At 37.6% G+C, this 72,089-nt stretch overlaps 1 protein-coding gene across 1 annotated transcript; it reads right to left on the reverse strand.

The window, feature by feature from the left end:
* Positions 1–3,063: 3,063 nt before the first annotated feature.
* PTAR1 (protein prenyltransferase alpha subunit repeat containing 1) lies at positions 3,064–44,543 on the reverse strand. The gene is made up of 8 exons (XM_068974516.1): positions 44,458–44,543; positions 36,664–36,833; positions 24,959–25,025; positions 16,845–16,949; positions 14,499–14,712; positions 5,770–6,074; positions 3,372–3,406; positions 3,064–3,287 (listed from the first exon to the last, which is right to left on the reverse strand). The coding sequence occupies exons 1-8, from the start codon at positions 44,541–44,543 to the stop codon at positions 3,064–3,066; spliced, it is 1,206 nt and encodes a 401-aa protein (XP_068830617.1).
* Between the last annotated feature and the right edge of the window lie 27,546 nt (positions 44,544–72,089).

Below are 72,089 nucleotides of genomic sequence, written 5' to 3' on the forward strand. Positions count from 1 at the left end.
AGTGGCTCTGGTTCTATGGGCAAGATCTGTCCTCCAACATCATAAATGAATAGAAAGTAGTGTTCTTAATGAAAATGGTCTTCATTCTTCTACGAATTTTTAATATATATTAAAGTACAGTTAATTGATATTATACGGCTGCATTTCTTGGCTGGGATTTAACAAGCATAAACAAAATAGTTTAATGAAGAAAAAAATCTAAATTAACTTATTCTATATGCAATAGCTGCTCCTAAGTATCATGAAGGCAGAATACATCATTCACTGACAATTCAGTGCTCTACTCCATCAATTCCTCAATCATAACTCACTCTACGCATCCTTCATGATTAATTTTCCCATCTTCAGTTAATCATTCATAAATTTAATAAATATTTAATAAGTCCTTACAATATGCAAGGCAGACAGAATCTGGGAACACATTACCAAAATAGGTACACTTAAAAAAGTAAAAGATTGGGGAGGAGTGATTGTACAGATATTGTATCTGTACGATATTTACAGATCTTATTGCTTTTTTTTAACTTGTCAGTAGTATTCTTGACCCAGGATGGTCTACAATTCTTCCAGTGAAAGTTGGATGAAATGTGTAGTAATCTAAATCATCTTTTAACAGTGACATATTTATCGAAAAGTAAGTGAAGACTAATGAGTCTCTAAAAATAGACACATCCTTTCCACAGCATGAGCTCATTCAGTCCAAGAGATATTATCATACTACAGCTAGTGAGTTGGATGTCAACCACTCAGAGTAAAGCACACAACTATACAGGGCAATATTATGTTTTTCTGTGAATGAACACTTGAAAACTACAAATTTTAGAAATAAAGTAGCACACAAGAGTCAGATACAAACTGTATCCTTTGGATATTTGTATTTTTACTTGGTACTTAAAATTCCTTCTATTAGGAAGATAGGAGACCAAGGTATATTAAAGGACTGCATGGCTTTGTGCAGGGGTGAGTTAAAGAGACTTAAAACACAAGAAGACAGTTAACATCAAAGAAGGGCAAGAAACTGTGAAAGATATAAAAAAGTGTGGAATATTATAAAATTTAGCTGATGTTTCACAGGAGATTGTCTAAACTCATGTCTTGACACTCTCACACTCACACATCAAAGCATAAGAAGCCCTATTAGTCAGGATACTTAAAATGATCCTTGGAAGAAAAGTAACAGTGAGGCCAAAATCTGGCAACATACATTAGTGAAACTGACTGGATCGCCATGTCATCTGTGTGTGTAGTTTACCCCTCAAGCCCTGCAGCTGCTAAAAATCATAAAGTAATAGTTTCATCCAGAGGTCTAGGTAGACCTTGAGGTATTTGATTCAAAATATGCTTTGTACATAAAAGGTTATAAAATTATGCTCATAATGCCAATCATTTTCTCACCTAAATATTACAAAAAGTTATAAAAGGGTAATTTTTGCCCTAGGAGAGAAGAGCAGCTTCTGTCTACAAGTACCAGCCTAGACAAGCTTTTTGGTATTCTTAAGTCTCACTTGATAGTTTGCCACTCAACAAAATCATGACACACAGGTAAAGGACCTATTCTTTTCCCTTAAGGCAATGTTTCTCACTCAAGTCTGGAGTCTCCGTAACAGTGAGATAGGAGAGGTCTGCTTTTCCCTACATGTCTTCTTACCCTACAGGTAGCCTAGCACAAAAAGAGGAAAACAGGCAAAGCATAGTGGTCACACTGTTTCAGCCACTACTACATTTTATACACACAGGATAACAGCATCATTAGGGTAACTTTTAGGGGGGCAATTTATATTCATATTTTGTGTGTGTTTAATGGGGTATGCAATTAACTGGAAACAGATAGGAGAATGTCTTCAGTTTACATCCATGAAATATAATAGACAAGGAAAAATAAACGAAAATGAAGATGACCAAAAAAAAACCATGGATGGGGAAAATAAAGAGAAAGGTGTGTGGAAAGAAGAAATGCAAAGCACTGCTTCATATCAAGAAATCAGATAAAACCTGGTGCTTTCACCGCATCTGTCTCACCTATCTGAAAAATGCAGCCCTTATTATTGAAAAGGTAAGATGGATACTTTGGTACCTCATCCCTGATAAATTCAGTATCAAAGTTTCTAAATTGTTTTATGTTTTAAAATAAAGACTGAAGAACTAACCTTCAAAACTATTCTTTACCCCTGGCTTTTGCCAGTAAACTTAATAATCCCTTCATAAAAATTTTGTAGTTTATCCAGTGTATCCTTAGTAACTTAAAAACTTTACAAAGTAAGGTTTTTAATGGATACATTTCTATGCATAAGCCTGCCATATTGCATGGTGAATTTGGAAGAAAATTAGTAATAACTAAAAATGGCATTCTAGGGTTTTTAAAACTGATTTTAATTGATTGAGGTAAAAAAACTTATCAAAGCTAGTAGTAAAAATAAGTTTCTACTACAATTGCATAAACTCATAAAATTAGTTTTTTTTAAATAATTAGTTTAAAAATGGATTATATTAGAACTACGTTGTTCATATAAATTCCAATACTTCTGACTTTGGTTACGTTGGCCTATGACTTGAGTATAACATGCAAGTGAAAGAGAAATGGTGTGTATTTTAACAAATTCATCCATCTGACCATCCTGATTCTCAAAACTGCAATTAGATCGAGTAATTCTGAATTTGTATTGTTCTTAAGCTAAATTACAGCATAACTTTTTGATTACCAAAAAAAAAAAAAAAAAACCTATACAGCAACTGCACTGAGGTGGGCTGAGGTGTGTGTGAACCAATCTGGAGAATCAAATGAGCAAAGTCTCAAAGATAGGAACACACAGGATGAGAAGGTAAAAAGAAAAAAGTTAAGACTCACTGTTTAGCAAGAAGAAACTACACAACTATTTTATCGCCAAAGGAATGCCAGTTCTTAACAAAATAAATAAGATGAAAGATTTACTAGGGACTTTTAGCCTAAAGATGAAGAACACACAGTTAGTCAATAGTAGCAAACAGTTCATGCAACTATGTAAATAAGAAAGAAAAGCGATATTGCACTAAAGAGGGGAAATTTGCAGGACTAATTCACCTCTTTCATTGACTCAATGTAACCAGCCATTTTCTGTATGCATTGGCAAACCTGGCCTGCTCCACGTTCCGACAGGTGGACAGTACTTGATCGATGAACCTGTGCTCCATTTCCAGGCCCAGGGAGTCTGGAGCTGGGGTCCGCTTCAGGCGTTTGATTTCCTGGGAATAGCCTTGCTTGCTAAAGTCACTGAGTCCATCCACCTCCATCGCCTGAGATGTGTGGGGGCCTGCTGGGATACCGTGCAAGTCATTCAAAGCTCCCCCAGGACTGTCGGCAGGTGACAACTGGATCACGCTGTGAGGAAACCTACCATTTAAGTGATGCTGAAGGTAGAAAACATGCCGCCTGTGAAAGAGGAGGAGGAGGAACAGAACAGAAAAAGAAAAACCACATCACAAAGTCAAGCTTTTCAGAAAAAAACAGAAAAGTAAGTTGACAATTTCAAAACACACAGTATTCAGTCTCACTGCCTTCGGTAACCCAGAGCTATCAGGGGGAAGGAGAATAGTTAAGATGTAGTCTCTGGTATTTGGACAGAGCTTCACAAGTCCAGACTATTGGTTTGTTGAAATACTACCCCAAAGATTTTTACAAAAACATTGACTGAGATGATGACAATCACTTGGTGCTGTTACTCTCTGTAACTATAATATGAAACCAGAAATGGGTTTTGCCCAATCTCTGCTATAAATTAAATATAAAACAAAACCAAAAATTAACCTCATTGACAGCCTAAAAGACAAGTGACTTTCAGCAACAAGAGGATTAAATAGCTCCTCTAGAGGATTAGTCTATGGCCTCTACCCAATACTTTAATAAGAACAGAACTGCTGCAACTGGACTTACTATCTTAGAAACCCTCTGAATTTCCCCCTAATCCAGCATTATAGTCTCACTAAATATCCACATGTGCTAGAATGTGCTGGGCTCTGTGAAAAGTATGTTAAAACACACAGTTCCTGTTCTTCCTCTAAGGAGAGTTTTCCTGCTTTTAGAATCATCTGTAGTTATTTGTTAAAAACAAAGATCCATATGCCTAATTTCCAAGAAGTGACAAAATGGGGTCCACATCTTTGTACAAAATAAGGTAAACTACATAGATTTTAGGTTGTTATATCTCATCATTTATATTAACAATTCTAAGCCTTTAAAAGAGAATTCTATTCATTTTCCTAGCTTATTCTGGAACAGACAAAAGAGCATACAAAAGAGCATATAACATACTCATTTTATAGATAAATCTTAAAGGACAGAGAAGCAGCTTAAGGGCACTGAATCAGTAGAAAACTGGTCTGTATGATATATAGGTCTTCCCAACTGTCTCTTCTCCCCATTCCAAACTCCCATTAATCTTATGAACAAAGAAAGTTTCTGCTCTAACAACCTAGCTATCTTCCAAAAACAAATATAATTTTTAATATTCTCTGAGCCTAGCTAGTAATGTGTCTAAATATGAAACAGCAACAAAAAGTTAACACCAAAACATGCAAGTCAAGATCTATCCCCTCTTCTAAAAATGTGGAATAGGACTGTCTTGTTTTGAAGAGAAGAAGACAATTTTGTTATTTATGAAGGTGCCAAAGAGGGGAGATTGTCTTTCATCTTCTAATATATCTTCCAAATATATTTAGTCTGGAAAAAGGGAACAAATTTCAATTAACTTAAAAAAAATACACAATTATTTAAAATGCCTACCTCTTGCCTAACACAGGCAAGTCATTTGTCTATAAGCATAATCTTGTAACTTGAAGTAAAATCTGTATATTTAATGCCAGAGATGCCGCCAACTAAATGATAATCCAAAATAAACCAATCAGGGGATTTCCATACTTGGATTTCATTTCAACATGAGAAGTACTGTCAAAGGTACTTAAAACTCAAGTTATGAGGTTGCTAACCCTCATTCACACCTTCATAATAATCCTGAATAGTAAAATTAAACAAATATTAATAAAATATATTTTATTTTACCTTAAAAAATAAAAAAATGTCAAGAGATTATACTCAAAGTAAATTAATCTGCAGGCCATCATGGTTGGGAAGAACAGTAAAGCTTAACTATCTGTGTGTGCTCAGACGTGTATGACTCTCTGTGACCCCATGGTCTGTAGCCCGCCAGACTCTTCTGTTATGGAATTTTCCAGGCAAGAATACTGGAGTGGGTTTGCCATTTCCTTCTCCAGGGGGATCTTCCAGACCCAGAGATCAAACCCACGTCTCCTGCAGTGGCAGGCAGATTCATTAGCACTGAGCCATTTGGGAAGCCAAAGCTTAACTATTCGTAGGGTCTAATCATTGGTTTCAACAATGACTATACATCAAATTTACCTGTTAGGGTTTTTTCTTTACTTTTTTAAAAGACAGATGGCAGCACTCTATCGCAGAAATGTTAAGTATTAGGATCTCCAAAGAGGGAGTCCAGAAACGTTTTTTAGTTTGGAAGTAACACATGTTATTCTGTTGCACAATCAAGGATGAACACCACCATCTTGAGACATTGGCAAAGATCTGTGTGAAGAACTTCATGCTCGTGAAGACTGTGAGGAGGAGGCTATGGTAACACAAACTCCTCTGAATCACTCAGGCAAAGTTCCACAGTCAAATTACCATTATTTACCCAAGGAGGCTCAAGTCAGATGTAAGACCTTCTGTAGCTCTCATAAGGACACACAGAGTTTCATGCAGGAAATACATCTTCCTTCTCTTACCTATGACACCAAAGGGTTTCATGTCCTGGGTAGGCATCAATAAGATCAGTGCTGAATTCAACTTCTTCTTCTAGAAGATGGGGAAGATTTATCCTTGATTCCTCTGCTGAAGCCACTGCTTCTTCATCTTTCGGGAGAACTACAGTTGATTCACTTCTCAAAGGACTTTGCTCCAATACAGAACCGTCAGTCACAGTTTGGCTAATCAAAGACTTTAATAAAAATTGGCGGTAGTGAAATCCACTGTGGTCTGAAACATGCATGGATGCCCAGTGTTTAGTAGAAGACAGTTCATCAAGAAGAATCTTGTAGAAAGGAAAAAGGGAAGTGAAATGAGGAATTGCTAAAGGTTTTCCTTTCTCTGTTAATGCTTTGAATTTCTTTCATTCATTCCTTGTTTTGATAATGCCATTCCTACCAATATTTTGTACATAACATCCAACACAGTGTTGTTGCTTAATAAATACTCATGTTCCATGTCTTTAAGAAAATAATAATTTATTTAATACTACAGAATTTAAGGAACTTTCTAATTGGCATACACATAGAACAGCCAGATTCTAAAATAAGGAAAGACACTGGGTATTCACTTTTAATTTATTGCTTATACTGAAGGGAAAATATATATTCAGAGGTCACTTTGATGGAAACTTTTTCTTGCATTTAATGAATCTGTACTGTATCTAACTATTTGTTCAACAATAGACTCAGTGTATTTATTTCTTTGGCACTATTAAGTGTCATCAGGGCAGAAACCATGTCTATTTCGTTCACTACTTAATTCTAAGGGTTTAGTACAAAAACATGATGCATGAATAAGGGGAATTTTCAAGTGCTCATGACTTTCACTATTTGTCTCAAACTTATCACCAATGATAAGTGACTTTTTTAAATAGGTAAGATAAAATTCAGCAGTGAATTGTTTAAATCTGCACACTAAAGAATTTCAAATGGAGATAAAAAGAAAAGCATTCATGAAAAAATAAATTATTTGGCAGTGTCTCAGACAGGTTAGCAAACAAATGAGTTTTGATCAGAAAAAGGTGTATTGAGGGCCTACTACATCTGTCAGAGAGAGGATTTTCAGACCAGCTAAGGAAAAATGACATGTACTTATCAATAGTGAACCATATAGACCACACAATGCCAAAAAAGCTCTTCTGCCTGCTCTTCAGGGAGCTCAGGCAAATGCTTTCTCCTTAAGCAAGATCCCTCTCTACTTTTCATAGAGAAAACTAGAAGTCTTCCCTCTTCTCAGCCTCCATAGTTCTTGTGTGTTCCATCATAATATTATAGAAATTCCTGTATACCTTTTCATCCCCACTAAATTATACAAGTTTTTTAAGATACTTATTCATTTCTAATTAATGTTCCCATCACCCTATACCCTATATATAAATGTTTAATGAATGAATGAACAATTTAATAAACAAAGTGACTGGTAAAGAGGGATATGATTACTCCCAGCTAGGATGGTCAAGTTTTATCTTTAAATTATAATGAGTTAATTCACAGCCACATAAATTTATTTCAGAGGCCACTGCTAGTGAGTCTCTGAGAAATGGAAAACAAGATTATTTGATTTAAAAGGTGGGCAAAATAAACCCACCAGATAAACTTCTACCTGCAAAACAAAAACTAATCTTAAGTTTTTTTTTTTAAGAATTATATTTTTGAAGAATTAACCTGCAGGAAATTCAGGCTATAATACAGCAGCTTTTAATTATGGTACAGCTTCTTACTATGCATTGAAAAGAACAGAAAACTTGTTTAAAATGAATTTATATAATGTAAAAAACATTTAGATTATTTCTACTATATATTTTCTACATGTAAAAATTAAAAATTCATTGTAATTTTGAGGGAAAAATAGCATATATTTAAAAGGTTTTCAACAAAACTAATTCAGTTCCTAAAAACTCTTTTCTGAGACTATTTAAGAGAAAAATGCACTATATTCTTTTCCCTAAGATATAAAATGCCTACTAACTAAAGAAGAAATCGTTATAACAGGAATTTCATGGTGTTTTCTTAGTAGAATAAAAGGCAGTGATTTTAAAAAAAAAAAAAGCAATTATTTTTAAGTGATCTTAAAGATACTGCACAAAGATATGGCTTAACTGGAAAGCACTGACAGAACAAATGATCTTTGTATAATTATTCTTTTCCAACATTCCACATAAAAATGAGTAAGTGAATAAATAAATTATAAGAAAACTATGGAAGAGGGCTATGAAACAGAAGGTAACAGGTTTAAAATGAAAGACTACTAGAAATGCTAGTTCTTATACACACATACACCATGAGTTCATATATTTTTAAAAAAACATTTGGTTTTTCTTCTGATTATACAAGATGATCATTACAGAAAAATGTAAACATACAGAATATAAAGAAGCAAAAAAATCCCTACATCATTCATTATCCTACTGACCAACAATGACTACTTTTAATATTCTACCATACAACCAATCTCTCAGCTTTTTGCAATAATGCAACTGTAAAATTTACTTAACACAAATTTCAGATATCTTTTATATCAAAATTTTATTTCACTTAAATTATAAATTTATTCCAATTTCATTAAGTATTATTCTACAACATAATTTTAAACTTTTGCATAATACTTCATCCTAAAGATTATCACAATTTAAACCATTCCCTCATTTTGTTTCCACTTTGCGTAAGTAACACGCCTATGTATACACACATATAAATCTATGTACATGTCTTATTTTTATTTAGAAGAAATTTCTAGAAGTACACTAATTGGAACAGTGAGAAAAACTCTGTAAAGTTCTTGCTGTGTATTTCAAACTGCCCTCCTGGAAGGCTGTATAATTTATGCCCCTATTGGAAGAAGATTTTAATGTTTGTTTCCTAAATTCCTCACCAGTACTTTAGTTTTAGTTAATTTAGTAAGTGGAAGTCAAAGTTAAAGTCGCTCAGTCATGTCCGACTCTTTGTGACCCCATGGACTATACAGTCCATGGAATTCTCCAGGCCAGAATACTGGAGTGGGTAGCCATTCCCTTCTCCAGGGGATCTTCTCAACCCAGGGATTGAACTCATGTCTCCTGCACTGCAGGCGGATTCTTTACCGGCTGAGCCAACCAGGGAAACCCAGTAAGTGGAAAATCATGTTTAATTTACATTTCCTTAATTATGATTAAAGCTAAATATTTTTCCTATTCACTTATCTTTGTTTCTTTTACAAACTGCCTGTTTGTCTAATTCTCTTTTATAATTTGCTCAACTTATTCTTTGTGAAAGTCATTACTGTTCTTATGGGTTTGTAAGATATCCTTATATATTAAAGGTATTAAGTCTCTGTGTTGTAAAAATATTTTTCTTAATATATTACTACAATTGATTTTTTAAATTCCTTTTTTCTTCATGTTTTTATTTCACTTAAGAGTTCAGGTTGGTATGTGAGATTAAAATCTAACCATTATTTTCTAAAAACTCAATTTATTAGCATCACAAATTGAACAAAGAATCCCTTCTCCAATCGTGAAATGCCATATTTATCATCAATGAAATTTGTACATACTGTGTACTGAAATTAGTTTTTAGGCTTTTATACTCTCTTTACTGTGTCTATTTTTTGAGCCATACAGCAATATGCTTATATATTTAAATGTTTATAGAAATAGACATTAAAACTGTAGTACTGGCTCAAAATATAGAAACATATAGCAATATCATTCTAGTACTCTTGCCTGGAAAATTCCATGGATGGAGGAGCCTGGTGGGCTGCAGTCCATGGGGTTGCTACGAGTCAGGCAGGACTGAGCGACTTTTCACTTTTCACTTTCCTGCATTGGAGAAGGAAATGGCAATCCACTCCAGTGTTCTTGCCTGGAGAATCCCAGGGACGGGGGAGCCTGGTGGGCTGCCGTCTATGGGGTCGCACAGAGTCAGACACGACCGAAGCAACTTAGCAGCAGCAGCAGCATAGCAATATACAGAGTTCCTTATTTTTCCAACAATTTCCTAACTATTCTTGAAGCTTTATTTATTAGAATTAATTTTTGAAGTTGAAAAAATATTCTGATTTTTAGTATAGTCACAGAGTTGTATAGCCACTGCTGCCGCTAAGTCACTTCAGTTGTGTCCGACTGTGCGACCCCATAGATGGCAGCCAACCAGACTCCTCCATCCCACTGCTGTCATCTAATTCTGATAGTTTCTTTTTTCTTTTATTGACGTATAATTGATTTACAATATTATATTAGTTTCAGGGGTACAAGATAGTGATTCAATATTTTTATAGACTATATTCCATTTAAAGTTACTATAAAATGGCTATATTTCCCTGTGCCACACAATCTATCCTTGCAGCTTATTCATTTTACACATAGTAACTTTTACTGCCTAAATCTCCTACTCCTGTCTTGCTCCTCATCCCTTCCCTTCCCTACTGGCAACCACTAGTTTGTTCTCTGTATCTGTGAATGTTTCTGTTAAATTCATTTGTTTACTTTATAGAGTCCACATATAAGTGATAACATACAGTATTTCTTTTTCTCTGTCTGGCTTATTTCACTACGCATAATACCCTCTAAGACCATCCATGTTGCTGCAAATGCCAGAATTTCATTCTTTTTTATCACTGAGTAATATTTCATTATATATATTTATATACACATATATATCAATCACATTTTATCCATTCACCTGTTGATGGAGACTTAGGAAGGTTTTGTAGCTTGGCTTCTGTAAATAATGCTGCTATGAACACTGGAGTGCATGAATCTTTTCAAGTTAGTATTTTTGTTTTCTTCATATACATAACCAAGGGTGGAATTGCTAGATCATATGGTAGTTCTAGTTTTAATTTTCTGAGGAAATCTCATACTGTTTTCATTACTGTCTGTACCAATTTATATCCTTATCAACAGGGTACAAGGGTTTCCCTTTTCACTACATCTCTGTCAACACTTATTATTTTTGATGATAAATATTTTGATGACAGCCATTCTGAAAGGAGTGAGGTGATATCTCATTGTAGTTTTGATTTGCCTATGTCATTATTATAATTTCAAAACATTTTCATCACCTTCAAAGCAACCCCTATTCCTATTAGGAGTCCTCTAATTCCCCCCAGTCTCTGGCACCTACTAATCTGCTTTGCTTGTTCTGAATATGTCTCATAAACGGAATACTACTTCTAACAGTGTTGACTGTTTCCCTCCACCCCACCCTGAAAAAATAGATTATTTTAAAATTTATTTCAATATATGTCCACTGAAAAACACAAACATCATAGGGAACACAAAAGAGAAAATTAAAACCTCTCATAATTCTATCCCATAGCACTAGTAAGTATTCTTTATTCTGTAATCTATTTTTTTCCTGACTAGAAAACACATGCTTATAGAAAATATAACAAAATATATCCATAATGGCACTGTGTTGGTGTGTATAAATATCTGTTGCACACTTATAATATGCCAGGTACTATTCAAAATAGATTAAATATTATTCAATGCTAGTAAAAAATTATTAGGCCCATCTCATATTTAGTTTTATATCCTTAACTTATAATTAATATTTTTATTTAAATAATCTTAAAAATATAATTTCTAGTAGCAACAAAATATTCTACTTTGCAATGAACTGCAGTGAAATGCATTCCTTGTTATTAGACTGGTCCCAGTTTTTCACTATTATATACAGTATTTTTATATATCAAACTTCAATATTTAATATAATATCCAGTGTTTACTGATCGCTTAGTATGAGCACTAGGGACAGCCACTTTATGTGGATTCTCCCACTTAATTTACATCACTCGAGGAGGGAGAATTGTCATCATCTCCAATTTACGGATGAGGAAACTGAGGTCAGAGACGCTAAGACCCTTTTTAAGGCCATATAGCAAATTGCTAGTAGAGTTAGCATTCATACCATGCTTATATGACCGGAGCCTTTAATCACTATATCATACTGCATCTCCCATTTTTTCTTTAGGATGAATGCCTAGAAGCAGAATTGCTACATTAGAGATAACACACATTTTAAAGTCTGGTAAATGATGCCATGTTGCCCTTTGGTAAGATTTTTATCAATTTCTATAATGCTTGTCTTTATACCCTTCCTTTGTGGTTCACCTGGTAAAGAATCTGCCTGCAATGTAGGAGATCTGGGTTCAATCCCTGGGTTGGGAAGATCCACTGGAGAAGGAAAAGGCTACCCACTCCAGTATTCTGGCCTAGAGAATTCCATGGACTGTAGAGTCCATGGGGTTGCAAAGAGTCAGATACAACTGAGTGACTTTCACTTTCACGTTATACCCTTACCAAGCTAAATATGAGCACTTTAAAAAATCATTTTCAATTTTCTAAGTGAAAAAATGCTACTCATTTTATATGTATTTTTAAGCTGCTTCAGACTACTAACACTTTTGTGCTTACTTCCTCTAATAGACAAAGCACGGTAGGACACGATCTCCCTGTTGTTCAGTTGCTCAGTCATGTCCGACTCTCTGTGACCCCATGGACTGCAGCACACCAGGCTTCCTTGTCCTTCACCATCTCCCGGAGCTTACTCAAACTCATGTTCATTGAGACAGTGATGCCATCCAACCATCTCATCCTCTGTTGTCCCCTTCTCCTCCTGCCTTCAATCTTTCCCAGCATCAGGGTCTTTTCCCATCATCATGATCTCCTAGCTGGGCCCAATAGCTTATAAGAACAGAAAGTGGATTTTGTAAATTCAGCACCCTTCACTGAGAGTGAGAGACAGTGGCAGTGGTGATAGGAAAAGTGCTAAGACCCCCAAGGGCAGAAGAGGGCAGGCTGACAACATGTAAGCCTAGCAGCAGACCAGGGCAGATGAGTTCATACATGACTTATGAGCTATCATCTTTAACAACAGATGGTCTCAAGGAACCAAGAATTTCACCTTGGCCAGTGTTTCTGATTTATGGACTGCTACTTTAAAAGGTCCACATCAAGGCAAGGAAGTTTCCAAAGAGCTCTCAGCTCATCTGGACTCTGCCTTCCTTTATCCACAACCTTCCCCTTCCCTCTCCCTACCTCCCACAGGACACCAAGTTGTGTAGCTGAGATGACTGACTTTAAAGCACTCCACATCCCCTATACCCACCAGATAACTTGTATTCACTGCTCCAGGCCCCTGAGAATATAGCATCACTCCCTCTGGCAGCTGTTGTCAATGAGCCCAGTCAGAGGCTCATTTCTGTGCTCCCGCTGTGCCTGGAAAATTCCCTCAGTTTCTGCAAGTGTTACCCTGCTTTGTAACTGTCAGTATCTGTTTCAACTAGATTTTTCAATTTGTTGATAGTAAGCTTTTTGTCTTTATGCCATATCCAATGTATAGGACAGTGTCTGGTAACGATAAAGTTTCACTACTTTTTTCATGAACGAATTGCACTGAGTTGACCTAGCTGGCAGTCAAGTTTCACCTAAGCTTTCTATCTATGTGGAGCAGAGAAAGGAACTAAAATTCTGTGAGCCTCTACTAGGTGCCCAGTACTTTATACACATTAATACAAGTAATTTTCACAATAATCCACTGAGGCAGGCAGCAGAGCCCTTATCTTATAGATGGAAACATTAAAGCCTTACTTTACACAAAGAGCTAACAGGGCCAGAATCTAAACCTGGGGTTAATGTGATTCTGTTGTTTCTCTTTCCATTCCATTAGGTGGCCATCCCTCCTGAAATACAAAGCCATGTACGCTGCAAAGAATGCCTTCTCTTTCAGAATTGTTGGCTTAAAATCCCTCAGAAGTGAAAGCTCTCCTATTTATTCTGGAGGAGTCTCTGGCTAGCACACAGAGAGAGGAGAGGGGACCTGAAAGGAGATACAGGAAGGGGTGGTAAGCAAAAATGGAGATTGCGTCCCCATTAATCTGAAAGCACCATGTGAGACATTCTGACCCCTTTAAATTGTCTTAAGCCTGGGAAGCTTTTGGAACAGTACTCTAGATTCTAAAGCACTGATACCATAAGAAGTGAAGAAAAAATAGAGAAGCTGTAGTATGTAAGAAGGAGTACAGGGATACCTGGCTCTCATTCTGATGAATAATAAATGATACAACTGTGGCTGAGTCCAAGCCATTAAAATTCTCTGGAAACTTTCATCTCCTCATTTCTGAACTAAAAGGATCAGGCAGTGACAGTTCCCAACCTGGTTCTGCATCCAAACAACCAACCCCCTGAGCCTGTGAAAAATGCTGATCTTTAAATCCTACCCTCATTTCGATTCAGTAGATGTGGGGTAGGATGTAAGAATCGTCAGGTAATTTACAGACTCAGCCAAGTGTGAGAACACCTGGGTGAGATCTCCCTCTCCAGGAGAAGAGACTGTGAAAAGGTAGCCAGCTGATCTAGCACATTAAGTCACATAACAAAAGGCTACTAAGAAAGAACAATTTCAATTGTATCAAGTTTAATAATCTCTTCCTGTTTCAGGGCAAAACAGTTATACTCAGTCTTCCTTACTGCTTAAACCTTCTTTGTTCTACCAGTACACTAGCCTTAAAGAGTGCCAAAGCTGTGTGAGTGAGGAATGCAAACTTTTTTTAAATTGCCAGTTTCCCTCGAGGTATCAGTTGTTGCAATCCTCTCTGGGCTACTGGGCCATTAGTTTCTCTACTTCTCTCTTTAAAAGCTCCTCAGAGAAGGAACTACTGCATACTACCAGATGATTTACATGGCAGACAGAAGTGTGCCTAGGGACACAAATTAACACCCTACCTTGGTGTCTAGCTTAGCCAGGTGCTGTAAAACCCAGATGCGATGAGACCAGGCATTATAGTTGCTTGGGTATCTCCCTGCTGCTTCACCACAGACCTCCATCTCTTCTCGTATTAGTTGCTGTGTCCTTTCTGCAGGAATTATTCCCAAGTTTCCTTTGGTCATAAAGGAAGGCAAGGAGGTTTCCTGAATTAGCTGTTGTAGCACCCATCGCCTGTTAAGGTAACATGTGGGCAAGAAATGAGTAAAGAAAATAAACCAGAGAGGAAAACAACCAGAGTTCTCTTTGTTCTCAATTTAATTTCTATTCATAGACAATGCAAAGTAATGGCCAGTATTCAAGGGTTTTTTTTTTGTGTGGGGGAGAGTTGTTTTTGTTTTTAATGATAATAATTTTAGCACCATGGATGTAGGCGGGGTGGGGGGGTGTGGCGGGGGTGAGGATAAAGGACAAAGATTATAGAAAAAGCATTCTAAAATGTTAACATCTGTCAAAAAGAAAATGTCATCAATTTGGAAATGACAACTCCAAAACTTCATTTGGCCAGGAAATGTAAAGGCAACAGGAATGTTCGTGTGTGTGTGTGTATGTGTCTGATTGGTGGTACTGTGTGTATGGGAAGGGGTGATATTAATTAATGGCTGGTAAATACTCAAAAGAAGCACAGTTCACTTTTAATTACATGTGCATGCCTCACCCTTTGTGTGTTTGCAAAGAAGCAGCTGCATTAAGTTTTTATAAAGCAAAATTTCTATATTATAGCATAGAATCTTGAAGGAAAAAAATCAATATAATTAGTGAAACCATCAGGGAGGTTTTAAAATGTCTTCATCTATAATTTTCCCCTTATCTACTTAAGATTTTTATTGGCACACATTTAAATGAAAAGAACTCAAAAGTGCCTCTAGCCACTTACTGTCTTTAGTTTTTACAAATATTTTCTCATAAGAAAGCATTCTTTATAGATTAAAAATTTTCAAGCCAGAATATAGGAAATTGAGTAACAAAATTCATTTTTGTCATTTTCAAATAATGTTATTTTTAACAACCAAAACTTGCTTTATAAAATATCAGACAAGTCAATAAATCGATGGATGCATCTATGTTAATAATAACTCCCTTCCTCTATCATCACCCCTTTCCTAGTCTCCATACACATAATCATACACCTCTCTGTAGTCTGCTATCCCAATTTCTAATAGGCAGAAAGTACAACCAATGGTATCATTTGGAAGCAGCTGCTCTGCAATGCTCGGAGAAGGCAATGGCACCCCACTCTGGTACTCTTGCCTGGAAAATCCATGGACGGAGGAGCCTGGTGGGCTGCAGTCCATGGGGTCGCTAAGAGTAGGACACGACTGAGAGACTTCACTTTCACTTTTTACTTTCATGCATTGGAGAAGGATATGGCAACCCACTCCAGTGTTCTTGCCTAGAGAATTCTAGGGATGGGGAAGCCTGGTGGGCTGCCGTCTATGGGGTCACACAGAGTAGGACACGACTGAAGTGACTTAGCAGCAGCAGCTCTGCAATGCTAGCCAAAGGCAAGGTTATAGTTAAGATACCTTAAACTGACTTTAAGATCCTACAAATGCTCAGGATTTAAGAAAAGTTAAAAGTGGCTTAATAAACCAAGAACAGATTTATTCAGAGAATCTCCCCATTGACCCCAACCAGTAAGCCCAGACCATCTCATTTTAGTCAAAGATGTTATATGGGATCCAAGAGTAAAATGCTTCCAGATAGCCAGGATTTTGAAAAGAGTTCTTACATGCACTTTGATTATCTGCCTCAGCTGTTAACCTAAAAATATTCTTTGCATTTATGGTCTTAGCAACTTTAATTCAGTCTACACCCCATTCACCTCAGTTGCCTTTATTTGGTTAATGTTAATAACCATAACAACCACCACCACCATTTTTACCAGGAACACACCTGACTGAATTAAATCCAAGTTTAATTAAAACTCAAGTTGCTCATTATAGTTGACTATCTAAGGCAATTTCCATAACTGCTTCAGATAGTTAGTAATAACATAAAATTTACTAAGTATTTAACATATGCCGAGCACTGTGCTTGTGTTTACATGCATTACCTCAAGTAAAACTCAACCACTTAACTCTGAGATAGATGTGAATTATTATTCTCATTTTACAAATGATAAAACCAAAGCTTGAAGAGATTAACTAATCTCTAGGTATCACCTAAGTAGAAAGTAGGCTTGAATGTAGATATAATTTGACTTCATAATTCAGTAATCAGTATGTGACCTGCTTCATATTCTGTGTTTTTTTTCCTCCAGCCATTGTAAGCCCTAAGAATTCTGTGGTGTAAATTAACCACACCTGTGAATCCATGTTTCTGGACTCTTCGGAAACTTAGTTAAGGCCAGTTTTCCCAGATGTAAGTCCTTAATTGGATTTAAAGTACCTGAGAGGATCAGCTCTTTTCTGTAAAAGAAAAATAAAAAGAACTATTATTTTATCTTTTTATACAAACAAACTGCATGACTATTAATGTAACTTCATTGTAAAGCAAATTTCCAAGAATTAAAAAAATAAAACTCTCTTAAATGTTACACACAGTAATCAAGAATGTATTCCCATAATCTTGAAATAAATTAAAAAACAGAAATGGAAGCTCCTAAATCAGCAGTGGAACTTTAGTTGTCTATTTGGTACAGGGCAAAGGAGTTTTCTGGCTTGTATCATTTACAAAACTTATAAGGCCTGCAATCAGTATATGTAGGGTAGATCCAATACTAATCAAGAATTATTCTAGCTGCCTAAGTAGGACTCGATATGGTCTTGTTCATTACCAAAAACCACACATACAACAACAAACACATTGGATTGAGATGTAAGGAAAAAAAAATCATTCATTCAATAGTCATCCTAACAAACTGTGTTTATTTTTGAATTTTTCCCTTCTACCTTTCCTCATATGCATCTATATTTTAACATGTGATTTTATATTCTGCTCTTATATCTTGAGAATTATTTCCACAGTTCTTTACAATCTTTAAACATTTTAGATGGTCACATAGTTTTTGTTCAGTAGCTATCCGATAATTTAACAACCCTTCCCCCTATAATTAGACATTTCAGGTTGCTTTCCAGTTTTTGCTATTCTAAAGGCATTCTGAAACAAAAACCTCTGTGCTTATAACTTCATTTGTACTACTACTTAGGATAAGTTTCCAAAAGACATTACCAGGAGAAATACTTGAATGGCTCCTGATACACTAGACCATTTCTTTTTGAAATATAAACAAAAGTAAAAGGAATATGAACTTTTTGTTATTTTAAAACTGTTCAAAGCTTCAGTGCAATTATAAAGTATGTCATGAAAGAGAGCTTCACCTATTTCTCACGTTAATATAATTTAAGTTTAGATTGAATTTCTCAGGTTTAAGTTTTTGATAATAAGCTCTGATATTACTGATTACACTCCGATTTTTCAATTTACCTATTGTTTTATAATAAAATTAGGTCATTTGCTAGTTTTTATTAATCTTACAATGTCTTTCCTGTGGTAGGGGCTCATAATTTATTTTAGAGATGTTAATCTCAACAAAACCAGAGCCCAGACCATATATCTCACCTACTTAATGGGCTTAGTTCCTAAATATCACAATACATTTCCTTCCCAACAGATTCTTATTTGATAAGGAAAAGAACTTCCTTTTAAATGAAAATACTAAATAATGATAATAAATACCTGCATTTTACACTCAATTTTATTTCAGGTCAGTAACTTAACTCTGTAAAATAGTTTGAAGTGATACCAAGGTTTATGGCTACTTTAAAAAATGATTTATGATTCATTGACTATTTTTCTTTCAAGGTACAGGAAATCTATGTCATCAAAGGAATATTTATTGCAACAGCCAGTTACTTTTATAGTTCTAGATCCTTTTTCTTTTGAAATATGTAATGTTTTATTCAAAGGCAAAATACTACTCTATGTAAGTAAAATTGTTTAATATTTTGTAGGTGCACTGTTTCTGAAAATAGTGTCCCTAACTGCAATATCATCATCATTTGGAACTTAAGCCTCACCCCAGGCACACTGAATCAAAAAGTCCAGTGGGGCAAAGCAATGTGTTTTAACCAGTCCTCCAGGGCACACCTGAGTTTAAAAAGCACTGCTGCTGTAGCTGCTAAGTTGCTTCTGTAGACAATTTACTATATTAAGCCAAATTTTCATTTACTAAATTTAAACCTCTCCTTACTTATAACTGCCTACCTATATTCCCATACATGTCTATGTGTGTTTGTGTTAGTCACTCAATCATGTCCGACTCTGTGACACCATGGAATTCCCCAGGCAAGAATACTGGAGTGGGTAGCCATTCCCTTCTCTAGGGGATCTTCCCAACCAAGGGATTGAACCTGGGCAGGCAGATTCTTTACCATCTGAGCTACCAGGGAAGCCCATATATATTTATACATAAGAGGAAATAAAATTTTCTTCAGAAAAGAGGAAATTACCCTACAACTGAATCTTTATAAAGTTTCTTAAATAAGGGCCATCTCTTAATCTCTTTATTTTGAACAACAGAATTATACTTGTAAAGATATCTTAGTCTGAAACAACCTCAATCAATGGTATAGATAGATGCTTAAAAAGACTGCCTGGTAGAATCGTTAAAAAAGGAAGGAAATTTTTACCATCAATTTAAGAAACATTCCTAGGAGAAGGAATGAACATTGTAGGTGCTGGATGGTTATAAACAAGTTTTTTAAAAGACCACATTAAAAAGAAATAATGTAATTGGTTTAAGTTATAGCTATCAGCAATCACATAACCTAGAGATCCAACAAAAAACACCTACTTTAATGTATTCAAGTAGGAATATAGCTTGAGATAAAATTTCCAGTCACATGTGAATTTGGAAAGTATTGCATCTGGAACAACTTAAATGTAAGTAAACACAATATGCTCTGGAAAATTGTGCTGTGTTGTGCTTAGTTGCTCAGTCGTGTCCAACTCTTTGCGACCCCATGGACTGCAGCCCCCCAGGCTCTTCTGTCTGTGGGGATTCACCAGGCAATAATACTGGAGTGGGTTGCCATGCCCTCCTCCAGGGGATCTTCCCAACCCAGGGATCAAACCCAGGTCTCCTGCACTGCAAGTGGATTCTTTACCATCTGAGCCACCAGGGAAGCCCAGAAAACTGTGCTAGATAACTCAAAAAAATAGTTCTCATGATGACAAAGTTGCTCATGTTAATAAGCCATGTGAAAAGATTGAATTAAACTTTCTAATGAGATATGTAAATAGGAAAATGAAGAATTTACAAATTAAAATATTTCATGTTAACATGATAAAGGTGTGTAATTAAATTGAAAAATTAAATATCCTAAGAAGTTAGTTATTTAAGTTTACCTTAAAGTTTACAAATTGTTATTAGCATATTTCTTCTAAGTTTATCTTATTTTATAAAGTTTTAATATTTTCTCTCCCTTCTCAAACTATTAGGGGTTCTCTCTGCTGTCACTCTAATCAAAATTTGTAGGAAACCAGGGGCCATGTGTATTATGTCCATGGCTAAATCTCCACTGGTTAGCCCAGTACTTGGTATACAGTAAATACTGACTAAACATATGCCACCTTTTTTTCACTCTTTAATCTTAAGTTATTGTGTGAAATAATAATGATGATAATAATAAAAGTCATCCTCATAAAAACTACCACTTATTGAACACTTCTCCTGAATCAGGCACAGTGTTAAGTGATTTACATATATTTTCTACTTTAATTCTCACAAAAATCCCATATTATATTGAATAATATGAAATTGCCAGCTTCAGTTTTTCTAAAAAATAAACTTTTTATTTAGAATTGCTTTAAATATATAGAGAAGTTTTTAAGAATGATAAAGAGAATTTCTGTATGTCCTGTACCCAGTTTCTATTATTAACATTTTATATTATTATGATACAACTGTCACAACTGATGAACCATTACTTATAAATTAGTATTGGAAGTCCATACTTTAATTAGAATTGCTTCATTTTTGCCAAATGTCCTTTTTTTAAATTCCAGGGTCCCATTAGGATATCACATTATATTTGGTTGTTATATCTCTGCAGGCTCCTCTTGGTCCCTGAGCTCCATCTTGTTTTTGATGGCCTTGACAATTTTGAAGAATACTGATCAGGTATTTTATATATTTTTTTCAGGGTTAGATTATGGTTGTGGGTTTTGAGGGGACCACAGAGGTAAAGTGCTATCTTCATTATTTTTTATCAGGGGTATGTAATATCAGCATGACTTGTCATTGTTGATGTTGACCCTGAATATCTGGCTTAGGTAGCATATGATAGATTTTTCCACTCTACTTTTTGGGAAAAGGTTATACTTTAAGGAGTAGGGAGATATGCTCCATTTCCTTGAGGGAAGTTATCTAGATAAATTATTTGGAATCCTTCAGTACTGAAGAGTTGTCTATTATCTGTTTATTGAAGCATTTATTTATATCAGCATGGATTTATGAATATTGATTTTATACTTTGTAATAATCCATTATCACATTATTTTATTGCTCAAATTGTTTCAGCTTTGGCCAGCAAAAGCACTGCCTTACCTTCTGGCTCTCTTAAGATGTTCCAGCCTCATCTGGTACATTTCCTGACCTGGTCCTAGAATTAGTCAGTCCTCTAAGAAGCCCAGTTCCTTTTATTAGAGAATGGTGTTAGTAACCAGGATCTGGCCATTTGGACTTAATCATTTCTGACCTACAAAAAGGATGATTTCATATGGTGCAGCCCAAAGTTACCTCAGTTTTACAGATAAGGAAACTGAAGCTGGGGGAGATTCAGTAACTTGCTCAAGGTCTCCAAGCTACAAGTGTCTGAATAAAACATCAAATCTGCACAAAGCTACCAATTAAAATAGGCTGAGGAAAGACTATGAATCACTGGAGCCCGGACACCAGCTTTTCTAGTTGCTCAAGGATGTTTTGCTTACTCTATGTTCATAGACTGAAGGAAAAATAGGACATTATTATGAAGTCAACCTCTTTCATCAATTAATTCACCAATTTTCAAAGCAAATTCAAAGCAAAAAAAGAAAAAAAAAAACTAGTCATTTTTTTCTAGCACCAGCCAGATTTTTAAACTATATGCATCATATACTGTAATTACAGATCAGCTCAAAAACTTATTCTTGCCTGTATTTTTTCCCTAAGACTGCAACAACTACTGATGTGTTATACAATATTTTAGCTGTTTATAAAATACAGCCAAAAATCATTCAACGCTTCCCAAAGTTACATCAGGAGAAATGTACCAACAATCAGACATAAAATGCTGAGTATTTGATTTGTGAGACCTTATAGGGTTAGATCAGTTTATTTTCAAAGTTGTTCATTTTTTGCTCAAAATTTACTCATGACTCTATGACTCTGTATGTCAATCTTACTAATATAAATTAAAATTTACTAGAAGGCAATGGCACCCCGCTCCAGTACTCTTGCCTGGAAAATCGCATGGACAGGGGAGCCTGGTAGGCTGCAGTCCATGGGGTCGCTAAGAGTCAGACACGACTGAGCGACTTCACTTTCACTTTTCTCTTTCATGCATTGGAGAAGGAAATGGCAACCCACTCCAGTATTCTTGCCTGGAGAATATTGGGGACGGGGGAGCCTGGTGGGCTGCTGTCTATGGGGTCGCACAGAGTTGGACATGACTGAAGCGACTTAGCAGCAGCAGCAGAACACATATCTACAATGGATTTTTTAAAAAATCATGATTTCCTTCCTACTCATCTAGCACAAAACTTACTATATCACCTTACTAGAAAAGCTTCAAGATTAACAGATATTAACATCATTAAAGATAGATTTATGGAGCAACTTGCCTTCATAACACTAAACCACACACAATCAAAACACAGACCAAAAGAATCACACAAAAAGAAAAAACACCTTATTCAGATCTTTTACTTCAAAGATATGAAAGCTAAAACTCCTGAGAAGTTAAAGTCTTGTCAAAATCAACTGCTTGCTAGTTAACTGATGAACTAGGACTAAGATCCATGTATCTAAGAAGTAGGTTCTTTACCACCAAACTGCCCTATGAATATACAATGAATTTTTATGTGTTTGGGTATATATATTATGCTAATAAAAATCCTTTTTTGTGGGAGGATTTTCAATTCCTCTGTAATGATGAGGAATATGTGAACATAAAAATGGTACTTCCACTTTTCTATTACACTCATTCTTTTTCAATGAATTTAATTATTTTCAGTGCCAAGTCTGCAAACTGAGTATCTGTTATATACCAGGCACTGGAGTGTTAGAGGCTAGGGAAATTAAAAAAAAAAGAAGACATTGTCTCTACCCTCAAGAAAACTCTCAGTTTTAAGTTTATGGTACTTTCCTAAAAGTGTTCTTCGTTGATTCTTCCTCATCTCTCAAACTTTAGAACAGGGCTGTCCAACAGAAATATAATGTGAGTCATACATGTGAGCCATATATGTGATTTAAAATTTTTTAACAGCTACATTAAAAACAAGTATATAGTAAAATTTTATCAATACATTTAAAATATTATAATTTCAATATATAATCAATATAAAATTATTACTAAAAAAGATATTTTATTTTGGGGGGTTACTTAGTCTTCAAAATCTGATGTGTAGTTTACACTTACAGCATTTCTCAATGGAGACTAGTCATATCTCAAAGGCTCGATAGCCACACGTGGCCAGAGGCTACTATACTGAACTGTGCTGCTCTAGAAAGCTGTAGTGTCCCAATGTTTAGTCTTTGTCTGGTTCTTTTCTAATATCTATACCCACTACTGGTATCTCAAACAATCTCAAGGCTTTAACTATGATACATTTTCCAGTGATTCCCAAATTATATCTGGCCTAGAACTCTCACCTGAAATTTACAGTCACACACAGCTACTTGAACACAAACCTAACATGTCCCAAACTGAACTCTTGACTTCCAACCAGCACACACCCCTCTGCTCTTCTCCCAATATCTCCATTCCAGTAAATAGCTACTTCAACCTTTCAGTTGCTCAGGCCAAAAACCAGAGTCAAGATTGACCCTCTTCATTCTCTCACATTAAATGTATCATCTGTGTCTAGGACATAGCATAGTAGTTAATCAATAAATATTTGATGAACAAATGTTGTCAAGTATTGTGTGGATTAAATGAGATAATGTATAAAGTTGTAGTATGGCCCCTGGAATAGAGAAGCCACTCACAAACATTTAGTCTACTCCCTTACTTGGAGTTTCCCATAAAAGAAAATAAGAATTCTAAAATTTGTAAATTTTTTAAAACTTCTAATACATTCCATCCTTGCTTACTCTTTAAATACCTGATTATTCATCAAAAGAAAAAAAGTTAAGAGGTTACCTAAATTTAATAAAATGAAGTCGCTCAGTCGTGTCCGACTCTTTGCGACCCCATGGACTGTAGCCTACCAGGCTCCTTCATCCATGGGATTCTCCAGGCAAGAATACTGGAGTGGGTTGCCATTTCCTTCTCCAGGGGATCTTCCGATCCAGGGATCGAACCCGGGTCTCCCGCATTGCAGGCAGATGCTTTAACCTCTCAGCCACCAGGAATTTAATAAAACCAGCTACAAATATAAAATATAAAATATAATACCTAGTAGGTATTATAAAACACTAACTTGGAATTAAAATTCACAGAAAAAGCATTCTTTAAGTAATCTTTAAAGATAAAAAGCTATAATCTATGGCTCTTTCCTACAAGAAAATTTTAAATGAATTCACAATGTTCAATAGGACTTTACTTTTATTTATCTATAATTTGTATCCTGCTTTCTTGTAAGAAAACTTGTGTTAGTCTAAAGAACCACCAATTTTTAAAAATCATACACACTGTTTAACCAAAAATTTTAAAAAATAAACCTGGTCTGAATTTTAATATCTCTATAATGTATTCTGTGTTTAAAGCTACAACAATCAGAATTAAAGAACTTAAGACACTCATAAAATGTGGTCCTCTCGAAAATAGTGGAGAGATGTCAAATGATCGGCCCACGGGGCACAATGTTACTAACCCACCAGTTTGTGACCTTTAAAGCTTACCTTTACACATTCCACTGCACAGCTATGCTTCTCAAATACACTAACCAACAGTTTATAATCCAAACAATTATACTGATTCCCTCTACCCCCACTAAAAAAAAAAGGAAGTTAAAAGCATGTATCAAATGGTATACTGTAATTCAACATGAAAATTTATATTTTCATGAATTTGAGGGAGAATAGACATAAACATGCAAAAAGGAGCAAAGTGTGTATTAGAATTGTTATGGAGATATTATAAAGAAGAAATAAGTGTAAGATGCCATGAGTACGTGATTTATATTTCACTTTTCAAAATGCTAACAATTCCTGGTCTTATATGTCTTCAGAAATTTCAACAATTTCATTTTATCACTGATGAGAATGACGTACCTTACGTTCCACGCAGTGGTAAAGTCTGGATTTAGAAGTAGCAGGGTGCATGTGACATCTATCAATTCTAAAATAAAGAGAAGTCATATTAAAAACAAATAGTCCAATCCTTGAAGATGTGACTTCTCTTTCTTTTAAAGTCCTCTTTATATATATATATATATATATATATATATATATATATGTCTCACATTATACTTACATTTCATGTCACAGTAATTTTAATGATAACCTTTTTCTAAGCTGTCAGAGATATGAAGATTATCCTCAGGTACAAAGATATGAAAATTTTCTTCTACTTACAATAAGTGTAACTTTTTAAAAGTTGACACTGAAACAACTTTACAATATGTCTACAAAGAATAATCAAACTAACCTATTCATTCTGTTAGTAGTTTTGGTACAAAAAAAGAAACAATTTCTATACCACTATTCATTTAATTTCACAAATATTTCAAGAATTAACTCTGTGCAAATTTTTAAAAGGGAAAAACAATCATATATAATTCAACTTAGTTAACAGTTCATTTACATTCCCCTGCAAAATTATTCTTTTTTAACACACATTTTTACACAGTTATAGCAATGGTAAATTCACAATTTGTTCTACATTTTTCACTCAACATTATTACTTATGCGTTCTCCTCTACTGCTACAGTATACATTTTTAGTGAAGTCGCTCAGTCGTGTCTGACTCTCTATGACCCCATGGACTATATTTATAGCCCACCAGGCTCCTCTGTCCACGGGATTCTCCAGGAAGGAACACTGGAGTGGGGCTGTCATGTCCTTCTCCAGGGGATCTTCCCGACTCAGGGATCGAACCCGGGTCTCCCGCATTGTGGGCAGAAGCTTTACCCTCTGAGCCACCAGGGAAGCCCAATACATTTTTAACTGCATAACAATTCTTTTATCATTTATCTTATTCTTTAGGCTGTTTCCTGTTTTCTTTTTACTTTTATGGATAGTATTATCACAAACATTTTAAGCACACTTTTTGTCTCACAGATTCGTTTCTTTGGATATATTTCCAGGAGTAGAACTGCTATGTCGAACAATATAAATATCAATATGGCTCCTAATAAGCATTTCCAAATTGTTCTCCAAATGAACTATATCTGTTTATATCGCCAAGAGTAACATTAGTATACCTATGTCCCTATGACTCTGATTTATACAATTATATTTTAAAAAATGAATGTGGCAGGTAAAAAAAAAACTATACTTTTTGTTTTAATTTAATCTTTAATTATAATTATTAATATGAACATATTTTCATTTTGTTTACTATTTTCTATTTTCATTGTATAAATAGTCTATTCATATTCATTATGTATCTATCATGATCTTAAATAACCTTCATAAGCCTATATTTAATAACACAAAGTCAATAATATTTAGACATATCATCTTCATTTTAGTAAAAACTGAAAATGAGAATTTTAGGATAAGATGATCAAGCTAGGCATAATACTAAATACAATAACCTCTAGCAAGCTCATATTAAATGCTAAGTAAATAAAATAATAAAACTGTTATAATTATTTAGAATTATTGTGTACCAAGTAAATTATTATTTATTCACATTATTTCATTTAATTCTCACAATCATAACCCAAGATACCTTTATTTCACCTTACAGATAGGGAAACTGACATTTAGAGAGTTTAAGCAATTTCCCCAGTCAATTAGTACGTGGCAATGTCTGTATCTGACTGCTTTTAATAACTGCAACTGAAATGTTTGTCTACAATAAATAATTGGGACATTCTCAGTGTTTGAATAAAAGAGAAAATTTAAAAATCTAAGAGTAAATACACATAAACACATTCCTATTGTCATTTAAAAATATTTTAGTGAACACTAAAATCAGTTATTCTATTCTCAATCATCTTAGTAAAAGATTAACATTTATTGTTAGCAGTGTGGGAGACCCAGGTTCGATCCCTGGGTTGGGAAGATCCCCTGGAGAAGGGAAAGGCTACCCCCTTCAGTATTCTGGCTTGGAGAATTCCATGGACTACCGTCCATGGGGTCACAAAGAGCTGGACACGACTGAGCAACGTTCACTTTCACGTTCACAATGTACTAGAACATTTACTAAATGAGCAACAAAAGGTAGGATTAGCACACATTTTACTTTTGACCTTTACCTTCCTCATCATAAGTATCATGGAATGTCTATACCAATCCTTACTATGTAACATCAATGTATATACTATACAATGTCAATATGTCTGTAAAGAAGAATCTAATAAAATTCTTCCTCCTTTCACTTTTAGGCACTAATTTAGTATTTACCAGGGATATTAAATACAGTTTTCTATACCATTATTCCTTTAATTCCAAAATATTCCAAGTATTAACTATGTGCAGAGATTCAACTGGGCCACAGGACTGAGAGAATGGATATTATGAGAAATGGAAGACCTGATCTTGCCTTATAGAAGGCTAACCTTTAGCTAGAGAGAACGTGTAAACAGTTAGAAGGCAAACTAAAATAACTGTGAAATAAAAACATATACCACCTTGTGAGGACCACCAAAGCAGCTGCCATTAATTCTCACTGGAGTACCCAGGAAAGACTATAAATGAATCAAGACAGTAAAGGGCACTGCAGACTGTGCTTTGAAAAAGTATGAGCAAAGGTAAAGAGGGACCTTCCCACACAGGCTGCTCTTAAGAGATTATGGGTTCCACATGGTGACTAAAGCTCAGGATGCTGGGGAAATATACCTGGAAATTAGAATCTGGTCCGGATTTCCTTATCAGCCTGGTGTTCCATTACTTTCCTTTCGTGTGCTATGCTCCAAACCCCTTCATTCCCTACATGTACTGCCCACTGGCCTACCTCTTCTTCTTTGGCTATTAACTCAGATTTATCTGCTTGCTATTCTCTCTGCCAAAAGTGTCCTCCTATCCCTGAACTTAAAAAAAAAAAAAAGAAAAGCACCTTTCTTTATAAAGGTCTTCCTCAGACTTCTCTGGTGGCACAGTGGGTAAGAATCTGTCTGCTAATGCAAAAGACATAGGTTCAATTCCTGGTCCAGAAAGATTCCACATGTCATGGAGCAACAAAGCCCCCGTGTCCACCACTGAGCCCTCAAGCCACTACTACTGAAGCCTGCATGCCTAGACCCTGTGCTCTGCAACAAGAAAAGCCACTGCAATGAGAAGGCCACGCACCTCAATGAAGTGCAGCCCCTGTTCACTGCAACTAGAGAAAGCCCACACAAAGCAACAAAGACCCAGCACAGCCAAAAATAAATAACAATTATTTTTTTAAAACAGGAAGGCTTCCTAACCTACTCGGCTGAAAGCAATCTTTCATCTTTATGTTTTGTGTATATCTTACCTGGTGAGTTAGTCACTAAGTCGTCTCCGACTCTTGAGAACCCATGGACTATATAGCCTGCCAGGCTCCTTTGTCCATGGGATTCTTCAGGAAAGAATACTGGAGTGGGTTGCCATTTCCTTCTCCATATCTTACCTAGCTAACCTCATATAAATATTGTTCTCTTAATGAGGCTGTACATTTTTGGATACAGGTCCTCTTTCATACATCTTCAAATTAGCCATTCAATCATCAAAGATGAAAAAAAAATATGGTCTCTGCCCAAAAGAAATTCCATGTCTGCCCACAGCAAAGGTCTTAAAGCCATGCTGTCTGGGTTCCAATCTCAACTTCTTTACTTACTGTCCATGTAACTTAATGTCTTTGAATTTCAGTTTTCTTACCTGTGAAATGGGGATCATAACATTAACCTTAGTGTTGTAAGCAATGAGATTCATCCCATTTCTCCAGAGCGGTTTGACACACAGTTTGACTCAATAAATATCTGTTCAACTAACCACCATTGCTACTTACCAAGAAATAAGTTTTCTCAACATCAATTAATCAGAAGTAAAAAGAAAAAAAAAATGAGGCAGTTGTTCTCATGATGAAACAGTTTAAATTTCTAAACTTGTATGATAAGCAATAACCAAAAACCAGTTGGTTATTAATTGACTATATGAAAATGTTTGTATATGAAGGGAAGCCTCTGGAATTTTTCTTCAAGTCCACAGTTTTTCAAAATCTACTACACTATCCCAGATAATATGATAAACTGGTATTTAGTTTATTTAGTTTCTGGGACTCTCCTTTTCTGCATTAAAAAATATGTGTACATGATCAACCATACTTGCTATTCGTTCATACTTCTAATGCAACTCTCTCCCTCACCCATAAATGAAGATGAGTTCATCCTCCACAAGATACTTCCCATAGCAGCACGGACAAAAACTAACACAGAAAATACCCACGTCCCCACTTTTCAATTTGTGGCTGTGTGGAGAGAGAGGAAGGCTAATCAAAGTAACATTTCTTTTATTGGAGGGCAACAGCAGCTGCTGGGTTCAGAGCCCAGGTGTACTAGTAGCTGGGAAGTTCCTAGGCACATCACTTAATCTTTCTGTGCCTTAGTGCTCTCCTCATAAATAAAACTGAGCTAGTAATAGTGCTGTCTCATAGGAATATTAGATGATTCATGCCCATGAAGTGCTAGAGCAGTACCTGACACAGGGAAAGCACTCAATGGTAACTCCTGTTAGAAAGCCTGTATCTAGCCCAGTTATAAATGACATTGGGATGGGATGCCACCAGAAGGTCGAAAAGAATTTCTTGAGCTGGTTGAGAAGTGAATGCTGAGCACTTTCTCTAACCACCACCCCACTGCCCCAATTTTCTAAACATACTTATTCTCTAAATACAATACAAACTGCTAACTCTTCCTGATTTAGGATTCAAGTTCAGATGGGACTGCTTTTAGAAAGCATTCCAGTCAGATCAAAGAGGTGTGGGTAAAATATTGATAGAATATCTGAAATGAGAAAGGGCCAAGGAAGGAGAAATAATTAAGTTATAAATACTGGACATAATTAAGAATCCTTCCTGTATTACATGTATTTTTCTACTCTTCTCTTCTACTGGCTCTGGATAAATGAGAGAAAGAAAATCTGTGTTTCTTGAGTCTATGGCATGCCGGTCTCTGTGCTGGGTGCTTTAATTCACATGTGATTCTTACAACAACCCCCTGAGATCTGTTAGAATTCTCTTCTTTTGGTGTGGAAATAGGAGGTTAAGTAATTTGCCTAAAGTCAATGCTAAATGGCTTCAGTGTGCTAATAAATTGAGTCTAAATCCAGATATGTTTTCATGTAAAGAAGATGCTCCTTCCAACCTAGCACACTGTCTACCATTACTTTGCTGTCTTCCAGTAAGGGCTGAACCAAAGATCTAAAGATAAACATGCAAAAATCAACAGTTGACTCTATATTTCATCAATTATATACCAAGATGTGAGCTACTGATATCCCTACAGTCCCTTGAAATTAAACAGATCTCTCTCTAAACACCAGAACATATACCAGCAAATAACTATTTCGTGTTACACTAACTCCAATATATGACTGGCTCATCATCACATCACAAGGGAAAAATGAATCAGGGTACAGTATACACAGGAAAAGAAGTAGCTAAATTTCACCTGTAACAAGAGGATGCAAGGATGCTATAGAACAATCAGTGAAAAATCAATATGCTTTCTTGGCTCCACTGCATTCTAGAAATGGCCCAAGGTGAGCAGTCGCCTGGTATGGTCACTGGGTTTGACAACTGTTTCTGAGAGAGATATGTTTCCATGCATCAAAAAATAAATCCAAGGTCAACTTGGACTGATTAATCTTTCCTCTCAAATACATGCAAGTTACCATAACAAGAGATGCTTGAGGTAAGGTTATGTGGTAAATACCAGAAAGACCCTTTTATTATTATAGAATACGTCACTGAATCAATAGCCAGGCTAAGCTAAAACCTCTTGCTTACCAAATTCTTGTTATTTATTTGACAAATGTCTACTGAACACGTTCAGTTCAGTTGCTCAGTCGTGTTCGACTCTTTGCAACCCCATGAACTGCAGCACGCCAGGCCTCCCTGTTTGTCACCAGCTCCCAGAGTCCACCCAAACCCATATCCATCGAGTCAGTGATGCCATCCAACCATCTCATCCTCTGTCGTCCCCTTCTCCTCCTGCCCTCAATCTTTCCCAGCATCAGGGTCTTTTCAAATGAGTCAGCTCTCTGCATCAGGTGGCCAAAATATTGGAGTTTCAGCTTCAGCATCAGTCCTTCCAATGAATATTCAGGATTGATTTCCTTTAGGATGGACTGGTTGGATCTCCTTGCAGTCCAAGGGACTCTCAAGAATCTTCTCCAACACCACAGTTCAAAAGCACCAATTCTTCTGTGCTCAGCTTTCTTTATAGTCCAACTCTCACATCCACACATGACTACTGGAAAAACCATAGCCTTGACTAGATGGACCTTTGTTGGCAAAGTGATGTCTCTGTTTTTCAAGATGCTGTCTAGGTTGGTCATAACTTTCCTTCCAAGGAGCAAGCGTATTTTAATTTCATGGCTGCAATTACCATCTGCAGTGATTTTGGAGCCCCCAAAAATAAAGTCAGCCATTGTTTCCACTGTTTCCCTATCTATTTGCCATCAAGTGATGGGACTGGATGCCATGATCTTAGTTTTCTGAATGTTGAGCTTTAAGCCAACTTTTTCACTCTCCTCTTGCACTTTCATCAAGAGGCTCTTTAGTTCTTCCTCACTTTCTGCCACAGGATGGTATCATCTGCTTCATCTGTAATATCTGAGGTTATTGATATTTCTCCCAGCAATTTTGATTCCAGCTATATTAATAGTGCTAAATAAATAAAGACAAGCCACAACCCTTCTAACAAACTCACAACCTAGCTGAGAAAAACACTGTTTAAATAAGCAACTACAATAAAGTGTGATACGTTCTACCACGAATTCCTTATGAATAAGGATTCCCACAGGAGTGCAGAGGAGTAATTATTGCTTCCTGGAGTAGGCAAGATGCTTCATATGTGTGTGAAACATGTTAGCAAACACAACACACCATTAGACCTGAACCTTGCCTCTGAAAAGGCATGGAGTTAAGGCAGTGGTACACAGCAAAGTCCAAGAATGGAACAGTGTTTGGTATGGCTGGAATGTATATCAAATAGCTGCAAACTCAAACGTTTTAGGGTTCAAATAAATGGCAAAAAAGAGGCAAAGCAAACCTAGTAAATAGTAATGATACTGCCTCAGTGTCTGAAGGACATGGGATGTTGTGGTCAACTGGAATAGGCTTGTCTACTCAAGAAAAGCAGAAGCTATAATGCCAACAAAGGTCCGTACAGTCAAGGCTATGGTCTTCCCAGCGGTCACATACAGTTGTGAGAGCTGGACCGTAAAGAAAGCAGAGTGCTGAAGAGTCAATGCCTTTGAACTGTGGTGCTGGAGAAGACTCCCGAGAGTCCCTTGGACAGCAAGAAGATCAAACTTCAGGAAAATAAACCCTGAATACTCGCTGGAAGAACTGATGCTGAAGCTGAAACTGCAGTATTTTGGTCATCTGGTTGAAACAGCTGACTCATTGGAAAAGTTCCTGATGCTGTGAAAGATTGAGGGCTGAAGGAGAAGAGGGCGTGAGAGGAGATGGCTGGATGGCATCACCAATGCAATGGACATGAACTTGGGCAAACTTTGGGAGACGGTGAGGGACAGGCAGGCCTGGCGTGCTGCAGTCCACACGGGCTTGCAGAGAGTCGGACACGACTGGGTGACCGAACAACAACAAATGATTCCCAGCTAACCGCGGCTATGCAAAAATGGACATACCCAACACTTTTGGCATTTCAAGTGAAGAGAGAAATCCAGATTTCCATCCTAATTTTAAAAGTTCATCCCAATTTAGAATGTTAATCCAATTAATTTTTAAACATTTAACAACATTATATAAGCTGAAACTAAATAAACATGTGGGCCGGCTTCAGCCTGTGGGGTTGAGAGTCTACAACCTCTGATGCTGACTATAAAGTAGAGGAAACAGCTGTGGATGTAGCCTACAGACAGTTTGTGAAGGCCCTTGAATACTAGGCCACAGAGAATGACTCAACCTTAACCTTGTAGACATCAAGAAATAAGAGGATAGATATTTCAGTAAAGAATGTTTCAAACTGTGTTTCTAAGAAGTGTTGTTTAAAATGATTCATTAGTGGTATGATGAACACAAATTAAAGAGAGACTGAAAATGGGGTAGACTAGCTATGAGGTGATAATATTTGTCCAGATGAGAAATAAGTGAACAGATGAAACCCATGCTCTGTGACAACCTATAGATGGGATGGGGTGGGAGGCAGGTTCAAGAGAGGGGGGACATATGTATACCTATGGCTGATTTATGTTGATATATAGCAGACACCAACACTATATTGTAAAGCAATTATCCTTCAATTAAAAATAAATAAATTGAAAAAAAAAAAGGAGTGACGGGTTAACAGAGAGCTCAGTGATGAACTGACAGTGGGTGTTGTGAGAAAGAGGAAAGAGCAAAAGATGACAGAAGGGGTGACTTGGGGATAGAGTATGGGACTACCAAGTCAGAACTCCAATGCTATGGACTGCTCCCTTGCTTTCTGTTTCTGTCATGGATTTTTCATAAATTATTATTTTTTAATATAAATTTATTTAAATTGGAGGCTAATTACTTTACAATATTATATTGGTTTTGCCATACATCAACATGAATCTGCCATGGGTATACATGTGTTCGAATTACAGTATCTCACCTCTCTCAAACCAAACACGGCTATTACTGCAGCAGACTTAAAAAATATTAGTTTCTAACTTACTAATCAGGGAGGCTGTGATGGTTAGTTTTGGTTAAACTATGGTTAAATGTGACTGGGGTGCACAGATTAAACATGATTTCTGAATACATCAGTGTGAGGGTGTTTCTAGATGAGATAAACATTTGTATCTGCAGACTCAGTAGACAGCCCTCCCACTGTGGGTGAACATCAATCTGTTGGGGTTTCTGAATAGAACAAAAGGAGGAAAACAGAAGAATTCATCCCTGTTTTGCTTTTTCTCTGTCTCCTTGAGATAGGACACCTCACCTTATCTTCTCCAGCTTTCAGACTGAGATTTAAACCATTGGATTCCCTGCTTCTCAGTCCTTCCGACTCAAGGAATTAAATCACCAGCTTTTCTGGGTCTCTAGTTTGCAGAAAGCTGAGTGTGGGACTTCTCAGCCTCCATAATCATGTGAGCCAATTTGTCATAACAAATCTTGTTTTTTGTACATATAAAACTTTACATATATGTAAAAACTTTTCTACTGGTTGTTGCTATGGAGAATCCTGACTAATACAGATGATTTCCAAACATCTAAGGAATTCAGCACATTAATGAGAACATGAATTCAGTTTGGATAAAAGGAAAAACTTATGTTTCCAGAATAAAGGTCACCTGCAGTTAAAGATTACATTCTTAGGGGAATGCCTAGGATTTTGGCATGATCAATCACACAGACACTGACATTTCTGAAACTGGTTTTAAATTGTCAGCTTTCTTCACGTGGCTCTTAAACATGTATTTCTACAAAAACAGTTTTAAAAGTATAGCATTTTCATGAAACAACTGCTTTTTGCTAATATTTCTAACTTTTTTCCTTGGTAAATCTCACTACTGTGCTCTTCAGTTCCCAAGTTTAGCAGAGTATTTCTATGTTAGTCAGGTTGCATTTTCAGGTATCTTTTCTGGTCAATCGGAAACTCACTTCCATATTTTTACCAATACAATATACAACCTAAGTAGTATATGACACCTCACTGAACCATGCTGTCCCTCCTCCCAAAAAGTGAAATTGAAAACTACTTCCATGAGGATACAGGTTAGGATAAAATCAAGTTGCTCCTGTATACACCCAGTTGCATCAGAATTCAAAGCTTAGACGTCAGCTATTCATGTGAGTGAGCTTAACCATTTGATCTTCTACCTCGGTTCTCCTGGGTCACATCAAGATAAAATTACATGATGAGATGATTTAGCAAAGCCTACAGTGCCTTGCCCAGAAAGACAAGAAACAAGGAAACAGAGACAAGAACTTGGAAGACTACAGGAAGAAGGCAGGTTCGGCTAACACACGTCGACGAGCAAAAGCTAACGATCTGAAACAATAGCCTTTGACACTAAAAATTCATACTGTTTCTTCTACACAAGATCATCATTTGTCTTCCCCACACAGAGTTAGGTATGTATTGGCTCAATCATACATTTCTGTGTGCCAGAATATACACAATATAGCTCTGTTAGGCAAAACAATAACTTCATGGATTCACATGGTGCTACTTTGTAACTTAATGTCACTGAAAACTACAACAGGGTAATGGAGAATGAAAGGGGATCTAACAACAGATCAATGTCTTACCTTTAAATTTATGCCTAACCTATGCCTTTAAATTTTTGCCATAAACTTAATAAACTTAGACATAGCCTTATGATTAATAAATAAGTATCAGTGGACTAATTGAAACACAGGAAGTAGAAAATATTTCACATTAAATCTTCAAATCAGGTTCTTTTTTCTACTGGTCTAAACAGGAAAAAGTGCTATTAACCTGCAATGATAATACATTAAGGACAACATCAAGAGGAACACAAAAAATCAATACGTCACTTTTGGCAACACTATTCTCTACAAAGAGATATTTTTCACTCAACTGGAAGCTTTCTGAGTAAAGGAAACATGTATTATCCATCTTTTTATCCTCCACAGTACTTAGAGCAGCTCCTGGTATGAGTAGGCCCGTAGTAATGGCTACTGAACTTTACAGTTCTTATTCAAAATTAGCCAGCAGGCATACCAAGACATTTAAGGTACTGGTGTATGTGGGAAGGGAAAGAAGCTTTACCGAAATCGTTAAGAATATGATCTTGGATGAGTATTCTCCAAAAAAGTGAGAACTCAGGTCTTTTACCTAAAATATAAACAGAATTTGTGTACATGGAGGCTCAGCAGCCTCTGGAGAAGGAAATGGCACCCCATTCCAGTATTCTTGCCTGGAGAATCCCACGGACAGAGGAGCCTGGTGGGCTACAGTTCATAGGGTCTCAGAGTTAGACACGACTGAAGCGACTTATCAGACACAGGGGGAAAACAAGGAAGAGACACCCAGTGGGATGAACAGCAATTGTCTGATGCAGCAAAGAAGTTTCTCTGCAGAGAAACAGAAGAAAGGCAGCCTGAGATGGCTTTCTTTTGCTCATTTCAGCACAAAACAGGACACAGAGGGCCAGAGCTCAACTGGGATCACAGTACCACAGCACCACCATAAACCACTGGGCCGCTTCACAGTATTACCAGCACCATCAAACCTTGGTTACCTCACATGAACTCTTACTAAATGAGTTCTATTGCCTATAACTTACTTAAGGATTAGAAACCAAAGAAACAGAGCTTGTAGGGACTAGAGTCCACTTCACAAATTTTCAAACCTTTTTTAGCCATAAGATATTTTCCTCAAATACCTTACAAATGACTCTAGTACATTAAAAAAAAAAAAAAATCAGAAGTAGGGAACCTGGCACCATGGTTGAAGCACCTTCCAGAGAATCACAATGGATGCAAAATTAGAAAATGAGTGATGAGTCCAAACTCATTTGACAGAGAAGTTAAGAGCCTGCCCAGTCAATGAATGAAAAAGCCAGAACTAGAATCCAGGAACGTCAACATCACAGAGGATTCTTCCTACTATACTTCATGCTGCTTCTGAAAAATCAAAAAAAAGGACAGTCTCCATACTTACCATCTTTGTTCAGCCACTGCTTTCTTGTTCTGTACAAAAGGAGCTTGTTGTGGACATACGGTAAAAGGAACTTGACACACCAGCTCTCCACACCAAGTTTGTTTTCAACCAGGACTATGGGACTCCGGTTATACCTAGCTTCAGGACATGGGATCAGGCCAATTTCATCTCTTAATATGTAAAACATAAAAAGAATTAAAGGTAAGAATACTAGCTTTAAAAAAATTTTCAAATCCTACAGAGCATTAAAAAACTGCACATATTTCCTTTTCTTACAAATATTCAGCACACCCACTGGATTGGTAGAATTTAAAAGTTTCCTAATACTGACAAGAACATGGAAAAAATACTATTTGGACTTGTGGTGACAGGAATGAAAGCTGGTCTAATCTTTGAATAGAGATTTGAAAACATCTGTCAATTTTTTAAGTACATATACACTTTGACAAGCAATTCTACTGGTCAGAAATTATCCTATGCCAAGATATAGGAATTCACTGGATATTCATACCAACATTGCAATAAAACTTGTTAATACTCTAAATGTGTATCAAACAATATAAGACTGGTAAAATAAACATGGGCCATCCATGGGATACAGCTGTAAAAAAAAAAAATGAGGTAAATCTGTATGGAAAGGGTGCAAAGATATATGAAACAAAAAAAGCAAAATGCCAAACTCAGTGTATAGCACAAAGCCCTTTTAAAAAGATACAGAGTTGCATTAAAATTTCTCTTGGAAGGATACCAAGAATCTTTGGGGGAGAGGGTTTTATTTTTATATAGTTTAAATTTTCTAATTATTTGTACATATTAGGCTTGTTTTTTAAAAAATGTCAAAATGTATGTATGCTTGCCTGCTAACAAATATATGTAGACCAAATTACTAATAAAATTATATTATCAGTGAGACTGTGAGCCATTTTTTATCTTCTTCATAATCCTTTACACATTTCTAAAATAAAAAATGTTAATAAATGTTGTTAAACCACAAATATTTCAAGATTTGATCATTTTCATCTATGGTGGCCTCTAAATCCCTTGATTCACCTCAACTTACACTGATAATTTACATTATAAGCAGAGATTTAACAAACAAGAGGGAGGGGATATATGTATACCTCTGGCTGATTCATGTTGATGTTTGGCAGAAAACAACAATAAAGCAATTATCCTTCAGCTAAAAAATAAATAAATTTTTAAAAATTTGATAAAAGTGGGGGAAAAAAAACCAACAATACATAGGGCAGTTGACTTACACAGTAAATGAACCAACAAACACCAAAATGTTTTTGTAAAACTTGTACACATGCCTTTCAACTACATAGAATTTACAGTTCTCATCTATAAACATCCTTTCTCAAACAGTATGTTCTTCCCTTAATTAATGAATAACTAACAAGATGCCTTTTAACAAGAGCAGTTGACATAAATACTTTTAGAGTGTTTAAGCAGAAATGGAATAAAGAACTGGTTTTCAGAGCTTGTGTGTGACATTATCTATCATGCTCTTGGCTTCCTCTGCCAGAAGTGTGTTGGGTGATAGATGCAAAGAGGAAACTTGTTCGATTACAGATTATAAGAAAAGACTCCTTTTTTTTTTGGTTAGGTCACCATCACAAGCTGGTGGGAGGCTGTGGAACTAAAATAAAATCCGTCCTGGAAACTCTTAACTGCACAGCTCAGAAGTAACCTACTTTCTACTGATCACTTCTTTAGTGACACAGGGATGTATCAATAAAAGAGGGTGTGCTAGGGGTTGCAAGTTACTATTCTTTCAAGCTGATCTAACTCCCAAGAAGACTTTGGGACCTAAGGCTTTTTGTCCTGACAACTGACTCAGCTAATTCAGGGTGTTTGGGTACATCATGCCAATATTACCTAAACATCTTCTGAATACTACAATGAATTAGATACTGCATTAGGTTCTGAAAACGCAAAAAATGAATAAAATAAGGTGGTCCCAGACTACACAAAGCTGATGGTTTTGCTGGGGAGTTGTGTCAATATCTGTAATAAAACGTTAACACACTTTGCCATTCCAATAATATACATAAGGTTCTTAGGAAGAATGGGCCAATAATGCTGAAGGCATCTAAGGCCAACGTCCAGTATTTCTAAATATATTTTTGTATTTGCTGATATGAAATCTAATCTAACTCACTATTGGGATAACTAGCCACATGATCTATAACTGACTAAATACATGTATGAATTGCTGATATTTTCTGGGGTTCAGGTGTTACTATGTAAAATCCTTTTTAAAAAATAAATAGAATTATAGTAAAGAAAATAATAAACTCAGTGTAATTATTTCAGGAAAGTCTTTTCTGAGATCTAACAACCACTTAAAACACTTAAAAAGCTGCAAAAGTCAATATGAATGTTAGAGTAACAAGAATAAAAGAACTCTAGCTCCTGGGTACGGTCCATTTTGGGGGAATATTTTTTACTTAAATGTACAATGTAAAAAACTGCCTTGTTCACGACACCAAACATAAAATGCCCAACTAATAATCTGGTACCTAAATGAAAGGACAGAACCATTTGCACAAATAAAAAACACATTTCTTTAGTTTGTCTACTATTCTTCCAAGAAATAATTTTACAAAACAAGAATGCCTTGGATATAGCAGATGGCCAATAACTGTTACTGAAATGCTGATTATCAGTGCACTTCAGTGTTACATTCAAATAAACAGTTTTCAAAGACTATTGCTTCTTGACTCTCCAAAAGAACAGTACCTCTGACTTCCTTCTAATGCAGGTCGGAATCCTAGTTCTGTCAATATGATATAAATACATCTCTCTCTGTATATATTGTTATCTCTATCTCCTATCATTTGGCCCCAGCAGACCTCCATTTTTTTTTCACTTGTAAAATGGAAGTATTACATTATATTTCTAAATAAGGAAAACGGGCTGCTAGGTTTCATCCAGCTTTCAAATTTTATAACCTAGAAACCCAAAAACTATTCCCATGTAAAGAGAATGAAAATGGTCATATCAGGGAATACAAAGCACTAGGCCAGGGGTTGAGGGACAGGGATAAAAACATTAAAAGAGAGGTAGCAGGATGCATAGACAAAAGCACTCAATCTTCTAAGGTCCAGGATTCTAGTTAGTCTCCATTCTACCACTGATCAATGTGGACCTGACTAGGCACTTGCCATCAGTATCCTCATCTGAAACACAGGAATGACAACCCTTTCCCTGCCACTTAGGAAAGCAAGTAATACAATGTAAAGGATGTGGTAAGCTACAAAGTATCAGGCAAAGATGAAGCATATTATCATTAATTCAGCTAAGAGCCTGAAATCAACCAGAAATGTTCATTGGTTAGCAGATAATAGGAAGCTAAAGCAAAGAAAGCTAATAAGCCTTTGTCAAGTTATTTGACCCTAAGATACAGTGCTATGCTGCTTCCTAAAAATATAACATGTGCTTTATAAAGGCAGGTAGGTCAGTAAGATTCCAAATAACAGTGTGTTTGACTTCAGACTTCGCCTATGCCTAGTCCCACTTTTTTTCAGACACTTTAGAATTCCAGAATCATTCTGAAATTGGAAGGGATTTCATTTCTTCATTCCTCCATCTCTTATTTTGTCAGATGAGGAAACAGATCCACTAAGGTTAGGTGATTAACCAAGGTCACCGTGCTTGTGGCTTAATTCAAAATCTTAGTCACCCTACATTATACGGTTCAGTTTTACTATTTGGGGACTATCCTTCCCTCCCCAATAGGAAGCTGGTAAATACTACTTTTATAAATAGTTGGACCTATTCCAGCTTAAGTCATGTTTCTGAAAAGTAGAGATAAGAGAAGCTGTCTAAACATGAGGAACAAGGTCAGTCTTAGGTCTCCATCTAGACCTGCGCTGTGCAATACAGTAGTCACCAGGCATATGTGCCCATTATGTATGAATCAATCAAAATTAAATAAAACGTAAATTTTAGTTCTTCTTTCACACTAGCCACATTTCAAGCACTCAACAGCTGTATACAGCTAGTGGCTACAAATTGGACAGGACAGATTAAGAACATGTCCACCATTAGAGATATTTCTGTAAGTGCCTTAAGTATAAGAACTGTATTTTATACTTCCTATTTCTTTTTTAAAAATTTATTTATTTTAGTTGGAGGCTAATTACTTTACAATATTGTAGTGGTTTTTGCCATATATTGATATGAATCAGCCATGGGTTTACATGTGTTCCCCATCCTGAACCACCCCCCACCTGCCTCCCCATCCCATCCCTCTGGGTCATCCCAGTGCACCAGTCCTGAGCACCCTGTCTCATGCATCGGCAGAAAAGATGGTAGCTCATAAACAATAAGAGTTCAATCAATATTACAGTAATAAAAATTAGTAACTTTCTGGACAAGAGAACTTTGACATGACTCTAACTGCACTGTAAAAAGCTGTCCTTCACATTAGCACAGTGTCTGTCAGTTCAGTTGTTCAGTCACGTCCAACTCTTTGCAACCCCATGGACTTCAGCACATCAGGCTTCCCTGTCCATCACCAACTCCTGGAGCCTACTTAAATTCATATCCATCGCGTCAGTGATGCCATCCAACCATCTCATCCTCTGTCGTTCCCTTCTCCTCCCACCTTCAATCTTTCCCAGCATCAGGGTCTTTTCCAACGAGTCGGTTCTTTGCATCAGGTAGCCAACGTCTGTACAATAAGCTAATACCTGTTCTCTGGGTCAAGCTGTCTGTTGTTTTGCCAAAGTATTCTCTAGGAGTCAACCATACAAACATTTGCATGGTATTTTTCAGTTTATAAAGTGTTTCACATTCATCATTCAGTTGGCCAATATATTTTCTAAGAAACACAGGGATTCAGGTTAAGTCTAATATTTATAGTAGTTAAGTCTGTAGTGGCAACTAAGGGCAAGACACTGTGTAAGGTAATTTTCCTATGTTTTCAGGCTGAGAAGGGGTAACCTATCCATGCTGCTGCTGCTAAGTCACTTCAGTCATGTCTGACTCTGTGACTCCACAGACAGCAGCCCAGCAGGCTCCCCCATCCCTGGGATTCTCCAGGCAAGAACACTGGAGTGGGTTGCCAGTTCCTTCTCCAATGCATGAAAGTGAAAAGTGAAAGTGAAGTCACTCGGTCGTGTCCGACCCTCAGTGACCCCATGGACTGCAGCCTACGAGGCTCCTCCATCCATGGGATTTTCCAGGCAAGAGTACTGGAGTGGGGTGCCATTGCCTTCTCTGAACCTATCCATACCCACCAGTAATAAAATCCACATTTCACCCACTGCATCTTCAACTCCTACTGGTTAGAAATTTTCAGAGATAAAGTCAATACGTTTACTACAGTAAATGTTGTCCAATAAAATTACAATCTATCTTGTATTTGTAGGAAAAAGGAAAATAAAAAAAAAGAAAAACTTTCTTTTATAATACTGAACAATATAATTAGGTACTAATTTTGATGTTAACTAGTGCTTTTCCTTGTAACTAGAAATAGACCCTTTACGTTTTGGAAGTAAAAGGGTTAGTTAGATGAGGGGAAGAAGTACAAACAATTCTGAAAAGTCCAAATGTCCAAACACATTTTTAAAGTTACATTGTAATACTACTGAAGACATTGTTACTATGGGGAATATGCACTAAAATATAGCTGAATATTAAATAACAAGTTAAGCTATTTACATTTTTCAGTTCTACGTAATTATTTCATATTATTTCTAATGCCGAACTTATTTCAAGCTTTAAAATATTGTATGACCCAAATGCTTAGTAACAATTTTAAGTTATGCACCGACAGCACATCGATGAGATCTCATCATAAAAATGCAACGGGGAGGGGGCAATTAAAATAATTTATGAGTTTTAATAAAAGCACTTCCCAGGTGGCTCAATGCTAAAGAATGCCTGCCTCCCAACACAAGAGACTTGGGTTCAATTCCAGCGTTGTGAAGATTCCCAGGAGAAGGAAATGGCAACCCACTCCAGTATTCTTGCCTGGGAAATCCCATGAACAGAGGAGCCTGGCAGGCTACAGTCCATGGGGTCGCAAAGAGTCGGACACAACTTAGCTGCTAGAACAACAACAAGGCTACAGTCCATGGGGTCGCAAGGAGTCGGACACAACTTAGCGACTAGAACAACAACGAGCTTCAATAAATATGATCCAGAAGAACTGGGATGTATTCCAAACTGCACTGTGTCAACCTGCCAGGCCAATGAACACTCAATCTCAGGTTTTTCAAACTAAGATGAATACTGTACATCAGACTTCTTTCTAGCCTCCTCCTTAATTTATTTAAGAAATTAATTCTTTAAGAAAAATAACCCCAAATGATAAGAAAACAGGCCCTTCATTTGTCCAACTTTTTTTCTTGAGGATGTCTCTTATTTGCAATAAAGCTCTCATTCTCAAAAAGGAACTGAAAGACTGATATACAACAAGGCATCAAAGCATTCTTTAGAAGGCCCAGTACCCACTATGGTTACTGCCAGGAAATCATTCCAAACACTCTCATTCTGAAAAAGGCACCAGTCACAAGGGGAAAGGAAGTGGATGCTGTCAGAGGTGGCAGGTGTGTTTTGAGGCCAGCAGTGTCCTGTTTTTAATGAGGCACAGCTGCACGTCTCCAATTGTGTGCCCCAAGGGAGCAAGACATCTGAGAGCATCACCTTGAAGGAAAAGAACATTTCATTTAGATGAAGGTTTGGCATCTCTTTTAAGCAGAAAAAAGGAGTTAGAATGCTTAAAAAGAATAATTCATGTGTTCCAGTTTAAAGAACAATATATATATATAACACTCCACAAGCAATTAGATAAAGTGAAAATCATGTATTAATAAAACTGGACTCCCTGTTTATTTCTTTTGAGGAGAGGAAAGGAAGGACAAGAAAAGAGCTACACTCTTGGTTTTTCCTTATTCTTTTGTATAACGTGTAGATATATCTCTCCTTTAATACTTTCTTTTTTACTGGTTACATAAAAGCACAAGTAACAGAGAGAATAGTCTCTCTTCTGGGATCTTCCCGGAGAACTCTAAGTAAAATGGAAAGGAAGAAGGGAAAAGATACATGTGCCAGTTTCTGTGGTGTCCTACTTAAAGAGGGTAGCAGCTTTTGAATTAAAAAAAAAAAAAAGAATTAATATGCTCCCTGCAACTATGAATCAACTAATGCTAAAAAGTGTCAAGGTTTCTTTCATTTACTTTACACCACCTGCGCCTACTGAAGCCACACTCTTGAGAATGCCCTGTTCACCTTCGAAACAAAATGCTTCATCGAAATCCCTCTATAATCTTAGGACAGGTGAGGCCAAAGTCAAAAGCAGCCTCAAACTACCTTGAGCTAGTAAACTGAGGGGTTTTTGCCCCACAGAGAAGATGATGATCGGTAATCCCTTCTTACCAAGGTCCGGGATGAACCTCAAGAGCTGTGTTAACAAAGCACAAAACAGACCACACCGAGTGCCTGAAACGGATGTAGGACGTGGACACACGGGTGGTCTTTCGAGTTTCGTGAACTCCTGGGAAAGGGGTGAGAGGGAGGAGAACCAAACAAAGTCACTACGATTTGATTTTCCGAGGTCACTTCTAAGGATCAGCCCGCGAGCGCGTTCCGGTAGCGGAAAGCTGGCCCCGCGGCGGCCGACAGCGGTCCAGGACCGACCAGGTTCCATCCGCTCTAGTGAGGAGGGCGCGGGCCAGGACCCGCCATCGGAGGTCAGCTCCAGGCTTGACCCCGCCCCCGCCCGTCCCCGACGACCCCCGCAAGCGGCGGAGGCGGGGGCACAGTCGGCGCGCGACTCACATGTGCGGGTTTCTCCTGAAGGCATTGGTGATGTCCTTCACCACCCGCTGCACCAGCACCGCCACCTCTTCACTCGTCTCGGCCATGTTGGCGGCGGCCGCGGCGGCTCGGGCGCGCCTCCGGGAAAGCGCCGAGCAGCCCGCGGGAGTTCCGCGGGGAGCGCGCGCGTGTGCGCCGGTTTGGCCGCGCCCCGCCCCCACTGCAGAGGCCGCCGCAGAGCACTTCCGGGTCAGGCCGCCGGCGTTAAGGGTGTGGTTGTTAACCGGGCTAGAGTAGCGTGTTTGGTCGCCGACTTCCTCTGGTCAGCGAGTTTCAAAGCGTCCGAGGTTATGCTGCAGATTCATTTGCAAAGTTACCTCAGGTCGCTGTTTTACACATTTTATTTTAATTTCTGGTCCACTCGGGGCTGTGGAGTGAGGGGTCCTAAGGTCACTTCCAGAGCCGGAGTCTGGCCTGAGCACCCTGCCCAGACCACCAGTCTTCAGCCTCCTCAGGCGTTGAGGAAAGGAGCCGGTGCTCAAATGTTCGTGGAGAAAAGTTCAACCGAGAGTGAAGGTTCTCTTAAACAGTTAGTCCCTTGACGTTCTGAGAGTTCGTTCCCTTTATCGGAATAAGTTGGAGGGATGCGGCCGTTCAGAGACGCTCTTAGTGGAATAAGTCCTGCTGCTGCTAAGTCACTTCAGTCGTGTCCGACTCTGTGTGACCCCGTAGACGGGAGCCCACCAGGCTCCCCCGTCCCTGGGATTCTCCAGGCAGGAACACTGGAGTGGGTTGCCGTTTCTATCTCCGGTGCATGAAAGTGAAAAGTGAAAGGGAGGTCGCTCAGTCGTATCCGACTCTTCGCGACCCCATGGACCGCAGCCTACCAGGCTCCTCTGTCCATGGGATTTTCCAGGCAAGAGTACTGGAGTGGGGTGCCATCGCCTAGTGGGACTATATTGGTGACCTTTTGTAACTCCGTGCCAATTGCGGCCACTGAGCAGCCGTTTTCAAAAAGTTAATTTTAAAAATTAATAAATGTATTAAAGGAAGAAGGAGAAAAGGAAAGTTATTTGCTCTCTCCATACAGGGAGTTGAAGTACAGAGCTATTGTTTTAGATTTTTTGCTTTGTACTTCGTGTTGCACATCCTTTGGCGTCCTTTGAACACTGCATTTTAATTTTGGAGTTTAAAAACAAAGTCCCTGGCAAACTTTGCTGTTAATAGCTATTTGCCTTCCTACAAATAATTTGTATAAGAAAAACTGTTACAGGTAGGGGGACCCTCTTCTAGGGCCTGAAAGTGGGCTCTTGTCTAACATGCAGAAATGAATTGTCAGAGAACACACACGTGATGAGGAAGCAAGAGACTTCCTTGGGAAGGGGCGCCCTGGGTACAGAAGAGCAGTGTAAGGGAATCCAGGAGGGTTGCTCTGCCACAGTCTGGGATTTTATGGTGATAGGATTAATTTCAGGGTTGTCTGTGGCTAACCATCGTCACTCGAAATCCTGGTGACGCCGGCATCACTCAGGCAAGAAGGATTCCAGCATGGAGGACTCTGAGATGTTGGTAGGACATATGGACTCTTGTCTCCTTTTGACCTTTCCTGAATTATTCTAGTTGGTGGTTTCTTGTTCCATGTTTCTTGTAACTCATGCAAATAGTTACTGTGGTCCCTGGCCAGGATGGGCATTTTTCAGTCAATGTTGCCACTAACAAGGCTGGCTTTTTAGTCCATTTGGATTTTGAAATGCTATAATTCAAATTTTCATATATCAGATTTTCTTTCAGTCTTTTTGTTGGAAAAATCCAGCTGCTTTTGGTTCAGTTATTTTTACTTGAACCTTGAAATCTTGCCTGTTAGAAACTTTTGTTTTTAAAGCAAATTCACAATCTGTTATGTAGAGCATTTGAAGTAGGTTTGACTATTTGGAAAGTAAAACTGTTCATTGGATGCAAAATAATAAAGTAATGAATGAGAAATAGGTATTAATCATATTGATTTGTATCCCTGCTGTTGCTAAGTCGCTTCAGTCGTGTCCGACCCCATAGGTGGCAGCCCACCAGGCTCCCCCATCCCTGGGATTCTCTAGGCAAGAACACTGGAGTGGGTTGCCATTTCCTTCTCCAGTGCATGAACGTGAAAAGTGAAAGTGAAGTCGCTCAGTCTTGTCCGACTCCCAGCGACCCCGTGGACTGCAGCCCACCAGGCTCCTCTGTCCATGGGATTTTCCAGGCAAGAGTACTAGAGTGGGGTGCCGTTGCCTTCTCCATAGACATTGGCCTTCTTGTTTTAAAAGAAATGATAGAGAAATTTCATAAAATTGTAGATAAGCAAGCTGGACAGGTTTGATTTAGTAAAGTCAAACAAACTTTAACCTATTGACAGGTTCTCAAATGAGGCAGTGAAGTGAATTTGTTTTTAGATTCCAAGGCCAAAGACAACTTCAAATGTCCTAATTACCCTTAAAATGAAATACAGATGTTGAAATGGTTTGAGTTCACTGGTAAGTTTTCTTCATATTCAATTAATCAGAGCCCTGCATCCTTTCCTAATAAAAGTGGAAATAAATCCTGACTTCTGGGGCAGAGCTTAATGGAACACACTCATAAATATGACTTTTAAAAAAATAATTCATTTTTATCTTAAAAATTAGTGTGATTTTTGTATTTCATTCTAATCTAAGAGGAAAAACCAACAAACTTTGTTCCTAAATTCTGAAGGGAAATTGATATTCCAAAAAGACAATTCCTCTGAATTATTCTGTGTGTCCCCTTCCCACATGCACAACACATGCACATACACACACTATTTGTACTCATTTGAAAGGTATGAATTGTATCTCTCATGTTTCTTCTAAGAGTTCATGAGTTGTTTCAACCAATTATTAAAGATATGCTATGTTTAGAACTTGAATTTTTTATAGTTAGAACATACTAGAGCTCTGTCCAAGCCCCGCTTTTTTTGCAGATAAGGAGGCTGAGGTTCAAATAAGAATTGAAATTCATGTGATTTCAATGATGATATGTTTATAAGACTGTGTGTGTGTGCATGTTAAGTCACTTCAGTCGTGTCTGATTCTGCAGTCCTGTAGACCATAGCCCACCAGGCTTCTCAGTTCGTGGGATTCTCCAGGCATGAATACTGGGGTGGGTTGCCTTGCCTTTCTCCAGGGGATCTTCCTAATCCAGGGACAAGAAACTGCATTGGTAGATGGGTTCTTTACCACTAGTGCTACCTGGGGAACATGAGGATATGATAAATTTAGCATGATTTTGCTGAAGGAGTCAAAGATTTATGTTTAAGAATCTGTAAAATATACTTATTAAATATTATAAATAGCTTAAATGCTCAATATTGGAGATTGATTAAATTACAGTAAATCTATGTGATAAAATAGTTTAGTCATTTAAAAGCTCATTGTAACTAGGACAATATATACCAAACTCTTAGGCAAGGTTAATTTATTTTTTATTTTTTATTTTTTTTGATTTTTCTGAAAGTTTATTTTGGAAACTTGGAATTGGATGACTGCAAACAATAAAATGAATAATATATTGATACATAATATTAATAATATACAGTGGGTCATTCTTTTTTCTATTCTGCCACAGCTAACTGACTGGAAGTCAGTTGTCATAACTACTACTAACATAAGACCCTCACCGATAAGTGAAGATATATAGGAAAATCCATAATAGATCTAAAAACCATCAAAGATAAAATGGTAATAAAAAAATACAGTGACAGTTTAGTTGGTATAAGAAACAGGATGATTATGAAAGCAAAGCCAACAATCATGTATAGGCCATGGAAGCCCGTGGCTGTCACGAGTGTTGACTTGTATCCTTCATCTGAGGTTGTTAAAAGTGCATGATAAAATCCAGAGGTTTGCAGCAGTGGTAACCTCCTGAACAGACTGAAATAAAAAGGGTTTCCAGAATATCCTGACGATTTCCATCTACTAGGCTGTGGTGAGCTCAGGCAATACATACTCCAGAGGACAGAAGACAGACAGGTTGGGAACACGTCTACTGCACTTAGGGAGAAAGGGAATGTTGCTACTCAGCCTAGTACAAGTGTAGAAGCAACACCTCGGTGATTCGACCTTTAAAGACTCGATACATATGAGAAGGACTGGTATGAATAAACCTTCAGAAGTGCCTTCTCAGACCTCCTCCCATCATAAGCACAAGCATAATGAAAACACTGAGTTTTCATGGTCTCACGCAAAATTAGACTCACTTATGACTTTGCTTTGAGAAGAGTTGAACTACTCATTGTTTAAGAGAAATGATCCTTTCTTCTCTGAAGATTTGTGAATCATTCATAGGGTGTGGTGAATAAACTACTTAAGGATCTAATACATAAAAATGCAATAGGCTAAGCACAGAGATGTTTTTCTCCCTTTCTCAAAGAACGGAACATTTTGTATTTGCACTGATTTTATGTCTTGACTTCATGTACAATTATGTATTGATTTTTTTAGTTGACATACAATAGGACTAAAAATATTGATATAATACTAATAACTCATGTTGGTATGTGTGGTTGTCACATAGGATTCACAGGAGATTTAAATTCACAGTTGTCAACGTAAAGGATGAATGCTATTTAGGTTCTTCGTGAATCTAGACCATGAATGAAGAGTTTTCCTCAACATATTTCACTGAGGGAAATACAAGGAGAATTTTACTTTCTAAGTAACACAAAGAACAAAACAAAATTTTTGTAATTAAAGAAAAATTTTTTCAAAGTATATGTTAATAAAAACATGGATATATTTATTTGTTAATTAGTCAACAATCTCTTATTTTGCTTATTAATTTTCTTAGAGATAGATTTTTAAGTGACCATGACTCTTGTAACTCCCTCATACTGCCCCTAATTATGCCTTTCATAGTTTAGAAGACTATTTGACAATCCTATGAATGTACTTGGCAATCCTTCCATACCCCACCAAAATCATTCTTTTTGTATTTTAGAAGAATATTTGATGATAGGGAAAGGTGTGTGTGTGTATGTGTGTGTATATTTATATACACACACATACACACATATATATATAAAATAAATGACAAGTACCAATACAGCATACAAGACAATTATAGACAAAAATTATGCAATAGTCGATCTAAGAAAGAAATGGAAAATTTTATTTAAGCCAACCTGAGGATTATAACCCAGGAAATGGTCCTTCAGAAAACTCTGAGAATTGTTCTGCTTTTTAGAATGACTGAGCATACACACAGACACACACAGACACATTACATGTTAAATGGTTTATCATTGACAGTTTACATAATCCAGTTCTGCACATACAAAATGAGTAATGAGTCATGGGTCATCATGGCCCCTCACAAGATTAAGAAGGAAGGTTATTTCTTAAGAAGTTGTGACTCTGTGAAATTAATTAATAAGTAACATCTAAGGAGATCTAGCTAACACAAATTCACAGCACATGCTAAAGGAGAGGGAGGAAGGCCAAATAGGGAAAGAAAAGATTTTATGTTTAAGTATTTCTCATCTTGCCTTAAAAATGAATTTTATTTCATCATTTATGAAACAAATTGTACATCATATTTATATGTATTAGACTGGGATGTTATAAACTAAAATGTTAGCAATGGTTACCTCCATATGATAGAACTACTATAGATGATTAGGACCTATAAATATAGATTCTTTATATTACTCTGGATGTTGCAACTTTCTACAGTAAAAATCTAATGTGAAGCACTACACAAATTATTGCTTATTTCTATGAGTAGACAGTATTAAAACACAGTAGTAAAGCTAATACTAATTTTCAAAACAGAACTCTATTGTTTAATACTCTAAATAGAATTATACCACTATTACAATTAGTTTCCTAGTTAAAATATGCACTTTTTTAACATATCAGAAAGTAGGTAAATGTTATAAAGATACTAATCATGTTGATGACTTTGAATGATCAGTTAATGCTCATATTAGAATCCATGATGATAGAGGAATGAAGATACTAGGTGCATAATGTGGTTTTTGTTGCTGAGTAAAGTGCTGTTTTATATTTCTTGATATTTAATAGTTCCAAAATGTTATTCTTTATCTTCTTCCTACCTAGAGACCCAGGAAACCCATGATGTAATCTTCAGAAAAGAACAAGAGAAAATATCTGGAGAGAAAAAGAGCCAATCTAGGCCTTGCATATGGAAATAGCTAGGGAGATGGGTATGTCTCCATGATGGATTCAATGTTTCTCATGTACAGAAGATATCAAAATTTTTGTAGGGATTTCTTATGTCGTGTAATGGATGACTAAAGAAAAGAAGTATCCAAATATGAGTACATTCTTAAGGAGTTATTTTTTGCTTTATATTTTTCTTATTCTTCAGTGTAAATATGACAATAATATAAACCATAGACTTAGGTTTAAAAAATCATGACTGAAAATTTAGGAAAGTAGTAAAAGCTTTATTTTTACTACAGAAGAGGTTTACTCTGAGACTTCTTCAGTAACTGCCTAAAAGTAAGACAGGGCTATATTTCCTCTTCTTTCATCTCACTTCTTTTTTGATATCTTTTTTCCTTTTTCTAGCTGTGTGTCATGTGGGATCTTAGTTCCCAGATCAGGGATCGAACCCTGTCCCATGCATTGGCAGGCAGATTCTTAACCGCTGGACCACCAGGAAAGTCCCCATCTCACTTCTTAAGCTAATTTTTCAACTCAGATTTTATAATCAAAAATATACTTTATTTCTCAGTTTCTTCCTGTTTCCATGTTTTAAGCCACTTGTGAGACTTAACAAAATTAACAACAGGCCAAAATCACCCATAGGAAATGATGAAATTTCTTTATTAAATGATGAATTATGCTTTAACTTGTATTAATAGTATAGTATTTATAGAAACTGACAGTCTGAATGTAAGGAAAGAATGCCAAACAGTTATTCCCCTATTAACATCTTCTGGCTTTAGGCACTTGAATTTCTATGGAGAGTCCTCAAGAAAATTGGAGATGTAAAGGGAACATTTCATGCAAAGATGGGCATAACAAAGAACAGAAATGGTAAGGACCTGACAGAAGCAAAAGAGATTAAGAAGAGGTAGCAAGAATACACAGAAGAACTATACAAAAAAGATCTTAATGACCCAGATAACCATGATGGTGTTGTCACTCACCTAGATCCAGACATCCTGGAGTGTGAGTTAAGTGGGCCTTAGGAAGCATTACTACAAACAAAGCTAGTGAAATTGATGGAATTCCAGCTGAGTTATTTCAAATCCTAAAAGATGATGCTATTAAAGTGCTGCCCTCAGTATGTCAGCAAATTTGGGAAACTCAACAGTGTCCAAAGGACTGGAAAAAGTCAGTTTTCATTCCAAATTCCAAAGGGCAATGCCAAAGAATGTTTAAACTACTGTACAATTGCACTCATTCAACGTGTTTCAAAATCCTTCAAGCTAGGCTTCAGCAGTACATGAACTGAGAACTTCCAGATGTATAAGCTGGATTTAGAAAGGGCAGAGAAACCAGAGATCAAATTGCCAACATTCGTTGGCTCATGGAGAAAGCAATGGAATTCCAGAAAAATATCTACTTCTGCATCATCGGCTATGCTAAAGCCTTTGACGGTGTGAATCACAACAAAATGTGGAAAATTCTGCAAGAGATGTGAATACCAGACCACCTTACCTGTCTTCTGAGAAACCTCTATGCAGGTCAAGAAGTAACAGTTAGAACTGGACATGGAACAACTGACTGGTTCAAAATTGGGAAAGGAATACAACAAGGCAGTATATTGTCACCCTGCTTGTTTAACTTACATGCAGAGTACATCATAAAAAATGCTGGGCTAGATGAATCACAGGCTAGAATCAAGATTGGTGGGAGAAATAGCAGCAACCTCAGATATGTAGATGATACCACTCTAATGCCAGAAAGTGAAGAGGATCTAAAGACCCTCTTGATGAAGGTGAAAGAGGAGAGTGAAAAAACCTGGCTTGAAACTCCACATTCACAATCTAAAATCATGCCATGTGACCCCAAGACTTTATGGCAAATAGAAGGGGAAAACTAGAAACAGTGACATACTTTCTTTTCTTGGGCTCCAAAATCACTGTGGATGGTATCTGCAACCATGAAATTAAAAGACGCTTGTTCCCTGGAAAGAAAGCTTTGACAAACCTAGATAATGTATTTAAAAGCAGAGACCTCACTTTGCTGACAAAGGTCCATATCGTCAAAGCTATGATTTTTACAGTAGTCATGTACAGATGTGTAAGTTGGACCTTAAGGAAGGCTGAATGCCAAAGAATTGATGCTTTGAAATTGAGGTGTTGGAGAGTCCCTTGGACTGCAAAGAAATCAAACCAGTCAATCCAAAAGGAAATCAACCCTGAATTTCCACTGGAAGGACTGTTGCTGAAGCTGAAGCTTGAATACTTTGGCAACCTGAGGCAAAGAGCTGACTCATTGGAAAAGCCCCTGATGCTGGTAAAGATTGAAGGCAAAAGGAGACAGGGGTGGCAGAGGATAAGATAGATAACATCACCATACCAAATGGACATTGATTTGAGCAAACTCTGAGAGAGAGTGCAAGACAGAGGATTCTGGTACATTGTAGTCCTTGAGGTTGCAAAGAATCAGACATGAATTAGAGAGTGAACAACAACAAAAACAGTTCTAACCATATTGTTCCTCAGGGCCCCCAAAAGTCCACTCTGCTTATCTCTGTGTCTCAGTGAGTAAGGTTTTTCATTGTCATTGATGACATACATTTGAGCCAACAGACCATACTATAATAATAGAACCATCTTTAATAGAAGCTTTCTTTTAATCATTTTTTTTCATTTTGAAAATCCTTAGGTAAGTCCCTGAAATAGTGACAACTCAATACCAGGATCAAGAAACAGTTGGCTCTTTATTACTGGCTCTAACAGAGCTGACAATTCTCTTTAATTTCAATAAGAAAAGTGTTATTTCATTAATTTTTTTTTTGAGAAGAGGGGTGAAGCCATTTTAGAAATTAATTTTATACTCTTCTTTAAAACTGAAAGAAATGATTATCTAAGTAGGGTCTAGTGATAAACATAAATTGTAGAACTTTAGTGCAATTTCCATAGCTAGAACTATTAAGTAGAGAAGGCAATGGCACCCCACTCCAGTACCCTTGCCTGGAAAACCCCATGGATGGAGGAGCCTGGTGAGCTACAGTCCATGGGGTCGCTAAGAGTCGGACACGGCTGAGCGACTTCACTTTCACTTTTCACTCTCATGCATTGGAGAAGGAAATGGCAACCCACTCTAGTGTTCTTGCCTTGAGAATCCCAGAGACGGGGGAGCCTGGTGGGCTGCCGTCTATGGGGTCACACAGAGTTGGAAACGACTGAAGTGACTTAGCAGCAGCAGAACTATTAAGTAATTACTTCTAACTTGATGGAATAAAAAGAGGTGATTTGTTAATGGTTAGCAGCATCCATCTTCACAGAAAATATTCTATTTAATGAAGTATTCCAATTGAGCAAACATTTGCTGGGTGTCTGCTATATGTATGGCATGTCCACAAAGGTGACATTGATGACCAAAACTAGACCTTGCTTCTCTAAAACAGATTATTTTATTCACCTATAGTCTTCAGTTCAGTTCAGTTCAGTTGCTCAGTCATGTCCGATTCTTTGTGACCCCAGGAATCACAGCACACCAGGCCTCCCTGTCCATTACCAACTCCCGGAGTTCACTCAAACTCATGTCCATCAAGTTGGTGATGCCATCCAGCCATCTCATCCTCTGTTGTCCCCTTCTCCTCCTGCCCCAATCCCTCCCAGCATCAGGGTCTTTTCCAGTGAGTCAACTCTTTGCATGAGGTGGCCAAAGTTTTGGAGTTTCAGCTTCAGCATCAGTCCTTACAATGAACACCCAGGACTGATCTCCTTTAGGATGGGCTAGTTGAATCTCCTTGCAGTCCAAGGGACTCTCAAGAGAACACCACAGTTCAAAAGCATCAATTCTTCCGTGCTCAGCTTTCTTTATAGTCCAAATTTCACATCCAAACATGATTACTGGAAAAACCATAGCCTTGACTAGATGGACCTTTGTTGGCAAAGTAATATCTCTGCTTTTTAATATGCCGTCTAGGTTGGTCATAACTTTCCATCCAAGGAGTAAGCGTCTTTTAATTTCATGGCTACAATCACCATCTGCAGTGATTTTGGAGCCCCCAAAAATAAAGTCTGACACTGTTTCCACTGTTTCCCCATCTATTTCCCATGAAGTGATGGGACCTATAGTCTTATTTAGATGCAAATCTACTTTGCATACCAAGACTTCCTTTTGAAATAGTGCAAATGAAAACTTCTGAATATTCAAATTTTAGATATTCTGATCTTTCTGATTGAAAGATCAATAACTCTCAAAACAGTATGGAGAACAGTGTGGAGATTCCTTAAAAAACTGGAAATAGAACTGCTTTATGACCCAGCAGTCCCACTGCTGGGCATACACACCAAGGAAACTAGAATTGAAAGAGACAACGTGTACCCCAATGTTCATCACAGCACTGTTTATAATAGCCAGGACAGGGAAGCAACCTAGATGTTCATCAGCAGATGAATGGATAAGAAAGCTGTGGTATATATACACAATGGAGTATTACTCAGCCATCAAAAAGAATACATTTGAATCAGTTCTAGTGAGGTGGATGAATCTGGAGCTGATTATACAGAGTGAAAGTAAGCCAGAAAGAAAAACACCAATACAGTATACTAACACATATATATGGAATTTAGAAAGATGGTAAAAATAACCCTATATGCGAGACAGCAAAAGAGATGCAGATGTACAGAAGAGACTTTTTGACTCTGTGGGAGAGGGAGAGGGTGGGATGATTTGGGAGAATGGCATTGAAACATGTATAATATCATATAAGAAATGAATCACCAGTCTAGGTTCGATGCAGGATACAGGATGCTTGGGGCTGGTGCACTGGGATGATCCAGAGGGATGGTATGGGGAGGGAGGTGGGAGAAGGGTTCAGAAGTGGGAACTTAGGTACACCCATGGCGGATTCATGTTGATGTATGGCAAAACCAATACAGTATTGTAAAGTTAAAAAAAAAAAAAAAGCTATGGTTCTAATAAAGGAGATATAATTTATTTAAGCAAATATATTCAGGCTTTTATTTCAAAACTTATATTTGTAAAAATCTAAACTGCTGCCTAATACCTTTTTGAATATGTAAATAAGACTTTTTCAGTTTAAATTATAAACCAGAATTGAAACTCGATGTCATACAGTTTAATTTCTTTGTTTTTAAGAGGGAGTTAGTTATATATTATTAGCAATCAAGTGTAGATTTTAAAGCCAAGATGACTTTTAACAAACCTAGGTTTATCTTTTTAGACTCTAGGACAGGATTTTACAAGCAAGCTCTCAGTTCATTACTATAAATATGTTGGTTTTAAAACTAGAATTTACATCTCTAGGATAAGTAATTTTCTAGCCTAGGATTTTTGAAGCTTTTGAGAATTCATATTCAAAAGCAGAGACATAACTTTGCCGACTAAGGTCCATCTAGTCAAGGCTATGGCTTTTCCTGTGGTCATGTATGGATGTGAGAGTTGAACTGTGAAGAAGGCTGAGCGCTGAAGAATTGATGCTTTTGAACTGTGGTGTTGGAGAAGACTCTTGAGAGTCCCTTGGACTGCAAGGAGATCCAATCAGTCCATTCTGAAGGAGATCGGCCCTGGGATTTCTTTGGAAGGAATGATGCTAAAGGTGAAACTCCAGTACTTTGGCCACCTCATGAGAAGAGTTGACTCATTGGAAAAGATTCTGATGCTGGGAGGGATTGGGGGCAGGAGGAGAAGGGGATGACAGAGGATGAGATGGCTGGATGGCATCACTGATTCAATGGACGTGAGTCTGAGTGAACTCCGAGAGTTGGTGATGGACAGAGAGGCCTGGCATGCTGTGATTCATGGGGTCGCAAAGAGTCGGACACGACTGAGCAACTGAACTGAACTGAACTGAAAGGAGAATTTGGAGAAGGCAATGGCACCCCACTCCAGTACTCTTGCCTGGAAAATCCCATGGACGGAGGAGCCTGGTAGGCTGCTGTCCATGGGGTCACGAAGAGTCGGACACGACTGAGCGACTCCACTTTCACTTTTCACTTTCATGCATTGGAGAAGGAAATGGCAACCCACTCCAGTATTCTTGCCTGGAGAATCCCAGGGACGGTGGAGCCTAGTAGGCTGCCATCTATGGGGTCACACAGAGTCGGACACGACTGAAGTGACTTAGCAGCAGCAGAGGAGAATTTACATTATTTTTGATAGCTATTTGCTAGTAGATATGATGTGGAAATCCATGAATTATCTTAGTGGGGAAAACTGGTTTACTTTTTCCTAGATTCCCCCCCGCCTTCCTTTTCTACCAACATATAGATTGACTCTGCTGCATGAAGTAGACTGGAACTATAAAGCTCTAAAAGTTGTATTTTGAGTCAATCATTGTTGACTCTGTGTGTGTGAGTGAGTGTCTGTATGTGTGCATTTTAAGATCACTCATTTAGAATAGTCTGTTTCATGCCACTGGCCACCACTCTATATACTTGAACATAATTAAATTGAAATGTTAAGGATATCAATGGAAATATTTTAAAAATTATTTTCAAGACTTGCCTTCTGTATTAGGCAGAATTCTTAGCTTATTTCTTCTTCTCTTGATGGTATTGATTGTGCAGGTCATATCTCCAGGCCAAGCCTCTTGCTAACCCCTACAGAACTCCCACAGTGATTTTTCTAATACTCTTTACCAACCACCAAAAAAAAAACCCAGATTTTTTGCTAATGATACAAAAAGCTTCCACAGTCTGACCCAATCTACCATTTCTGGACTTAATTCTCAAAGTTAGACTCTGTGATAGGATTGAAAAGACAGATGAGAAGTGGATCTTTAACCTCTAAGAGTTCACAGATTGTAAACTGGTGCTGCTACTCAGTAGCTTTAATGGCCTGGTTAATGCATAAAGCAGGAATCCTCATGTGATTATGTCCAGTAAACAGGCCTATATATTCGTCATAATAAGGAAGCCTGGAATTGCCCTGGGAAAAGAAGATGGGTGTCAGGAAGATGAGCCTTGAAAAATTATAGTATTAGAAAAAGTATAGTAACTAATAGGAGGAGGCTCTGCTGATAGTATTACCACTCATATGTCTGCAGGTAGAGTAATTATAACCCATGTTTTATGCAAAAATACCATCTCTTAATCCTCTATTTTATGTAGTCCTCAAAAATACAATCTTATCAGTATCCTCAACTCAGAAGTAAGGAATGAGATGGAATTACTGTATTCAAGATTAAACAGCAAATTAAGTTGACTTCCCTCTGTCTCCAAATTGTATGGTCATCATGTATAAAACACCAAGGTTTACTCTCTGATCCAAGACCAAGGAAGTAGAAAGGAATTGTATTACAGTTTCTGGACCTGAGCCTTTCCTGAGTCATCATGAAGCAGCCTCATGTAACTATCTGTACTCTTCATTGTGACAAAACCAAACCAAGAGATCATCACTGTGTTTACTTTGTGCCTGGCACTGTGTTAAAGTAGCTTTACATGTATTGCCTTAAATCATCAGCAACCCTATAAGGTAACTGCTTTGTTTTCCTCCGTTGTCTAGATGAGGAAAGTAGGGCTTAGAAAAGTGGCTTAACCCAAAGGCACATAATGAGTTAGTGGCCGAGCTGGATCTGGAACCAGATCAGCTTTGTGACAGAGCCCATGTTCTTCTGTTGAGCCTCACAACCCAGTGCATGCCTTCCTCTAGAGAATGATTAGAAATTTGGTGGGTTTTTTTAAATTTCTTTATAAAGTTGATGATAGCAAACTCTAGAATTCTGAATTACACACAGGATCCCTTCTCTTTTCTCTTTGGCTCAAAGCCATACTGATTAAATGAAAGGGTTTGATGACAACTTGTTTCTTCTTTCATTCTTCTCATATCTCCAAACTTACCTTCCGTTCAGTTCAGTTGCTCAGTCATGTCCAACTATTTGCGCCCCCATGAATCACAGCATGCCAGGCCTCCCTGTCCATCACCAATGCCCAGAGTGTACTCAAACTCATGTCCATCGAGTCAGTGATGCCATCCAGCCATCTCGTCCTCTGTCGTCCCCTTCTCCTCCTGCCCCCAATCCCTCCCAGCATCAGGGTCTTTTCCAATGAGTCAACTCTTCTCATGAGGTGGCCAAAGTACTGGAGTTCAGCTTTAGCATCAGTCCTTCCAATGAACACCCAGGGTTGATCTCCTTCAGAATGGACTGGGTGGAACTCCTTGCAGTCCAAGGGACTCTCAAGAGTCTTCTCTAATACCACAGTTCAAAAGCATCAATTCTTCAGCACTCAGCTTTCTTCACAGTCCAACTCTCACATCCATACATGACCACTGGAAAAACCATAGCCTTGACTAGGTGGACCTTTGTTGGCAAAGTAACGTCTCTGCTTTTGAATATGCTATCTAGGTTGGTCACAACTTTCCTTCCAAGGAGTAAGCGTCTTTTAATTTCATGGCTGCAATCACCATCTGCAGTGATTTTGGAGCCCAAAAAAATAAAGTCTGACACTGTTTCCACTGTTTCCCATCTATTTGCCATAAAGTGATGGGACCAGATACCATGATCTTAATTTTCTGAATGTTGAGCTTTAAGCCAACTTTTTCACTCTCCTTTTTCACTTGTATCAAGAGGCTTTTTAGTTCCTCTTCACTTTCTGCCATAAGGGTGGTGTCATCTGCATATCTGAGGTTATTGATATTTCTCCTGGCAATCTTGATTCCAGCTTGTGCTTCTTCCAGCCCAGCGTTTCTCATGATGTACTCTGCATATATGTTAAATAAGCAGGGTGACAGTATACAGCCTTAATGTACTCCTTTTCCTATTTGAAACCAATCTGTTGTTTCATGTCCAGTTCTAACTGTTGCTTCCTGACCTGCATATAGGTTTCTCAAGAGGTAGGTCAGGTGGTCTGGTATTCCCATCTCTTTCAGAATTTTCCACAGTTTATTGTGATCCACACAGTCAAAGGCTTTGGCACAGTCAATAAAGCAGAAATAGATGTTTTTCTGGAACTCTCTTGCTTTTTCCATGATCCAGCAGATGTTGGTAATTTGATCTCTGATTCCTCTGCCTTTTCTAAAACCAGCTTGAACATCTAGAAGTTCACGGTTCACGTATTGCTGAAGCCTGGCTTGGAGAATTTTGAGCATTACTTTACTAGCATGTGAGATGAGTGCAATTGTGCAGTAGTTTGAACATTCTTTGGCGTTGCCTTTCTTTGGGATTGGAATGAAAACTGACCTTTTCCAGTCCTGTGGCCACTGCTGAGTTTTCCAAATTTGCTGGCATATTGAGTGCAGCACTTTCACAGCATTATCTTTTAGGATTTGAAATAGCTCAACTGTGATTCCATCACCTCCACTAGCTTTGTTCGTAGTGATGCTTTCTAAGGCCCACTTGACTTCACATTCCAGGATGCTCAAAGTGAGTGATCACATCATCATGATTATCTTGGTCGTGAAGATCTTTTTTGTATCGTTCTTCTGTGTATTCTTGCCACCTCTTTATATCTTCTGCTTCTGTTAGGTCCGTACCATTTCTGTCCTTTATCGAGCCCATCTTTGCATGAAATGTTCCCTTGGTATCTCTGATTTTCTTGAAGAGATCTCTAGTCTTTCCCATTCTGTTCTTTTCCTCTATTTCTTTGCATTGATCACCGAGGAAGGCTTTCTTATCTCTCCTTGCTATTCTTTGGAGCTCTGCATTCAGATGCTTATATCTTTCCTTTTCTCCTTTGCTTTTCACTTCTCTTCTTTTCACAGCTATTTGTAAGGCCTCCTAGGACAGCCATTTTGTTTTTTTGCATTTCTTTTCCATGGGGATGGTCTTGATCCCTGTCTCCTGTACAATGTCACAAACCTCCATCCATAGTTCATCAGGCACTCTGTCTATCAGATCGGGTCCCTTAAGTCTATTTCTCACTTCTACTGTATAATCATAAGGGATTTGATTTAGGTCATAACTGAATGGTCTAGTAGTTTCCCCTACTTTCTTCAATTTAAGTCTGAATTTGGCAATAAGGAGTTCATGATCTGGGCCAGAGTCATTTCCCAGTCTTGTTTTTGCTAACTGTATAGAGCTTCTTCATCTTGGCTACAAAGAATACAATCAGTCTGATTTTGGTGTTGACCATCTGGTGATGTCCATGTGTAGAGTCTTCTCTTGTGTTATTGGAAGAGGGTGTTTGTATGACCAGTGCATTCTCATGGCAAAACTCTATTAGACTTTGCCCTGCTTCATTGCATACTCCAAGGCCAAATTTGCCTGTTACTCCAAGTGTTTCTTGACTTCCTACTTTTGCAGTCCAGTTCCCTATAATAAAAAGGACCTCTTTTTTGGGTGTTAGTTCTAAAAGGTCTTGTAGGTCTTCATAGAACCGTTCAACTTCAGCTCCTTCAGCGTTACTGGTTTGCTTTGGAAACGAACAGAGATCATTCTGTCATTTTTGAGACTGCATCCACGTACTACATTTTGGCCTCTTGTTGACCATGATGGCTATTCCATTTCTTCTAGGGGATTCCTGCCCGCAGTAGTAGATATAATGGTCATCTGAGTTAAATTCACCCATTCCAGTCCATTTTAGTTCGCTGATTCCTAGAATGTTGATGTTCACTCTTTCCATCTCCTGTTTGACCACTTCCAATTTGCCTTGATTCATGGACCTAACATTCCAGGTTCCTACGCAATATTGCTCTTTACAGCATTGGATCTTGCTTCTATCACCAGTCACATCCACAACTGGGTATTGTTTTTGCTTTGGCTCCATTTCTTCATTCTTTCTGGAGTTATTTCTCCAATGATCTCCAGTAGCATATTGGGCACTTACCAACCTGGGGTGTTCTGCTTTCAGTATCCTATTTTGCCTTTTCATACTGTTCATGGGTTTCTCAAACAACTGAAGTGGTTTGCCATTCCCTTCTCCAGTGGGCCACATTCTGTCAAAACTCTCCACCATGGCCCATCTGTCTTGGGTGGCCCCACACGGCATGGCTTAGTTTCATTGAGTTAGATAAGGCTTTGGTCCGTGTGATCAGATTGGCTAGTTTTCTGTTATTATGGTTTCAGTGTGTCTGCCCTCTGATGCCCTCTTGCAACACCTACCGTCTTACTTGGGTTTCTCTTACCTTGGTCATGGCGTATCTCTTCATGGCTACTCTAGCGAAGCACAGCCACTGCTCCTTACCTTGGACAAGGGGTATCTCTTCAGGGTCGCCCCTCCTGACCTTGAACGTGGAGTAGCTCCTCTCGGCCCTCCTGCGCCCATGTAGCCGCCACTCCTTGGACGTAGGGTTGCTCCTCTTAGCCTTAGTGTTCCAATATTACTAACCCATTAGAACTGTTGAAAATACAATTATTATTGCCTTTGTGTAAATTTCTAGAAAATAAGAATTTAATTGTATAGTAAAAGTAGCATAGAATAGAAAAAAAAACACCAAGATTAGAATCTGAAAACCTGATTTTCAGTCCTGATTCTGCCCCTTTCTAGCTAGGTATCTTTAGTCCAGCCTTTTGAAATTTTTTGAGGTGTCTGTTTTCTTAAGTTTAAATTGTCAAGAACTGTTTCCTCTGCACCCCCCTCACAACACATGGATTATTAATCCAATCAGCTTAGTCCATAACTCAGTAAAAACAAATCAACCTTAAACTTTTGTATCCTGAATTCTATCACTTTTAAATTAATTTCTAAGAAAACCCTTGGAGTACCATATAAGAACATTTTAAGAATTTCATTGATTCACTCTGGGAAGCTAAGCCTAACTGATCTGTTTTTGATATGGCAGTTTTAAGTTAGAATAGAAAATAGTTTTTTAAATAGTGGCAGTGTACCAATTACTTTATGTTGAAAATCAATATTTAAGGCATATACTTGGAGGGAAAAGGCTCATGAACACCTTTTTCCTCCCTTTCAGTTCATGAATTGTAATTATAACAGTTAAGCAGGTGTGTGAAAAAGTGAAAGTTTTAGTCATTCAGTCTGGTCCAACTCTATGGGACCCCATGGACTGTAGCCTTCCAGCCTCCTCTGTCCATGGAATTCTCAAGGCAACAATACTGGAGTGGGTAGCCATTTCCTTCTCCTCCAGGGGTTATTCCTGACCCAGGGATCAAACCTGGGTCTCCTGCATTACAGGCAGATTCTTTACTATCTGAGCCACCAGGGAAGCCCAAGGAATTGTGTATTCTGTATTTATTATGAGAGTCTTCATGGTTTCCCCATCAATGTACATGATAAGAAAAAGTCATGAATAATATTTACCTTCCTCAGCCTCTCCACAATTCTTTATTTTTTGATTCTAAATAGTATCCTTTCTTTTTTTTTTCTTGCCATGGCAGATTAGCTGGAATCACTTTGACCTTGGCCAGAGCAAATAGAAGATTAATGAGATAGAGCTGACCCTTTGCTTCTGAATGTTGACAACATTCACCTTTTTTTCAATCCTTTTGCCTATGAGTCTCAATTCTTTCCTTCTGACCCTAATGTTCTCCTACTTTTCATGAGCTAGGGGAATTCGTTTATATGTTGACCTGGAAATCTGAATTTCAGTGGTCATTTTGGTGTGGATATAGTACTTGTAGGAGCAAATGAACTTTAAAGAAAAGAACAGTGTCAACAGGATAATGCTGTGCATGGAAGATCTCATTTATTATGTCAATTTAAATGTATCACACCAAATAATTTTCTTGTTGGTATTTGAAAGATTTTCATAGCTAAATATATAATTACACACATACATGAAGTCTGACATTTACTGCAAAATCTAAAGGCTTAAGACCTTTAAAAAGAATGAATGGATATACATGATCTCAGAGTAAAAAAGTCTTCTTTTACATGTTATGCAAGGCAGAAAACAAAAAACAAGATTGACAGATGATATACATATGTATCACATTAATCAAATTTGAAAGACAAAGACAAAATTTAAAATGACAGATAATATCCTTAATAGATAAATAGCCTATATAAAAATTGGAGATGATAATCTAGTAACTATCCAATGAACATGTTATTATTGTTCAAAGGGAAATCTTTTAAAAAGAGGGAAATGTAAATTATTAAATTACTAAATTATTAATTTACTAATGTAAATTATAATTAAATAATATAATTAAATGTAAATAATTATAATTAAATAAATTATAATTAAATAAGTTATAATTAAAATATTTAATTAGTAATTAACATGGAAATGTTTGCAGAAAATAGGTTAAGATAAGGAGGAGACATTGCAGAGCATTTATTGTTGCAAGGGAGTTCAAATTAATGGAGCTGATAGTCTCATTAGAATATGTTGTATGGGTTCCACTACCAGTGGCACCAGGTATTCCCTAAGTTAATGATATTGTAATAGAAAACCCATAAGAAAATAAACCAAAGGGTAACTGGAGTTGAAGCTATGTGTTTTCTAACTTGTTCTATCTTAAGGAAAACTCTGGGGACAAGTTTGGGAGAGAAATAGTATACATTATAATATGAAATTACAAGGGGTAATAGTGAACTGTCAGCAAAACTTAGGAAACTTCTTGGGAGCTGTAGCCCTGTTGACTCTCCTGCCAATGAAAATGTGGTTAGTGCACATAATGTTTTCTGGATTCGTATTGTCTCACCTGTTCTACTGAGCAGCCATCATTGCTTGGGTGAAATTCATGGATTTGGCAACTATAAAGAGACTTCTGACATGGTGGCTTTTGTAAACTACTTGAGAGTTTAGTATTGATATCAGCTTGCAAATTGGATTCCTTTCCTTTTTCTCTTTTTGTATGCCACCAAGAATGGCTGTGCCCCCCTAAAGCAGTTTAAAATGAGAATAGAGAGCAGAACATGAGAAAATGTTAATGCAAACTAGTGGCCAAATGCAATTTCAAATAATAACTCTTCATCAAACAAATTTTCAAAGATTTTTAAAATGTTAATACTCCATATTGTCATATACTAAGGGTTTTATCCCAAGATTCACCCCACCTCAACTTTTTTTTTTCTTTTCCTGACAATCCACATGTTTACTCTAGGAGAAACTCCAGATATGTTTAAGGGTTAACTGTAAAGTCTTTCTGGTGGTTCCATTCTCCTTATCAGTGACGGGCTTAGAAGAGGGCATGTCACCCACTTCCATCCAGTGAAGCCTGAGGGAAGTTTGCTATTTGGTTCCTGGGAAGTATTTCCTCTTCCTAGGAAGGAGACACAAGGAGATATGATCCATTTTTATCTCTGGTCTGGTTTTCCTGGGATGTTCAGCCCAGAACTGCTTCAGCTATCTTGTAATCTTTAGGGGACTCAGCTTGAGGGTGATGTAGAGAGAAGAAGATTGACTGTATTGAGCCATTTAATTAAGCAGTACTGAAAACTGCTGTATCATTGGGTTTTTTTAATTGAGATATTTTTCCTTATTAACCAGTTTTCACTGGGGCTTTCTTTTCCTTTTAGCTGAATGCAACCTAGTATATCAAATGACCACAAGAACTTTAGTTTACTCCTAATAGAGAGAGTTGGTTTAATATTTTAATATTTTCAGAAGGAAATTTGATGAAACCTATAAAAAGATTTTGATCCAGCAAAGCCACTTTAGTAGGAAATTTTAATAAGTATATATTAGCTTCAAGTTTACATATGATAATATTGCTTATAATAGTGAAAAATTATAAAAATTAAATTTGCAAAAATAAGGAACAATGATTAAATGAGTTTAGACTGTTCAAACAGTTCCATGTTCCTTTTCACCAATCAAAATAAAATTATTTAAAAATAAAGTAACTCCTTAGTTATGGCTATAATGATTATATGTATATATAAGAAAATATATTACCACAAAGAAAATATGATTTTAGTTGATCATGCATATACCTTCTGTTTTTTTATTTTATACACTCAAACTTTTTGAGTGTCAACGGTATGCCATTCAGGTAGCTGCTGGTGATAACAGTAGTTTTATGAAAAGTAAGTCACTGGACTCATGGAGGTTACATTCTAGAGAATAAGACAACAACCAAGTTAGAAGGGAAATAAAGATTGTTTGATTTTCTTCTTTTTTTTTTTTTTTAAGCAAACATTTTTTTTTTAAATTTTAAAATCTTTAATTCTTACATGCGTTCCCAAACATGAACCCCCCTCCCACCTCCCTCCCCATAACATCTCAGTGGGTCATCCCATGCACCAACCCCAAGCATGCTGTATCCTGCGTCAGACATGGACTGGCGATTCAATTCTTACATGATAGTATACATGATAGAATGCCATTCTCCAAAATCATCCCACCCTCTCCCTCTCCCTCTGAGTCCAAAAGTCCGTTATACACAGCTGTGTCTTTTTTCCTGTCTTGCATACAGGGTCGTCAACAATAGGAAAAATAGGGTTATATGATGGAGAATTAATGTATTGGTGATTGCAGACAACCTCAGAAGGATAGTCTGGGAGGCTTTTTCTGAGGTGGGATGTGATGGGTGAGATCTGTCCATGCATAAAGTGAGGAGAAGAGTGACTAAGGAGATGGAACAGCAAATCGAACAGTTCTAATGTGGAAAAGAATACAGCAAACAATAGAAGTAGAATGATGCCAGAGTGGTTGGTGACAGATGATGGAGGGGGAAGGCAATACCAAATGGCATCAGAGAGTTGGACAGAATCCTACTTGTGTGTAAGGGCTTGTAAGCCACATAGGGTGTTGCAATTTCATTCAAGAGCCAGAGGATGCCACTGAATTGTAAGCTGAGAGATGACATATTTTGACTATCATTCCCTGACTGCTATGTAGAGAATGGATTGTAGAATCAGGGAGAACAATTAAGAATCTATGGTCAGATGAGAGGTGGCCATAAGAAACAATAATTTGGAGAAAATTAGACCAGGTAAAGATATATTTTGGAGGAAGAATGAAGCATTTTTTCTAATTGGCTTTATGTTGGTGTGATGTATGTTGCTGTATGTTGGTGTAGTGGTGATGAGAGAAATACCTAAATCTCAAAATAGGTTGTCACATATGTAAATCTGGCATTCAGGGGTAATATTTAGGCTGAACACTGTACCCAGAAGGTGGTACAAAATATTGATTTGCCTTTCCCACTGAGTCACCTTTCATCCTATTTAGAGGCTTTCTTAGATAAACATCTAAGGACTGATTTTCATTTTCTTCATTGTTCCACCCTCCATGCCTTTTTCTGTTACTGTGCTTTCCCCCCAAAGCCCTTGCTCTATCCTGAAGAGGCTAAATAAATTACATCCTTCAGATTCTGTGTATCATTGATCCTTTGGATGCATTGTAGTGAAATGTATGTAAGACAAGTAAACTTTTCATAGGAAACCTCTGGTGCATTACTACATTAACAGGTGACACGAGTTAGAAAGGAAAGAAAGGCCAAAGTATAATACTCAGACAAAGAGAGTATAGGAAAATGAACACATTCATGCATTGCTGGAAGGGGTATAAATTGTTAACAACCTTTGTGGAAGGCTATTTGGAACATAGATCACAAGTAATAAAGATATGCTTAACTTTTGAGCGATAAATACAATTTCTGTTACAGATACAATTTGTATGATACATATGTACGATAAATACAATTTCTCTGTTACAGATGCTACATTTTTTCTGATGTGGAAGTTACCATGCATTCAGGAAAATATTTATTTATGGGTTGTTAATGGCAGCATTCCTTATAATAATGAAAAATAGAAAACAATAAATATTTAACAATAGAAGACATTGTATGGACTACCCAGACTTTGAAATGTACTCCTGTTATTAACATTTACATTGTGGAATGCTTAATGTTAACATATGATTGAGTAAAGAAAGTTATAAAATACTTTGAATGTTGTGATTACATGACAAGTATAATTGGAAATTTTTATACCCAAATATTAATAGTGATGTTGGTATTGTGACCTCCCTGTCTTCCTTCTTTCCTTTTGTCCCTCCTTTCCTCAATCTTTCTTTCCCTCTTTCCTTTGTTTCTCTTTCTTTCTTATTTTCTACAGTGCCTATATATAGGGCTTCCCTGGTAGTTCAGTCGGTAAAGAATCTGCCTGCAATGCGAGGGACCCAGGTTCAATCCCTCGGTCAGAAAGATCCTCTGGAGAAGGGAATGGCAACCCACTCCAGTTGCCTGGAGGATTCCATGGACAGAGGAGCCTGGTGGGCTCCAGTCCATGGGGTCACAAAGACTCGGTTGTGATTAAGTGACTAACACACACATATATAGGACAGAAAAATCTTGAGGTTTAAAAAAGAAAATTGCTGCTACTTTAATGATATGTTGCAAATTGACAGAATCAGGAGCTCTGTTACAGATGCTGACATGAATATTAACAACCATGATTAATATCAAAGAAGGAATTTGCAAGGCAAAGAGAGAAGTATGTTTAGCACATAATTGTTTTTACCTGATCTTCCCCTTGAAACTATTTGCTGACATATTTAGGCGTCAAAGATTGAAAATGAACATCTGGACCATGTCATGATTACACTTAGAGTCAAATGAGCTGGTGGTCCTTGTGCAGTGGGCATGAAGAACAACAGATAAGAATTCCTGAGAGCTCAGTTCAGTTCAGTTCAGTTCAGTTCAGTCACTCAGTCGTGTCTGACTCTTTGTGACCCCATGAACTGCAGCACGCCAGGCCTCCTTGTCCATCACCAACTCCCGGAGTCCACCCAAACCCATGTCCATTGTGTCAGTGATGCCATCCAGCCATCTCATCTTCTGTTGTCCCCTTCTCTTCCTGCCCTCAATCTTTCCCAGCATCAGGGTCTTTTCAAATGAGTCAGCTCTTTGCATCAGGTGGCCGGCCAAAGTATTGGAGTTTCAGCTTCAACGTCAGTCCCTCCAATGAACACCCAGGGCTGATCTTCTTTAGAATGGACTGGTTGGATCTCCTTGCAGTCCAGGGGACTCTCAAGAGTCTTCTCCAACACCACAGTTCAAAAGCATCAACTCTTTGGTGCTCAGCTTTCTTTATAGTCCAACTCTCACATCCATACATGACTACTGGAAAAACCATAGCCTTGACTAGACAGACTTCTGATGGCAAAGTAATGTCTCTGCTCTTTAATATGCTGTCTAGGTTGGACATAACTTTCCTTCCAAGGAGCAAGCATCTTAATTTAATGGCTGCAGTCACCATCCACAGGGATTTTGGAGCCCAGAAAAATAAAGTCAGCCACTATTTCCACTGTTTCCCCATCTGTTTGCCAGGAAGTGATGGGACCGGATGCCATGATCTTAGTTTTCTGAATGTTTCGTTTTAAGCCAACTTTTTCACTATCCTCTTTCACTTTCATCAAGAGGCTCTTGAGAGCTCAGTGGTGCCTTTATGGATGTATAACCGAAAGTTCAGTTCCTGTCTCTTGAGTCTGAATGAGAATAATGAGGACAAAGTTTTGAAGATAAAGGAAAGAGAAATTTATTAATTTGCCAGCAAATGAGGAAGGCAGCAGACTACCGTCCTACCCTCTAGAAGAGGGCAGGTCTATTGAAAGAGAATTTTGAGGGTAGGGGTCGCAGAACTACATAACAGGAGACCTTGCTGGGTTGGCGCCACTTCTTTTGATATTTCCATGATTCACGGTCATTGTGGCTGTTAGCCTCCAGTCAAGATGTTTTGTTTTTATGTTGACTGCTTGATCCTATGCACCTATGATTCAAGAAGAACTATTCAAATGAGATAGCACTTATCAGCATAATTAGCAGAGAGAAATAGCATGTGTACATTTTTTTATTTAATGCATGAGTTAAAAGAGATGGTTAATCAAATGTTTATATTTAGCTATAGATGTTGCTTGTCCCCTTAATGCAAGAGAACCCAAGAATAAATAGTGTTTTAAAACCTCCCCTCAGGGCAAAGTTCGCTTCAGGGTCTTTCCTTCTTCTATTCCCTCAGCTTGTAGAAGCTGGAAGTCTGCATCTGAAGTTTGATGTAAACCAAATGGCATCTTCTAGAGGCCTAAGAGATGCACAACACTGCTCTGGTGGTCCTGCCTCCTCACCTTACTTATCCTGCGCTCTCTGCCTTTACTGCCCTTTCTCCCTCAAATGGCTCCAGGTAAGAAATACTACTATTAGAAGTTATCTAGAAATTCTAGCCTTGGACAGAAGACAGAAGTCTTTATATTCCTCTCCAAAATATGCAAGCCCTGCCTACCTAATCTGAGAAGTAGAATGTGCACAGTCACTGTATTGACAATGTCAGTTGGAAGCTCAGACTGATGGAAAAACTAGATACATGCTCCTTGGGTAAATCAAGCAGGGTTTAACTATCTAGAATATATAAAAGAAATCCGCACAGCCATGGTATACATCACAGAGGTCAGCAACATACTTCAGGACAGATGGGGATTCCACCTTTTGAAATCCTCACTATTGGGTGCCTGAAGTGAAAGTGGGTAAGGTAATCAGATAGTGAAGTAAAAGTTGCTGAGTCATGTTCAATGCTTTGTGACCCCATGGACTTATACAGTCCATGTAATTCTCCAGGCCAGACTACTAGAGTGGGTAGCCTTTCCCTTCTCGAGGGGATCTTCCCAACCCAGGGATCAAACCCAGGCCTCCCACATTGGAGGTAGATTCTTTACCAGCTGAGCCACAGCGAAGTTCACTGGGTGTGTAGGTACAGATAATAATATCTGAATAAAAATCATTTCAGTGTTCATAGTCTTTCTCTTTACATTTTGACTGAAGTACCCAAGAGTGGATCAGTTCTCTAAGTAGACTAGCCTGGATATGTGCTGGGGACCACTTCTTTGAAGCCAGGAGCATCTTTTTAAACTCAGATTTATACTGTAGAAATAAGTGTAGACTAACCAAATGAAAACAAGCAAAGGCTATTTATTCAGAGCTCGCTATAGTATGCGAGTCAATCACTGTCACTTGTATTTTAGCAGAGACTCAAAGGCAGACAGTTCAGTTCAGTCGCTCAGTTGTGTCCGACTGTTTGCGACCCCATGGACTTCAGCATGCCAGGCTTTCCTGTCCATCACCAACTCCTGGAGCTTGCTCAGACTCATATCCATCGTGCTGGTGATGCCAACCAACCATCTCATCCTCTGTTGTCCCCTTCTCCTCCTTCCGTCAGTCTTTCTCAGCATCAGGGTCTTTTCCAGTGAGGCAGTTCTTCACATCAGGTGACCAAAGTATTGGAGTTTCAGCTTCAGCATCAGTCCTTCCAATGAATATTCAGGACTGATTTCCTTTAGGACTCATTTGACTGATCTCCTTGAAGTCCAAGGGAATCTCAAATGTCTTCTCAAATACCACAGTTCAAAAGCATCAATTCTTCGGTGCTCAGCTTTCTTTATGGTCCAACTCTCACATCCATACATGACTACTGGAAAAATCATAGCTTTGACTAGACAGACCTTTGTTGACAAAATAGTATCTCTGCTTTTTAATATGCTGTCTAGGTTGGTCATAGCTTTTCTTCCAAGGAGCAAGCATCTTTTAAATTCATGGCTGCATTCACCATCTGCAGTGATTTTAGAGCCCAAGAAAACAAGGTCTGTCACTGTTTCCATTGTTTCCCCATCTATTTGCCATGAAGTGATGGGACCAGATGCTATGATCTTAGTTTACTGAATGTTGAGTTTTAAGTCAGCTTTTTCACTCTTCTCTTTCACTTTCATCAAGAGGCTTTTTAGTTCCTCTTCACTTTCTGCCTTAAGGGTAGTGTCATCTGCATATCTGAGGTTATTGATATTTCTCCTGGCAATCTTAATTCCAGCTTGTGCTTCATCCAGCCTGGCATTCTGCATACTGTACTCTTCATATAAGTTAAATAAGCAGGCTGACAATATACAGCCTTGTCATACTCCTTTCCCAATTTTGAACCAGTCTGTTGTCCCATGTCCAGTTCTAACTGTTACTTCTTGATCTGCATACAGATTTCTCCAGAGGCAGATAAGGTGGTCTTGGGTGTAATGCAGTACTTGGGTGCAATCTCAAATATGACAGAATGATATCTGTTTTCAAGGCAAACCATTCAATAACACAGTTCAATTCAGTTCAGTCACTCAAGTCTTGTCCGACTCTTTGTGACACCATGGACTGCATCACGCCAGACCTCCCTATCCATTGCAAACTCCTGGAGTTTACTCAAACTCATGTCCATTGAGTCAGTGATGCCATTCAACCATTTCATCCTCTGTCATTCTCTTCTCTTCCTGACTTCAATCTTCCCAGCATCCGGGTCTTTTCTAATGAGTCAGTTCTTCGTATCAGGTGGCCAAACTGCTGGCGTTTCAGCTTCAGCATCAGTCCTTCCAATGAATATTCGGGACTGATTTCCTTTAGGATGGACTGGTTGGATCTCCTTGCAGTCCAAGGGACTCTAAAGAGTCTTCTCCAACACCATACTTCAAAAACATCAGTTCTTTGGTGCTCAGCTTTCTTTACAGTCCAACTCTCACATCCATACATGACCAGTGGAAAAACCATAGCTTTGAATAGATGGACCTTTGTTGGCAAAGTAATGTCTCTGCTTTTTAATATGCTGTCTAGGTTGGTCATAACTTTTCTTCTGAGGAGCAAGCGTCTTTTAGTTTCATGGTTGCAGTCACCATCTGCAGTGA

Source organism: Capricornis sumatraensis, chromosome 6, assembly GCF_032405125.1.
Source record: "Capricornis sumatraensis isolate serow.1 chromosome 6, serow.2, whole genome shotgun sequence".
Taxonomy (NCBI): Eukaryota; Metazoa; Chordata; class Mammalia; order Artiodactyla; family Bovidae; genus Capricornis; species Capricornis sumatraensis.

What these genes read in the sequence shown, in the direction of transcription:
- PTAR1 (XM_068974516.1), bottom strand. Translation starts at nt 44,543, where the DNA reads ATGGCCGAGACGAGTGAAGAGGTGGCGGTGCTGGTGCAGCGGGTGGTG. An exon ending in CCAGAAACATGGATTCACAG is followed by an intron (nt 14,713 to 16,844) that starts GTGTGGTTAATT and finishes TTACCTTAACAG; the next exon opens with GCGATGGGTGCTACAACAGC. An exon ending in GAAACCCTTTGGTGTCATAG is followed by an intron (nt 3,407 to 5,769) that starts GTAAGAGAAGGA and finishes CCTCTTTCACAG; the next exon opens with GCGGCATGTTTTCTACCTTC.